This window comes from Rhinatrema bivittatum, chromosome 2 (genome assembly GCF_901001135.1).
Source record: "Rhinatrema bivittatum chromosome 2, aRhiBiv1.1, whole genome shotgun sequence".
Taxonomy (NCBI): Eukaryota; Metazoa; Chordata; class Amphibia; order Gymnophiona; family Rhinatrematidae; genus Rhinatrema; species Rhinatrema bivittatum.
In genome coordinates, this window is record NC_042616.1 from 40,116,395 (window position 1) to 40,178,489 (window position 62,095).

The window sequence follows — 62,095 nt, forward strand, 5'->3', positions numbered from 1 at the left end:
TTTGTCCCTACAGGATCTCAACATTTCAGATGACTCAGCCTTTTGGTAGGTCTCAGTCCTTTTGTCCCCAACAATCCAAGAGAAGAGGGGCTCGGGTGGTTGATCATCCCGAGCTTCCCAATGAACGTTTGCCGATCCACCTATGGGAAGTGGAAATAGGGGGATGCCTATCTCTCTTTTATCAGAGGTGGGTCGAGATCACATTGGATCAATGTGTCCTGGAAGTGATATGGGAAGGATATGCACTGGAGTTTCACAGTATTCCTCGGACGTGTTCAAGGTGTCTCCATGCCATTCCCCTTAGAAGAACAGGCGATGGAGTCTACGCTTCTAAGGCTCCTCTGACTGAGGGCTGTAGTTCCCATGCCTATGTCTCAGGAAAATACAGGGCGCTATCTCATTTATTTTATTGTGCCCAAGAAAGAAGGTTCTTTTCGTCCCATCCTGGATCTCAAGAATGTCAACCAGCTTCTGCGGGTGACTCATTTTCACTTGGAAACTTTACTCTCTGTAATAATGGCTGTGCAATCAGGAGAGTTTCTGACCTCCCTGGATCTGTTCGATGCCTACCTTCATATTTCCATCTGTTTGGAGCACCAGCATTTTCTGTGCTTTGTGATGCTGGTCACCATTATCAATTTCAGGTGCTGCCCTTTGGTCTAGCCACTGCCCCCAGAACATTTTCCAAAGTTATGGTGGCCATAGCAGTGGTGTAGAGAAGAGATGGGATCCTGGTGCACCCATACTCTGATGACTAGATGATTTGGGCCAAGTCTTCGGAAGAGAGCTGCCTGATGACCAACAAGATGATCTCCTTGTTGCGGAAGCTCGGGTGGGTGGTGAACCTGGCCAAGAGCAGTCTCCAGCTTTCTCAGATGTTGGAGTATCTGGGAGTTCTGTTCAACACAAAGCAGGGCAAGGTTTTTCTGCTGGATGAACGGATCCAGAAGTTGATGTCCCAGGTGCGTCAGTTGATAAACACTATATGCCAGACGGTGTGATGCTATCTACAGGTGCTCAGTTTGATTGTGGCAACCCTGGAAATGGTGCCATTGGTGAGGGTGCATATGCATCCTCTTCAGCACTCATTGCTGTCTCGTTGGAACCCATAGTCTCAGGACTATTTGATTCACCTCCACTTGTCGATGGAAATCTGTTCTCACCTCCAATGGAGGTTGCAGGAGGCTCATCTGAGCAGGGGTATGTCCTTGTCCTCCCCAAACTGGTTGGTACTCACAACAGATGCGAGTCTTCAAGGTTGAGGAGCTCACTGTCAGGAACTGGCGGCTCAGGGACGTTGGATGGACAAAGAGGCCCTCTGAAGCATCAATTGCCTGGAAGCACGGGTGGTCTGGTTGGCATACCTGAAGTTCAGCCACAGACTACAGGGTTCAGCTGTCCGCGTGATGTCAGACAATGTGACAACAGTGGCCTACATCAATCGCCAGGGAGGGACCAAGAGCCAGCAAGTGTCACTGGAAATAGACCATCTTATGGAATGGGCAGAAAGACATTTACAGATCTCGGCTTCCTACATTGCAGGAAAGAAATATGTGATAGCAGGCTTTCTCAGCAGGGAGAGTCTGGACCCCGGAGGGTGGGTGTTAATCACCAAGGCGTTTCAGCTGCTAGTGGATCGTTGGCCTTCTCTAGGCCTGCTGGTGACTTCTCACAATGCAAAGGTTCCTCGCTTCTTCAGTTGCAGGAGAGATCCGTGGTCCCTAGGTGTCGATGCTCTCGTACATGCCTGGCTGGAAAACGAGTTGCTGTATGCTTTTCCTCCATGGCCCTTGGTGGGCAGGATCATTTGCAGAATCAAAGACCACAGGGGGCTCATACTCCTGGTGGCTCCGGATTGGCCCAGATGGCTGTGGTATGCAGCTCTACGGAGACTCTTGGTAGAGAAACCCCTTTGTCTTCCACCTCACAGGGATCTGTTGCAACAGGAGCCAGTTCTTCACGAGGATCAGACTCGGTTCTGTCTTATGGTTTGGCCCTTGAGAGGAATCACTTGTTGAAGTGTGGCTTTTCTTCTGCGCTGATTGTTACCTTGCTCCATGCTCAGGTGGTCTCCACTTCTCTGTCATATGCGGGTTTGGAGAGTGTTTGAAGCCTGGTGCGAGGAGCATAGTTGTTTTTACTTGATCAGTTAAGATCCCGTTTATTCTGGATTTTTTGCAGGATGAGTTGAACAAAGGATTGGCCCTTAATTCCTTTAAGGTTCAAGTTGCGGCTCTTGGATGTTTCAGGGCACGGTGAATGGTGTCTCCTTATCATCCCATCCTGATGTGGCCCATTTCTTGAAGGGAGTAAAGCACCTTCGGCCTCCCTTGAGGTTGCAGGTTCCCTTGTGGAGTCTTAATTTGGTGCTGGACTTTTTGGCAGGCCCTACGTTTTGGCTGCTGTGCAGCCTTTCCTTGCGTTTGTTGACATTGAAGACAGTGTTCCTGGTGGCTATATGTTCTGTGCATCGCATTTCCGAGCTGCAGGCCTTGTCTTGCCGGGAGCCGTTCCTTCGAGTGACTCCAGTGACTGCGTACCGTTCCGGCCTTCTTGCCTAAGGTGGTTCGAAGTTTCATTTGAATCAGTCCATTTCCTTGCTGTCTCTGGATGCGGAGGAATATCGCCTCCTGTGCTTCTTAAATGTCAAGCAGATTGTCATGCGGGGTATCTGGAGGTTTCTGAAACTTTCCGGAAGACAGATCACTTGTTTGTCCTTCATGGTGGTAGGAAGCAGAGCGCTCCAGCTACACGGGCTACAATGGCTCGCTGGATTAAGGAGGTGGTCACAGCCTCGCATGTAGATACTGAAAAGCAGTTGCCTACTCAGGTTAGGACTCATTCCACTAAAGCTCAGGCGGTGTCTTGGGCAGAGGTTAGTTTATTGTCTCCCGTTGATATCCGCCAAGCTGCGATGTGGTCCTCCTTACATAATTTTTCCAGGTTTTATCATCTGGATTTTGCAGGCCCGAGAGGACGCAGCCTTTGCACATGCGGTGTTGATTGGACTGCGGGCAGCCTCCCACCCTGTTTTGGAGTAGCTCTGGTACATGAATGCGCCTTGAAAAATAGGAGAGCTTCACCTCATGGATTAGAGAACAATATGAACTTAGCAGATATAGAGACAAAGAATCACTAGTGCGGATTTTCCGCCACTTGCAGTCACTACCGTATAATTGTTGTTTATGAGATCTTATAGCGGGAGTCAGCCAAGGAAAATGTTTTGTTAGGGACTTTTGTTTAGGCAAAAGTGGAGCAATACTGTCAATGGCTTTTAATATAATAGAGTTCCAACTGGCAACCCCGTCCGCGATATCATTAGGAAGATATCATTAGGAAGAAACAAGACTTAGTTTTTGGGTACTTGCCAGGTTCTTATGGCCTGGATTGGCCACTGTTGGAAACAGGATGCTGGGCTTGATGGACCCTTGGTCTGACCCAGTATGGCATTTTCTTATGTTCTTATGTTCTTAAGCTAAAATTAGCACTAATCAAGTCTGAAAGCTTCTGATTACATCAATGTACCCCCTTCTGCATAAGAAAATTTCACACTGTTTACTCTCAGAAATTATTGGGGCAGAGGAAGGGACAGGTACTTTGAGGCTAATCAGAAAACAATCAGACCATGAAACAGTGGTGATTGGTAAGGAGTCAAGGCATCTGTCTTTCACAGATTTGTTAACAAATCTAATGTATTGCCAAGTTTATGAGTAGCAGATGAAATCAGCTGTTCCCATCCAAGTGAAGAAAGTATATCAAGAAATATAGAGCAACAGAAATGCAATTGACCTGAAGATTAAAATCTCCCACAATAATCATATTGTTCAAATTGGCATTGGAGGAGACCAAGTGTTCAAAAAACGGCGAAAGGTTGTTTAGTAACAAGGCAGGTGGCCAGTACACGAAACATATACTGAAAGCATTGGAGTAAAGAACTAGTGATTCATAAGGGGAATCGCCACCTAGTTCCTCAGAGACCATCCTGTATTTCTCCTTGTAGATAATCAAAAGACCTCCTCCACGTCCTTTTTCTCCAGGCTGAGGGTTAACCACATACCCAGGCGGGCAGATTTGACTGAGCAACGCAGCATCAGAGGGGAGAAGCCATGATTCCGTGATGCAAAGGAAACTGGGCAAATTCTCCTGGATCGAGTCAAATATAATCTGAACTTTCTTTTTAACTGCCGAGCAATAAACAAAAACAAGCTTAATTGAGGTACGGGGGGGGGGGGGGGGGGGGGGGGGGAAGGTGCATGTTTCCATCTCCCTCTAGCATTTAACCCATCTTCATGCTCCCTCAGCATTCATCCGGATCCTCTCACTGCTGTTCTCTCTCTCATCCCTTTCTTCCTCTTAGTCATGCTCCACCCCCTTCCCTGTACTATAAGCACGTGGCTGCTATCTCCCATCTCCTCCTTTGATTAGTTGTCATGAGGAAAGTGACATCAATGAGCTGCAGCTGCCTGCTGAACCTGTAAGTGAGAGACAGTGGGTTTTTAACTGCCCACACTTATATTCCCCCCCCCCCCCCCCCCCAGAAGTTGCCACCTATTAATCAGCTTGACTTAGGGAATGGCCTCTGCTGTTACTGGCATCAGTAGCATGGGCTATTCTTAGTGTTTGGGTACTTGCCAGGTACTTGTGTTACTTGGATTGGCCTCTGTTGGAAACAGGATGCTGGGCTTGATGGACCCTTGGTCTGACCCAGTACGGCAGTTCTTACCTTGTGCCACTGCACAGCTTGCACACACCCTCCCTCTGGCCCTGCCCATCACTTACTGCCCTTTGGATTTTAGAACCCAAAACGAATGATTCTGAATTTTTTTAGCATTGAAAACTTAGCTCCAAGCACTGTCCATGCATCAGCCTCTCCCCACCCCATCTCTGTTTTTTACCCAGTAGTTTACTCCTTCCCTTTATACTTCCAGCCCAATAGGAACTTGGCCTGGGATCCAGTGCTATGAGTCTTCATGCAGAATATCCCTATTTTATAACTCACTTCTTCCCTTAAGGCTGCACCATCACACTTGTGGCCCACATCCAGGGATTTTGACATAGAGACATCCATTCTACCCTCACTATAAAACTCACTGATGCAGCCATGTGTGCAAACCATTTCACTATAACCCGATAATCCAGTGTTTCTCAAACTTTTGTATGCTAGGGATCAGATATCTACCTTTCCTAAATTTTGTGTACTGGCCGCAACATGGTGAAATATAAATTTCCCTGTTCATTTTCTTTCCTTTACTCCTGCCACACCAGTGCAGGCAAGGGGTTATGCTCTCCTGCCAGCAAATCAAGACAGAGGAAAAAATAAAACAAACCTCAAAGCTGACTTCACTGGCCCTCAGAAGATGTGGTACTGACTTCAGCTCTTCAGTGTCCTATGTCAGAACTAAGACAACCAAAGGCAATTGTTTTGGTTTCCAAATCACCACCACAATCAAAACCCAATAAAGCCAAAAAAAATCTTCACTCCATGGTTATTAACCCAAGAATAAGAATCACCAAACCAAGCTCATAATTAGGCCAAACTGAGAGCCCTTCATCACTGAAGCTTCTTTGGGCAAGTTCTGGAACAGTCTGGCAGGAGTAAAGGAAAGAAAATTAACAAGCAAGTTTAAATTTCACCTTTCTTACTGTCTATGCCAGACCAGTCCAGATGAGTGGGATGTACCACTCAGTCCATGCAGGAGGAATCCTTGTTATGTCTCATAAGAACATGCCATGCTGGGTCAGACCAAGGGACCATCAAGCCCAGCATCCTGTTTCCAAACAGTGGCCAATCCAGGCCATAAGAACCTGGAACTCCTGCATTCAAGGCCCAGCCACTCCTCGCCTGCACACCCAGACTGAGTTGCTTAGAGCAGGAATGCAATGGAGGCAAGGGCATTGCCCTGCCCTTATCTTCTGGAAAGACAGATTCTGTCTCTGCCTACGAGGATCCCTGCACCTTCAGCGAGTGGGGTCACTGGTCATCTGAGACCTTCAAACTCTTGGTAGTAGGGGCAAACGTACTCTTCTCGGTTTCTCTTGAAATTGATGCTTTTGGACTCACTATGCTTTCACAGGACACATCAATAGATCAAAGACCTAGCCAAGAAGAACTTGGTCGCCTACAAGCATCTCAAAGGACATATGCAATGGATTTGATATGGACACTCCATCTCGGCCTATACACCTAACTGTCTCACCACCATACCTGAAAAAAAAACAAAACCCCAGATTCTGACTGAAGTAAAACATTACTCTCCACAAAAAGGAGCATATTGGGTGCAGAGTTACTCTTCCTTTAAAATTATTGAAAGACTGCCTTCAATATCAAGACTCAAAGAGATGCCACTCTATAAAGCTTGAGAGGAAGGCATGCCAGTTCTCTTCAAAACTAAGCTCACTTCCATGTTGAGAAACACCTTCCATAGCAGAGGACTTGTGTTCTTAACCGCTAAGAAGAAGGTATCTGAGAGAGTAGCAAGAGAGCTTCTGTGACTGGGTCTCTTGCAGCAAGCCCTTTGCAAGGTTATCGAGTCATGCATTCATTCCAATTTATTACTGCCCATGCCTCACTCCTCGTGGGGGACCGGAATTACCACTCCGAGCTTCTCCAACCGGACCAGCATCTCGCAAATCAACAACTGCTTGTCTAAGGGCCCACAAGGGGAAACTAGAAACAAATCTTGGATGGGACGAGCAAATTCTAATGTGTAACTGTCTTTTACTACACCGAGAACCCACTGATCTTTTGTAATTTTGGCCCATTCCCCGTAAAACTGCGCCAAGCGACCTCCTACACACAGGAACGATGGAGTGGACCAACCTCGTTTCATTGCAAGGTCTTAGCCCCCGCAGAGCTACCACCTATGGAATCCAGGAAAGGTCTATGACCCCCTCGAAAGGACTAACCCCAGGACTGTCCCATAAGAACGAATTACTTCTGTGGACCTGGAGCTACCCTAGCCGGACGAGATCATCTGCTATCCCGAAAACGGGACAGAGCCTGAAAGAACCTCCGGCCTTTAGGTTTATCATCTGGCATCTTGGGCATCTTATTCTCACCCAGATTCTTCATCAGCTGCTCCAGGTCCTCGCCAATCAAAAGCCGACCTTTAAAAGGCAGAGACCCCAACTAGACTTGGATGAAACATCCGCCGACCAATTACGCAACCATAAGAACCTTCTGGCTGATACCACAGACACCATAATTCTAGATGAGGTCCTTACTAGATCAAACAGAGCATCCAGCTCATAAGCCACTGCCACCTCTATGCACTCAGCCTTGATCACCTCCTCGGCGGACTTCAGCTGATTTTCCTGCAGTGGCTGAACCCAGCGCAGACAAGCCCGCTGCATACAAATAGCAGCTCGTACACTCAGGGCCGACACCTCAAACATCCTCTTGAGATGCATCTCCAGTTTTCAATCCTGAACGTCCTTCAACGCCATGGACCCTGCAACAGGAATAGTTGTCTTTTTAGTAACCACCAATACCAAAGTATCAACCTTAGGAAGGACAGAAGCTCCAACATCTGTTCAGGCAAAGGGTAGACTTCGCCATAGCTTTCCCCACCCTCAAACCTGCATCTGGAGTTCCCCACTCCCGCTCTACCAGTTTCTTCACAGACTTATGGTATGGGAAGGCTTTTGCTGGACTCCTCAGCCCATCTAGGACCAGCTCAGCCCCTTCCAAATCTGAGTCCTCCTGAGGAACCTTGAACCCGAGCTCCTGAAGAACATGAGGAATCAAAGGCCCTAGCTCCTCTTTCCAAAAAAGATGGACCACCTTAGGATCATCACCTTCAGTAACTGGAAACTCTTCCAGATCATCTATCTAATCGATGCCTCCTACACCTGGATCAACCGGCAGATCATACACAGGAGGTACCCCTGCCCTTCTAGGGCACCATCTGAGTCCTCTGACTCATCCCCCATGAGCCCTAAAAATGAAGAGGGACCCAACAACTGTTGGATAGGGGAAGCGTGCTTTCTCAAGGACCGATCAGGCTTGGAACTCACAGCTAGACCATCAGAATCCAGTCTTGGGATCTCAAATGGAATGCAGCCACTTGCTGCTTAGCCAAATAGGCCTCAAGCAACAGCAATACGAAGTAAATGCCGAACAGCCCAAGCACAGCCCGTGCCAGCTGAGCCGCGATCACGCTGAGCCGTGCACCATTGCACTTGTTGCAGAAAGCTTTCCTGAACAGCAGCAAACAAACACCCCAGCTGCCAAAGACAAAAGGCAGGAAGTCGTCTTTAATTTACTTTCTTTTTTTAAACTTCCTCACCGGGCTGGAACACAGAGCTGCCAAAAGAACAGGCTGCCTATCAGCTTCCCTCAGCCTGCATCCGCCTTGTGAACAGGAGGGATCTGGACCACTAGATTTAACATCCCACGGAAGCAAAGATCGAGCGTACATAAGGATCACCAATCCCCAGCTCATCCACCTCAACCAACAGGGAAGGATCCACTAGGACCCAAAAACCCCTTGGGAAGAAGGCTCTGAAATCAAAAATTGTTCCCTGACCACAGAACTGCAGGTTTTGCACCATCTAACATCTGCTGGAGAAAGAAATACTGAGGAACTGTAGGTGGCACTCGGGTTATGTAGCAGTGTCAGTGAAAATTTCTCTGTCTCCATTTACTGGCAGGGATACAGAACCCAGGAGTCTGGACTGATCTGGGAACCTACTAATTAGGGGATTGGACCACACAGAATAATCTGACATTGATTGGCAGAGAAACACAAGGAAGTAACTGAAATTTAGCCATTTGTGAAATCAACACTTAGGTGAAGCTTTATTTATTTCTTTCACTTAATAATCTACTTTTCAGGCACATCAAAGCAGATTACATTCATGAACTGTATTTAAGTTTGCTGAGCCAACAGAGGGTAAAGTGAGCAGCAGTAAGATTTGAACCCTGGCTACCTGGTTCACAGCCTGCTACTCTAACCATTAGGCTACTCTTCCACTCCAGATAAGAAGGGGTGCAGCTTCATCAAACACAGACTGGAAAACCTACTAAAGAGGGCTTTAAACTAGGATTATCAGGGATGGGTGAACAAAAGCCCAAGGAAGGTAAAACGTTATATCAAAATGGTAAAAAAGGGCAATGTCTGGAAAGCTATGTAGACTAATAATATATGCTCAGAGTATGGGAAATAAAGTTCCAAATCTAAAGGCAATCATGGAAGAAGCTGATTTATATGTACTGGCCATCACGGTACACAGAAAACCATGACTACTATAAATGTGTTACTACTATTGTTTTTCTGTAGAACCTGTTATATGTAAAGCTTGTTGCTAAGTTATTGTTCACTGTGAACCGAGGTGATGTAGAACTATACGTACCGCGGTATATAAGAATCTATAAATAAATAAATAAATAAATAAATAAATAAATGAGATAAACTAATATTGGGCTACAATCTATTCAGAAAGGACTGGATTGAAGGAAAGAAGGAGGCATGGCTCTCTATACAAAAAATATTAAAGCAGGGGTTTAATATGTTTTCTCAATCCTATGCAACTCTAATTTTATTACTTCTAGACAGCATCTGTCAGATTCACTCACTTCCCTAGTTCCCAGGCTTACCACCTTGGTGAGAAAATGAAGGCTCAATTGTACTTTATTTATTTATTATTTTTTTCTACTGACATTTGATCTGAGATATCACATCAGGTTACATTCAGGTACTGTAGGTATTTCTCTATCCCCAGAGGAATTACAATCTAAGTTTTGTACCTGAGGCAATGGAGGGTAAAGTGTTGCCCATGGTCACAAGGAGCAGGACTCAAACCCTGGTCTCCTGGTTCATAGCCCACTGCTCTAACCACTCAGCTATTTCTCTTCCTTCATTTGAGTCACTCTAGGTAGATTCTATATATTTATTTTCCTCTCAAATAGAGTGGATTCCCATTTAATGTGGACTACTAACAATGTACAAGGTATAGTTTCTATGGCATTGGTTTGGATTATCTTCATTTATTTATGCACTGATGTATAAAAGATTCATTTTTTTGGTTATTTCAAATTTCAAAAATGAAAAGTTAAAAAAATATTAACGCAACAGAATTACAGGGTTTACAAGGTAAGGAGGGGTGGATTCTTGGTAAAGAGTAAGAAAAGTCTGTGGACCATTTGCACAAATCTGCATGTTAATTTACTTTAAAAATGTCTGATATGTGTCTGGTTAGTTAATTTTGTTCTTTTGTTAGTTTTTGGATGAAGGATAAGGGACCTTATTGATGGGTGTGGGGAAAAATGGAAGGGGAATCAGCATGGGGATGAAATTTCAGGGACGGGGAGGAGAAGGAAAGGGGATAATAGTGATGGAAGAGAGGTAAAGGAAGGAGGGAAAATCTGAGATGGCAGCAGGAAGGAAAGGGACATACAAAATGTGGGAAACAGATGAAAAATAAGGGGAATAAAAGGATCTGGGATGGTGAATGGGGTAAGGAAAAGGGGAATTCAGGATTTGGAGAAGAGGAAGGATCTAGAATGGGAAGGGGAAAGAGAGGAAGGTAGGATGATAGATTTTCATGATCTGAGGTGTGCATGTGTAGAGCATATCTAGGATGAGGGGTTTTAAAGAGGGGACTCCTTCTCTTTCTTCACCTTTCACTCTCATACAATCAACTGTCTCCTTTCTTATGTTCAATTCACCCATCTCTTATCCCCTCTGTCCACTTACCCAGCGAGTTCAGGATCTGATAATTCTCCTTCATCACATCCTTGTAAAGAGCCTTCTGCCTTTCATCTAAATCCTTCCATTCTTCCTGAGAGAAATAGACAGCGATGTCCTCAAAGATTACTGGGACCTGAAACACAAACCTTTCCACACTCAGCACCTTCTGCATCATATCCATCAGGAAACTTTCCAGTGCTGGGGCTCAGCAGGGTAGGAGGAGAATCTTCTGGATGTATATATAATTTACAATCACATAACATCCAGACCTAGTGAAAGATTATAGCAACCGGAAACCAGTTACACACGAAACCTGAAACACAAAATCTTACTTTGTGGGACCCTTGATCTCTCGCCTTACACTTAGGAGCATCCCAAAATGTCTTTTCGGTGCTCTAAGTCTGCTCAGGGAGCTATTAAAGTCAGGATTAACTCTACAGTGTCCCAGGTTAGAAAGCTGCAGCAATATTTGTATAGAGAGGGCAGGAAGTTGGAGCAATCACCTACCTGAGCAGGCATTGTCCTCTTTGCTTTTACTGCTTTCAGGATTAAACATGAATTGGCGGCTCTCTCTCTCTCGGGCTGGAGAATAGTTGAGTGTTTGCCTCTTACAGTGCAGCTCGGGGACTGTTACAGGGAAGGAGAAAGGGAGGAGAGATCGGCAGAAGCTGCGACTTGGTGCTGCAGGATTTTGATTTTCCGTTAAAAGAATGAAAGACAGGACAGCTCCTCTTCCTGCTGGGCACAGACTGATGACATCGCAGACTTTTACTCTGAGCGCAAGCTGATGACATCACATGGGGCGGATGGAACTTTACACTGAGAGCAAGCAGACATCACACGGAGGGGGAGGACGAGCTTTACCCTAAGCACAGCGTGGAGACTTTGTTTTGTTTGCTTTCTATCAAAGCAGCAGCCTGGGGCAGGAGCCGCACTGTACCGCGGGGCATAAATGGAAAACTGTTTTACTGCAGGAGCTGAACAGAGCTAGAAGTGAACTTGCAGTTGTAGGTCTTACAATGCCCCGGACTGCCCTTCAGAGACAAGGGAACATAAGAAATGTCATGCTGGGTCAGACCCAGGTCCCTCAAGTCCAACATTCTCTCTGCCAGTAGTCAATCAAGATCACAAGTACCTGTCAGATCCCCAATAGTTGATCTATTTCTTGTATTTAATTTTCGGGGATATGCGTTGGCTTTCCCAACTTTACCAGGCTATTAGCTGTTTATGGACTTTTCCTTCAGGAACGCGTTGTAGTGTTACATCTGTGCCTGATCCACCAGTGGGTACTGTAGGTGGCTTTGATTCTGTGCAAGAGACATATAATGACTCGTGGGTATGGCAGTACTCAGGTCAGCAAGAGTAGCTAATGGATCAAAATCTGAACTACCTTCCTTAGCAATGGCTCCTATACTAGTTGCCTACAGTTCTAGTAATCACCTTTACTCTCATAAAGTTTAAAAAGTGGAGGTGCAGGGAAGGTATGATACAGACCTTCAGATAGCTGAAAGGTTTTTGTTTTTTAGTTGTATTTATTACAGAGAATCATAGAAACAAACAAGTACCATCACGTACATGATAACATGTACATCAACATCAACAATAGTAATAATACTAATAACAATAAACAGAGTATACATAAGACAGAGTATATGTGGAACAGAGTATACATCTAAATAGGGATAAGTGCAATGCCCATTCTTTTATACTGGGTCTGTGTGTATCATGCGCTTGACATCCCATTGAAAGGTGAGATGACGAGATTCAAAACAAGCTGTCTGATCAGTGGTCCTCATGTCCTGCAAAGAGATATCTTTAGGTCTACTGTCTGTGGCCATCTATCATCTATGCAAGGGACCAAGTAATGGCAGATGTAGCTCTCTCTCTATTTTATTCTTAAACCCCCACTCCCCCTTTCCCCTCCACTTCCCAATCCTCCCCCCCTCCCTCATGAGATGGGCACTCTTCTTTTAAATCAGAAACGACCTGCAAACAGACCATGGATGGAGTAGCATCAGTAGGAGGGCTAAACCTGTAGCCTCAATGAGGAATTTAGGTCAGGGATTCTAGGTGCCTGTGCAGGTTCTTCGGCTGCCTACGATGTATGGTAGGTATAATATCAGTACTATCTCAAGTCCCCTCGAATTCTAGGGGATTAAATGGTTCGTTATTGGTTCCCACACTTTCATTACTGTGCTTAGACATTTAGGAGAATGTTGTTTGGCTGATAAAAATTTGTGTGTAAAAAGTCTAATCAGTTTTTGAAACCAAATATCTAAAGTTGGAGGTGCAGGGGTTGTCCAGGTCAATAATATGACTTTCTTCCCTACAGGCCTATTTTCGCAATTAACAGCCTATGGGATGCCCCTGTTCTTGCGGTTTTCGCGGTGCCTTGCACAAAAAGCCAAATATTGGGGTCAAACAGTAATGTTTTTTTTGTGATGCTTGTAGCTTTAGTGTGAACCGCTCTCCAAAAATCCTGACTGTGAGAACACTGCCAAAACATATGGCTATAGTCCCCTATCGCCATGTCACACTTAAGGCACCTATCGGATTGCGTTTGGGAGGCTTTGAATGCCCTGTCAGGTGACCAATAAAAGCGCCAAAGAAACTTTAATTGGGTTTCCCGTCGGTCCATATTTTCAGATAACCTTGGTATTTTAGCAAAGCATCTTTGAAAATCTGAAAATGAGAGTTTGAGGTCCGACCATGCAGCCCATTTTTGGTAAAGTAGGGGTAAATCGGCATCTTGAATTGCCAGCATTAGCTTCTTACGAAAGCAAGCAAAGGCCGTTGCTTATTTGCTCGAACCGCACTAACCAACCCCCGGAGGAGCAAGGAAGAATTTGATTCGGTCAGAGTAGTCCTTGACGTTTCAGCATAGTGCCGTACCTGTAAGTATCCATAAAAATGTTGGGTCGGTATCTGAAATTTCTCTTGCAGCTCTTGAAAGCTCAAGGACAGGTGCGTTTCAGGGGAAAACACCTGATATAAATGTGTGAGGCCTTTCTTTTCCCATTGAGTAAATAAGGTGTGGCCAAGCCCCGGTAAAAATAATGGGTTTTGGTTTAGTGATAACAATGTCTGTGCACTCGAGGGAGAGTTCGTTAATTGACAGAGATATCTCCATGCCTGCCTACTGGACGTGAGGAGTATATGCGGTTTTAATTGCTGTGGCACCGTGTTTGACTTCCCTAATAGTAGGGCATTTAAGGAGGTTGTCCCAAACCAACCCTTGAGGTGGGTTGCGGGATAAATAGAGGCTTCCCAAATCAGGTCTCTGATCCAGCAGAGCATGGTTGCGAGATTGTATAGTTGTAAGTTAGGACACCTGATTCCCCCCTGGGCCAGGGGTTTTTTAAGAGTCCGGATAGCAATCCTAGATCTCTTCCCGGACCATAGAAAGAAATTAAAAAGTTTGTCAAGGTCTTTGTGATTCTGTCTAGTTAGCCACACTGGAGCCATATGTAGTATGTACAACCATTTGGGAACCACCATCATCTGTATAAGTTGAACCTATCCCCAAAGAGAAATCGGTAGGCCCCTCCAACGTTTGAGTAGTGAATCGGTGGTTTTCAATAAAGGTTGTATATTGGCCTCTTGTAAACATGTGATATCGACTGGTATTCTCACACCCAAATATATCATTTCTTTCTCTGTCCACTTTAATGGGAAAGTGCTCGGCCAAGAATATCTAAGGCTTCAGACTTATCTTGATTTATTTTGAGTCTGGCAAACGTGCCAAATTGTTCTTGGGTTCGTATGAGTAACGGAAGAGACCGTACTGGGTCAATGAGAAAGATAAGCACGCCATCCGCAAATGCCGCCACCTTAAAGGTAACCGGGTGTTGCGAAAAGCCCACGATATCCATGGTATTGGCAATTTTCCTCAGTAATGGGTCAATAGATAGTATATATAGGAGAGGGGACAGGGGGCACCCCTGTCTCACTTCCCATTTAATCTCCACTGCCGTTGATCGTTCTCCATTGGCTAGTATGTGAGAGATAGGCTCATGGTATAATAATGAGATATACTGTAATATGTTATATAAAGGCCAAAGCGTTGCAAAGCGGAAAACATGTAGGGCCAGTGCAGCCTGGACCCCATCAGCTGCCACTTACTCTGCCATCCGTTAGGTTCGCCCATGTGCATATGTGCACATTATATAGGCCTCGCAGCAGGAAACGCTGAGCGGAGCCCTCTGATAATGTCAGGCTGACCAGCCTGCTTAAGCCAGGCCTCACAGTACTACTTGTCCTCAGCTATGGGTCTCCTGCATTAGCAGTGCATGTTTATTTGTTTATTTATTTATTTGGATGTATATTCCGCTTTTCGCACTTTTTTTCAGCCTTTGAGTTCCTGTGTCCTGCATTCCTGATTCTCCAGTTTTGCCAGGTCCAGCCTTGCCTTGAATGTCCCCTCTTGTCCAGTGTCTTCCATGTGGCCGCATCCACCCCCTTGGCCTGATTTCCAGATCTGACTTTTTGCCTGGACCTGACCATGATTGCCTGTCGCCTGCCCTGACCTTGGCCTGTCTCCGATTCTATTAGTCCGCTGCCTGTTCTGACCCCAGTATGCCATTGGACTCTTGCTCTAGCCACTGCCCGAGGGACCTGCCTAAGACCTTCCGTCCACCAGAACCCAAGGGCCCAACCTGCGCGAGAGGCGGCTGGTATAGATGAAGTTCCAGTCTGTCCTGCGACAGGGAGCATTCGCCAGCTGCCAGCAAAGGCCTTGTGGGTTCGCCTATGAGGCTGCATCAACTATGCCGCAGCACACAGGGCTCACACCCACACCACCCTTCACACCTCTCTAACTCAGGGAGGGGTTTTGCAGCTAAAACATTCACCCATGAAGTCTGCTTATACCTCTCTGTCCACTTAGGGGTAGATTTTAAAAAAAAGTACGCTGGATTTTATAAGATACGTGCGTAGCCGCGCGTATCTTCTAAAATCCTGGATCGGCGCACGCAAGGCTGCCGATTTTGGGCAGCCGGCGCGCGCCGAGCCGCGCAGCCTGTCACCGTTCCCTCCGAGGCCGCTCCGAAATCGGAGCGGCCTCGGAGGGAACTTTCTTTCGCCCTCCCCTCCCTTCCCCTACCTAACCCACCCCCCCGGCCCTATCTAAACCCCCCCCCTACCTTTATCCACGGATTTACGCCTCCCAGAGGGAGACGTAAATCCACGCGCGCCAGCGAGCTGCTGGCGCGCCGAGACTCGACCCGGGGGCGGTTCCGGAGGGCATGGCCACGCCCTGAAACGCCCTGGGCCGAAACCACGCCCCCGCCCCGCCCCCAAAACGTCTCATCCCGCCCCCAAAACGCCACGTCGTTCGGCCCTGCCCCCCGACACGCCCCCTTCCGAAAACCCCGGGACCTACGTGCGTCCCGGGGTTCTGCACGCGCCAGCGGCCTATGGAAAATAGGTGCGCCGGCGCGCAAGGCCCTGCTCACGTAAATCCGGGCGGATTTACGCGAGCAGGGCTTTTAAAATCCGCCCGTTAATGTTTAGATTTCTGCAGAGTAACACTACAACCCTTACTAAGGGAGCCAAAAATCCTACACTTATGAGCCTCCCACTGTTACTCAGCCTGGCTTAATCGCATTGCCCCTTTGCTTTAAGCCTGTCCTGTCAAAAGACTTCGGCGCAGGTCACTTTGGGTTTTGCTTGAAGTCAGTCTCTCAGCAATTAAGCTAATTATTGGCTTTTAACTTAACTTTTAACAGTGTTTCTCAAGTCAGCCTCCAGATCGTCCTCCATAATCTTAGATTAGTGGGTACTAAGAGAGTCCTTCTCACTCCATCTACCTGCCTTTTTGCTATTGAAGAAGTCTCTCTCTTATATAACTGTATGCGCTACCAATGAGGTGCTACTGGTTCCACCCAGTGCCGATTCATCACTGCTGGATCTCTGCTGGGAAATGTAGTCCGCCATTCCTTTTATTCTCAGACAGGAAAAATGGTTGCTTTAAAGGTGACTTTTAAAAGCTCGGCGCGTGCCAAAACCGGGAGATAAGCGAATCTGTTGGGCTGGCGCGCGCCAAGCGGGTTTTAAAAGCCGCTTGAGTACGCCCATATCTCCCGCTGCGCACACAAATGAAAAGTACCGAACATTGAAAAGGCACTGATTGGGGAAAGCAAGATGGCAGCATGATCGTGGCCAGGTGTGTAGCTGCTCCGCGTTTCTTTTCTTTTTTTTTTTTTGTGAATTACCTAAATTTAATGCCTCCCAAAGGCAAAGTGAAAGTTAAGGTCTTCCCTCCAGAGGTCGACTTGCTCCCAAATCGGCAGCAGATCGCCTTTCCAGCAGCCCAGTTACCTGCCTTTGAGAGGGAAGATGTCCCCGATGCGATTGCCAGTGAGGGAGCGCCGTTGTTGCCTGGGGAGGAGGTCCTCCCTCAGCCCTGACACACTTCTCTCAGCCTGCCCGTCCCGTCACTGCCTAATGACATCAGAGCTGTGATGGCTCAGGAGAGGGCAGCTGCGATTTCGGCATCCATGGGCAGTATTCACCTGCATCGAGAGGCTAGCCCAGGTGGGCCGACCCAGGAACAACAGACAGTGTCTGCAGGTATTGGAGGAAACTTCCTTAGCAGAGGCTGCCGTGTCCGAGGACTTGGTCCAGAGGGGTGATTCTCTTCCTTGGTTGTCTAAAGCTGGTGGTGGTTGCATTAGACTCACTATGGGACTTGGTGATGTGGCTTGGAAAGTCCATTCATAACTGTGAAAGAAGATTGACATCCTTTCCTTCTTTTTGTAGCCTATTGGTTTTTACAGCATGGGAGTCGATCAAGTAAGCAAGCGACCAAAATTACTGGTTTAGAAAAGGATATTCAGTTAAGACTGTGAATAGCTTCCTGTTTAAGGAATGTTAGCTCTTTCCATCTGATTGGAATATTTGGAGAATAATTCCAGGAATCTTAATATTTTCCTAAAATTATTGGAACGCAACCACTGATTACTTTGAGGAAATATTTTCTGGAGGTGTTACGCTGTGATTCTGATTTGATTCCCTTAAAAAAAAAACAAATTGTTCTTTTTCCCTGTTTCCTCTTGCAATGTACCTGTGTTAAATATGCCTTCTCCATTCTTCACCTTTTAATTTCACAAATGATTTGGAGAATTCAGGACCTGAAATTCTAGAGAGGGGAACTTTATCCGTTTCCATTGTCTCTGAGGCTGATCTAAGTAAGGTGATGCCATCTTTATTTTAGAAATTTGAATTCCCTTATCATCAGCCTGTGAGAATAGCCAGATTAACACAGGAAAGGCGTAAAGGTTTTCTCTCTTTTAAGACAGGCTACTTTATCATTAGAAGCTTCATTCATGTTAGGCTATCCCTGTAAATGTGTAATTACATTTAATAATGACTGTTATTTATTTATTTATTTGCTTGCTTGCTTGCTTGCTTGCTCTGGAATAACTTCAGTCTTTTTTGGATGCCAAAAGATTAGTATCTACCTCTGTCCCTATGTGAGTCAGAGAAGAAATATGCGTGATAAGCAGAGTGTATGCTAAGCAGTTTCTTTAAATATTACGTGGTTCTGCCATCATGATTACTACTTTCCCCCAGCTCTTTATGTTAGATTTAATATTGTGAAAAGCTTCTCTGATATTGTATTTTTCTTTCTGTATTATTACATGTATTTGTTCCAAGTGTTACAATGCAAGGTATTTTTGCTTTGTAGAATTATTCAAAATGTCAATAAATAAGTAATTTAAAAAAAGCAAAGTACCAAAAAAAGGATGGGGCAGATTTTTGAAGGGTTACGCACGTAACCCCCGAAAACTTGCTCCTGTGTGCACCGAGCCTATTTTGCATAGGCTCGGTGAAGCGCACAAGCCAGAGGACGCACGCAGGTCCCAGGGCTTTGAAAAGGGGGTAGGAAGGGGGTGGGGAGGCGGTCCGGGGGCAGTCCCGAGTCCTCCTGCACAGCGGCCGTTCCGGGGGATGGCGCGCCAGCAGCCGACCAGCGCAAGTTACAGGCATAACTCCTGAAATAAAGGTAGGGGGGATTTAGGTAGGGCTGGGGAGTGGGTTAGATAGGGGAAGAGAGGGAAAGTGGGGGGGAATGGGGAAAGCCATCGGGGTTCCCCTAGGGCTTGGTGCACGCAAGGTGCACAAGTGTGCACCTCCTTGCCTCGCTGACCCCAGATTTTATACCCTGCACGCGCATGTTATAACATCGGGTGTACATTTGTGCGCGCCGCACGCGCAGGTTATAAAATCTGCCCCATTGCGTAAATACTTATGCACACAAGCACGCACTGGGGTCTCCTACTGTGTAACTTTACTTCTGCTATGGATGATGTGCAAGTTATAAAATTAACATAAATAGGCAGCCAGGCAGGGTTTTAAGGTTGGGGCTAACAAAGAAGGGAGGCTATTAAACTGGGGTGGGCGGGGGGGTTGGAAGTCCTATCCCTTACTTGGGCTAACTGGGAACAAACTGAGAAAATTGGTTATGGCGTCGGCCCGCATGCCTTTTAAAATTCCCCGACTTATGCGGTAGAAGCAGCACTTGCGCGTACATGTGCACGTCCATTTAAAATAGAGTGCACATGTATGCACGTCCAGGCTATTTTATAACATGCATGCATATATGCACGATGCTATAAAATGGCCACATCCCTGGGCACGGGCCAACAAACGGCCGCACATGTGCACCCATGCGCCTGTTTAAAAGTACCCGTCATACAGTTTATGTCCTTTTCCTGTGCAGGAACTACCAATTGTGAAAAAATTATTTAAGGAGTTATTTAGTTTATGTGAAGAACTTTATAATGTGATAGAAATTAATGGAACAAAGATAATCACTTATATTGCTAGTGTAATTGCTTGACATAAGGCCTATAAGTTCTGAGAATAAATATGCCATTTTTCGTAGCTTGTTAAAAAAAAAAAAAAAAAGGTCATGAGATCAGATATATTAAGGAGCAGTTACTCAAATGGCCAATGGTGCAGATATCAGGGAAAACAGGACATCAGCAACCTAGCCACATCTAACTGTTGCTGATATGATTAGCCAGACAGTTGAGGCCCTAGCAGATGACAAGAATATCCAGCCCAGAGAAGAAACTGGAACATAGGTAAAAAAAATTAGTATAAAAGACCAAAATCAAGACAGACAGGTTAGATCAGAGGAAAAGCTTGTCAGACAGTACAGTGGTTAAGTGACTGATGACATGTTCATGATCTCCAGCATTGTGTTTCCAATTTCCAAGATCTATAAGACTCACACTGGAAATTGTGAAGGGAAGTATCTTTGTATATATTATTGTATGCTTTTATTGCTTATTCTCAGACTTATAAATAAAACTTCTATGCTTATAAATGAGTTGTGTATTCTGTGATAAAATAAATTACCACTCAGCCCATCTTTTACACCAATCCATTACACTTCTCCAATCTTCTTTTGAACCCCACTATGTTAACTGCCTTGACCTATATCCTCTGGCAACAGATTCTATAGTTTGATTGGGTGCTGAATGAAAAAATAATTCCTATGATTTGTTTAAAATAATCTGATGGCTAATTTCATGGAGTGTCTCCTAGTCCTAGTGTTGTTTGAAAGGGTAAATAACTGTTCCCTAACTACTCATTCCACCCCATTTATCATTTTATAAATTTCAATTGTATCCCCTTCTCAGTTGTCTCTTTTCCAAGCTAAAGAGCCCTGATATGTTTAGCTTTTCCATTAGAACATAAGAAATTGCCATGCTGGGTCAAACCAAGGGTCCATCAAGCCCAGCATCCTGTTTCCAACAGAGGCCAAACCAGGCCACAAGAACCTGGCAATTACCCAAACACTAAGAAGATCCCATGCTACTGATGCAATTAATAGCAGTGGCTATTCCCTAAGTAAAATTGATTAATAGCAGTTAATGAACTTCTCCTCTTATGTTTTATCCTATTTTCTTCAGATGGATCCTTCTTCCAATTTTTGAAGGATATTTTTTTGGCTAAAATAGCCTCTTTCACCTCACCTTTTAACCATGACGGTAATCGTTTTGCCTTCCTTCCACCTTTCTTAATGTGTGGAATACATCTGGACTGCACCTCAAGGATTGTATTTTTAAACAATGTCCATGCCTGTTGAACACTTTGGGGTAGATTTTACAAAATTACGCACATGCGTACTTTTGTTCGCACACCAGGCGCAAACAAGAGTATGCGGGATTTTAATAGATACGTGCACACAAGGCTGAGCAAAATCAGCAGCCTGCGTGCACTAATGAACAATACAGATATTTATTTCGAGGCTTTTATATACCGAAGTATAGCGGGTTGCCTTCACTCCGGTTTACAAGATAACAACTTATACAAATTGGTAACAATTTGGTAACACTGGGACGACCTAACTGTGCACTGAGTAAGGGGTGGGTCAAGGGGAACAACGATTACAAACTGAAGAGAGCACTTTATAACAAATGGTGAAATCAAGTAACATGTATGTAAGGGAAATGTATCTTATGCTAGAATAGACTTCCTGGGTTGGTGTGTCATGCTCCATCTCTGACCTATTCAGCTTCAGCGTACAAACCCAACTTTTTGAGGCTGCTTTCAAATCTTACCCTCAATTTATAGTACAATCAAGTCAATTTTGGGGTGAACGGCCTGGAATGAGTTCCACCTCTTCTTTTCAGACATATCAGGCAGAGCGGCAGAAGCGTTCTGCTCCAGCCCCTACTCTCCAGGCATCCTGCAAGGAAGAGGGAAATGAGCCTAAAGCAGAAAGCGCAGCCGCTCTGCTTCCTAATCCATCCCTTCTCCCACGGTTATTCCATCCCTCCCTCCGGTTCTGCTGGGAGAATGTGATACTGAAGCAGACAGACACTGCAGCCCAAAACACGTACATATCAAGGGGTTTAATTAGCACAAGTTTGAAACTTGGGAGCAGGAGTGCCATTTGTCAATGGTCCTACATTATTGCTGACAAGTTGCAATGTTGTGCTGATTCAACCTCTTTTTATGTCTTTACCCAGGGCTTAATTTCTGGTGGAACATCCTAGAACAGTGTCCTGCCACCTATTTTTCTGGGACCTAAGTGGAACAGAGTCAATAGTCTAAATCAGTTCTGGTGGGCGAAGGATGGAAGAGTGGCTTTCGGTATGTGTTTGGGAATGAACTTAGATCTGGCCCTGGCCATGTTCCACTTCCTTTTGATCTACAAATTAATCTCTGAGAAGCAGACTCCCAAGCACTCACCCTCTGAATACCTTCTCTAGCGATCCCACACTGAAACTGACAGCTGTTCTGCTCAAAAACCAAGTCTTTTTTTTTTTACATTCAGACAACAACCAACACAGCCTGAATTGCACAGTCTGGTTAAACAAATAAATGTGGGAGTAGCTTGCTTGTTGAGGCGGTTCCTATCCTAAACCAATCAAGTCTCATACTTCACCTTACATGCATATCCAGCGTGGCTCTCTGCTTCAGCGGCAGGAGGGGAATGAGGAAAAGAGGATTTACACCCAGACAACATCTAACAAGGCATTGATCTGAGCAGTATGAGTATACAAACATCGGGGTAACTTCTCATTACGAAAGTTACTACCCTCAAACATTAAGCCTTATACTTCACTTTGATGCAGCTCCAACACTGCTCTCTGCAACAATGGCGGGGGTGGAAGGAAATTGGAATCAAAAAGTTACCAATAAGGGCCCTGAACTCAGCGGTCTGGGTAACAGAAAGGTATGGGAAAATACCATTAATATACACAATAGGTGGGCAGACTTGATGGGCCTGTTGGTCTTCTTCTGCTGTCATTTCTATGTTTCTGTTTCATGCCAGAAGGCACATGACACTCAACTCTGCTCTGAGGAGCCAAAAAAACAAATCCAAATTAGGAAACAAGAAGAGGAATCAGCCACAAGTCCTACGAGCCACGCTGGAAGCGCCCTTGTCCTGGTACTGCTCCACTGACGGAGGGAGATATGTCTTTCACTGCAGAAGCTGCCTTTAATTTAAGCCAAACACACCAGTTGAGTAAACAATATGAAACAAGATAGCAAACTTTCTCTCAGCAAAACAATATTAGCAAAACAACCTCCTTACGTTGTCTTTAAAAGGACCTTCATAGCATTGGGCTGTTATTCACTCTTATGTCAAAACGGTTTTTATTGAGTGTATCAGAGACAAAAAAAACACTGATGGTCTCAGAAATAACAATAAAATCTGATAACACCTATTGGGGTAGATTTTCAAAAAGGGTGCCCTCGCGTACTTTTGCAGGCGCATCAGGCGCAAACAAAAGTACACTGGATTTTAGTAGATATGCGTGTAGCCGCGCGTATCTGCTAAAATCCTGGATCGGCGCGCGCAAGGCTACCGATTTCGTGTAGCCGGTGCGCGCCGAGCCCTGCAGCCTACCTCCGTTCCCTCCGAGGCCGCTCCGAAATCGGAATGGCCTCGGAGGGAATTCGCTAACGCCCTCCCCTCACCTTCCCCTCCCTTCCTCTACCTAACCCACCCCCTCGGCCCTGTCTAAACCCCCCCTTACCTTTGTTGGGGGATTTACGCCTCCCAGAGGGAGAAGTAAATCCCCGCGCGCCAGCAGGCCACTAGCGCGCCGGGACACGACCTGGGGGCGGTTCCGGAGGGCGCGGCCACGCCCCCGGACGAAACCACGCCACCGGGCCCGCCCCCGAAATGCAGCGTCCCGCCCCGAAAACGGCGCGCCGCTCGGCCCCGCCCCCCCCCCTCGGAAAACCCCGGGACTTACGCGAGTCCCGGGGTTCTGCGCACGCCGGCAGGCCTATGTAAAATAGGCGCACCGGCAAGCAAGCCCTGCTCGCGTAAATCCGGGCAAGCCCTGCTCGCGTAAATCCGGGCGGATTTATATGTTGAATTTCAAAAATTCATCTTTCTTCACTTTTTTATTTTTAAATATTTCTCTTGCACTTAAAAATGAATGAAAAGTTCAGAAGTATTTATCTTGCCCTTAATGAAGACACCCTTCTTCATATATGATAGCTCATTGGCGTAAGATGAAATAACTCCAACATGGACCATGTTTCGGAAATATAATTATTCCTGCATCAGGGGGACTCGGGGCTGCTTCCTCCAGTCCTCTGAAAAGTACTTTGAACTTGCAATCCGGTATTTTAGGTTCATTATCCTATTTGATCTGTCAGCCACTTTTGATACAGTTGATCACCGTCTCCTAATTCAGAGCCTAAAGGACATCAACATCGATGGCATGTGCCTAAAGTGGTTTGAATCATTCCTTGCCAACAGAATGCAATTGGTTACATTGACCAACAAACCATCCTGCTCTAAAGAGCTCACCTGTGGATTGCCTCAGGGCTCAGACCTCTTCCCAAAACCTTTCAACATCTACATGCTTTCCATCTGTGACTTCATTCAGTCCTTCAATATCAGGTGCCACCTATTTGCAGATGGCATCCAACTCTGCATCAAAATAGGATCTAACCAAACTTCATTTATTACCAGTCTTAATAATTGTCTTACAGCGGTAGCCCAATGGCTTAACAAAATAGAAACTCAGACTAAACCCATCTAAATCAGAACTCCTCTGACTCAGCCATCAAGGTCACCCCTTCACCAGCAGGTACTGCCTTACATCCAACAACGTCAATATGATCCCTAGGACTTCAACTCAACTGGTAACCTCACAATGGAACCCCACATTTCAAAAGCAGTGACCTCCATCTATCTGCATCAGATCAGTATAATTTCCTTCTTAAAACACAATCATTCTACTGTGGTCCATGCATTAATGACCTGCCAAATTGATTACAGAAATTCCTTATACAATGGCAACTCTCAATACAGTTCGGTGCGCCTTCAGTTCTTACAAAGTTCAGCCGTGAGAATTCTTTAGGCACACAAGCAACTCATCATACCAAACCTATTCTACATCAACTTCACTGGCTCCCAATAGAAAGCAGGATAAAATGTAAAACTCTTCTTTTTCTCCAAATGCTTGAATAAACAGGCCCCTTAATACCTCTTTCACCTTGTGTGTCCTCAGTGGAACTCCAGTCCACTAAAATGGCTCTTCTTTCCTCTCCTACATTGACCACTGCCAGATTGTCCTGCACAAGACTCTGTGCTTTCAGCAGTTATGCACCAAAAATTTGGAACCAAGTGCCATTAAGTCCTACCTTAAGTTCAGGAAAAAAAAGCTAAGGCATGGCTTTTCTGCCATGCCATCCCCTAAGACCACATCGTTGACCCAACTTCCTGAACCCCCGACAAGAGACTGTGTTCTACACAACCGGGACAGAACTGGGTCTTGAAACTATTCACAAAGGGGATTTCCTATGTTGGAGCCCAATGATACGTTCATTGCACATTCTTATTTGATTGTAAGCTGTTCTAATGCCTCTCTTCATTTAAATGTATTGTAATCCGCCTTGAGAGCAACCTTGGGAAAAGGCAGAATATCAAAAGTTCATAAATAAATACTCATTCAGTGCAGGGTTCACTTTCTACATTTGAAGGCACTTTTTTTTAACCAAGAGTGTGGGATGCTATCACAAAGGCTTTCTTATGGTCAGTCTAGTCTATGCTGAGGTTTCAAATATTTATGCAGCTGGTCATAATGGCTTTATTCAGCATCAACTGATCTTTGGGTTCAAAAGCCCCTCTTTTCTTATCCTTCTGGCCTGTTTTCAAGTTGTTATTAGAGTCGACGTGATCATGTATTCCACCTGCAGCTATTGCAGTTGGCAGCTTGTATATTTTATGAAGGCAAGCTATTGGTCAATAGATCTTGGAGGTGTTATTTGGCTCTTCCTGGTATTAGCCATTATGGAACTAATTTTGCCTGTCTGATCAATTGGTTTTTGCTGTTAGCATGATCGTGATGGAGAGAGGTGAAATATTTGAGCTAAAGGTTGGGCACTCCATCAGGACCATGGCACTTCCTATTTGAGGCTCAATTTAACCTGGCTTCTAGCTCAAATATTCTTCCATTCTATGGTTTTGATGTTTGCCTTTCTATATTCCCCTCTATGCTGGAGACCATTCTCATACTCTGGATCTTCATACAAATTTCTCCAAAACGGTTCTGTTTATTCTTTCATTGGGGGCACTTCTGATTTGGGTTCTCCATGAATATTTTATTTTGATGCTTCTCCTTTCTATCATATTCATACCTTCACAGCTTTTTTTTTTTTTTGCTTTTGCTGTTATTTTCAATTGATCATTGAAGGAGCTGAATTTAAGGGCTTCTTCAGTTAGTGCAGCATATCTTAGCTCTATTTTTGTATTTTTCTCCTTACCTTCAGTGTCCTTGACACTTACCACTGACACTTCTGCACGCAGTGATTTAATTTCCTCTTCTATATGTTTTCCAAGAAGGAGTTCTTATCTTTCTACTGTTCTTCTGGTCTTATTGGAAAGATTTTCTCAGTAATAATAATATATTGTGTCTGATTTATGTTTGTGTCAGCAATTGATGGCTCTGTAATATGGATTATCGCCTTGTTCATCAACTTTGGGTGTCAGATTTACCTTAGGCAGTCTTTTCCTCAGCACACATCTCCCGCTCCACATAAACTGGGAGCTCTGCTGTCGATTGATTCCTTTCCATTTCATTCTGCTTCCTGGTCTGACTTGCACCGTTCTCATCCTCTAGCGCTGTACCCTAACAGGTAGATTTTGAAAGCATTGCTCACGTAAAAACGGCCACCTTACATGTGTACGTGTAACCGTGCGCGAGCAATGCGAATGTTAAGAAGCTGAGAAATGCGCGCCTACGTACCTGCGCGCACCGTAAGAATAAGGAGGCAGAAAAGGGGAGGGGCATGGGCGTTCTGGGATGGGGGGGCCACGACTTACCTGCGTGACCCCAAAATTCTGCAAGGGTGACCATGGCAACGTGTGCCATGTTCTGGAGATTTTGGGCCAGATGGATCCTTAACACTAGAGGAGGGGGAAGAGAACGAGCATCTTTTAAAGACACAATCTGACACCCTATCTCCTACTGTAAGAGAGGCACCTTCAACTCAGGGTGGGTTGGGGGGGGGGTGTTACATTGGTCTGCCTAGGGCACCAGGGTCTGTCATCCCTTGTAACTCTACCCACCCTGAGTTGAAAGTTCCCCTCTTACAATGGGAGATAGAGAGTGTCAGAATGTCTCTCTCTCTTTCCCCCCCAGTCACTTGTGAGTACACACATAAAGGCTCCAACACAAGCACGCGTTAGGGATATTTTAAATGGTATGCATGGACTTGCACACACGATATAAAATTGAGAGTATTTTTGCTCATGTGCCCAATATGCGGGTTTATGGGCGCCCTCACGCTCCTTTTGAAATTTGCTCCATTTACTCCATCTAAATATTCACTCATCCCAGACCCTGTTTCATTCAGGGCAGTGTCTCCAAAATGGGTTTGTTTTGTGCACACCTTGACAGGAATGAACCTCATTCATAAGCCAAGGTATGTTGGGAATGATCTCAATCTCTCCACTTTACTGCTAATATAGCATGAGATAGGCAGGTGTTTATTAAAGCTAACATGGTTATTACCTAACTGCATTTCCTTGCATGAGCTAACATTAAAAGTTAAATACAATAAATAAATATCTGCTGCCCCCAACTGGCAGTGTATCAATCTAAAAGGTGCAAACTGGTTTTGTTTTCAAATCAGTACTTTATTTATATAAATAAATTAAATGTTCCTAGATTACAATTTAAGAATACTTAGTATCACTGAAATACCAGCAATTTATCTTTTGGAATCTTTTAAGGGAATATGTAAGTGAGAGTGCGGTTTCCTTTACAATAATAAATCAGTCTTTAGTCTTCACTTACTGATTGCAGAAATGAGTATCTGCTTTCTCTCTGTGGGAATCGGCAGGCCTCTGGGTCCCTAATCTGTGCTGATGGCTCCGATAAGCAGTAATTCTTTAGTGCTGTTGGATCTGGGTACTGGATACTGCGGTATCATGAAGTTCTCACTTTTGGCTTCTCTTCTGTGTGTCCTGCTGGATCTGGATCTGCTGCTCGTGTTGGCTTGTCTTCTGGTTTTCTTGCTCTCTCTTCTCTTGGATTCTTCATCTGTTGGTGTGTGTTCCATGCGCTTTTTCTTTTACTCTTTTTGTCCCTTAGTCTCTTTTTTTCTGCTTTTATAGTTTTGTGCAAGAATTAAAGGAATATAGGTCACATGTTGTGTAGTTTATTGCTTGAAATGGTTGAATCAGTCTCCAGCTGTATATTTATTCAATTCAATCAACCTTTAGATATGTATTTGAGCTAATCATTGTTCAGCTTTTAAGTATTCAATTGTATTAGTCATGTCTGATTTTTGAGGGAATCATTATTCAGCCCATTCAATCAATCAATTATGTGTACCCCATTCAATCAGTCTTTAGACATCTATTCCACTGAATGGCTAATCTTGTCTGGCTTTTGTCTTCAGCCAACATGCTGCATAGACTGGATAGGCTATATTACTATTCACATTCAGAGTATGAAATATTCCTGCATCAAGTTAATTAATACTTCAGCACAAAATATCACTCATCCTATACTAAAGCCTTTCTTCATACCTGCATTGTGCTAAAGAGAGCCTCCTTCTGAGGTTCAGAGCATGTAATCTTTACAGGCAACATATTGAAGTGTGTTTGGAAATTCTTCTTATTCAAGGCCAAAGCACCCAATAATTGGGACTATTTCTGTCTCTTTCCACAAAATGTTCTTGGTCTCCAACTGCCTCATCTAGCAACCTCTCTCTTCTAGCATCATCTTTCACTTGTGTGTGACTTCACTAGTGGATTGTGAGAGATTTCAGATAACTGAACATTTTAATGTACTCAACACATATAAATTGGTTCACTTGGGGGTAATGTCATCCAGCATGGATGTATTGCTGGTTTGTGAGAGATGTTTTCTGGCTAAAGCTTCTACCACACTCAATACATTTAAATCATTTCACTTCAGTGTGGATTCTCTGGTGTTTTGCGAGATCTCCCTTTCTTGCAAAGCTTTTATCACATTTAGTGCATGTAAATGGTTTCACACCAGTGTGAATAACTTGGTGTTGTGTAAGTTGAGCCTTTCTCATGAAGCTTTTACCACATTCAGTACATCTAAATAGTTTCACTCCATTATGTATTCTTTGGTGTTTTGTGAGATCTCCCATTGTCATAAAGCTTTTATGACACTCACTACAATTAAATGGTTTTACTCCACTGTGGATTCTTCGGTGTTTTGTGAGCTCTCCCATTGTTGTGAAGCTTTTCCCGCACTCAGTACAATTGAATGGTTTCACTCCAGCATGGATTCTCTGGTGAATTGTGAGATATGTCTTCTGACTAAAGCTTTTCCCACACTTCATACATGCACATGGTTTCACTCCAGAGTGGATTCTTTGGTGGTTTATGAGAGATGTCTGCTGACTGAAGCTTTTACCACATTCAGCACATTTAAAAGGTTTTTCTCCTGTATGAAGTCTCTCATGCCTCCTGACATGTGTCTTTGTATTGAATCTTTTACCACACTCAGTACATGTAAATGGTTTCACTCCAGTGTGGTTTTTCTGGTGGCTTGTGAGGTAGTTCTTCTGACTGAAGCTTTTACCACATTCACTACATGTATATGGTTTCACTCCAGTATGGGTTCTCTGGTGTTTTGTGAGATCTCCCTTTGTAATGAAGCATTTACCACACTCAGTACAATTAAACGGTTTCACTCCAGTGTGAACTCTCTGGTGGTATGTGAGCGATGTCTTCTGGCTGAAGCTTTTAGAACACTCACTACATTTAAATGGTTTCAAACCAGTGTGAATTATCTGGTGCTTCATGAGAGTTGTCCTCTCAATGAAGCTTTTACCACACTGCATACATTCAAATGGTTTCACACCAGTGTGGATCCTTTGGTGTTTTTTGAGATCACCCTTTGTCATGAATGTTTTTCCACACTCAGTACATGTAAATTGCTTCACTCCAGTATGGATTAGTTGGTGTTGTGTGAGTTGTCCCTTTGTCATAAAGCTTTTAACACACTCAGTACATTTAAATAGTTTAAGTCCCGTGTGGATTCTCTGGTGTTTTTTGAGTTGTCCCTTTGTCATGAAGCACTTACCACACTCAGTACATGTAAATGGTTTAACTCCAGTATGGATTAGCTGGTGCTTTGTGAGTTGTCCCTTTGTGATGAATGTTTTTCCACACTCAGAACATGTAAATGGTTTTACTCCAGCATGGATTAGTTGGTGTTGTGAAAGTTGCCCCTTTGTCATGAAGCTTTTACCACACTCAGTGCATGTAAATAATTTCTTTCCGGTGTGGATTATCTGGTGCCTCATGAGTTTTGTCCTCTCAATGAAGCTTTTATCACACTGCAAACATGAGAATGGTTTCATTCCAGTGTGGACTACCTGGTGTTGTCGGAGTTGTTCCTTTCTGTTGAAGCTTTTATTACACTCAATACATATAAATGGTTTCACTCCAGTGTGGATTACCTGATGGTTTTTGAGTTGTCCTTTTGTCATGAAACTTTTACCACACTCAATACATATAAATGGTTTAACTCCAGTGTGGATTTTCTGGTGTTTTGTGACATCGCCCTTTGTCCTAAATGTTTTTCCACACTCAGTACAAGTGAATGGTTTAAATCCAGTGTGGATTACTTGGTGTTTTGTGAGTTGTCCCTTTGTCATGAAGTTTTTGCCACACTCAGTACATGTAAATCGTCTCACTTCTGCGTGGATTCTCTGGTGGATTATGAGAGACTTTGTGTGACTGAAACTTCTACTACAATCAGTACATGAAATGTGTCTCCCTCCTTTGCGGATTTTCTGGTGTTGGGAGCGGTCTGCCTTTGTACTGAATAATTTTTCAGATTGCGCACAAGAGTATGATCTCTCACCAATATGAGTATTTTTATGTCTTGAAATAACTTTACTCTGACAAGAGATTTTATTAAATTCATTACTTGGATTGTGTCCCTCTTCTTGGTGGAAATGTTGGTGTCTTGTGAAGTTTCCTTTTCGATTTAAACTTTTGTCACCATCAGTAGATAAAACTGTTCTCGCTTCTCTGCCACATTTCCAATGCTCCTTGCTTGTACACAGATTCTCTTCTTTGTTAATTTTCTGATGTTGCATTAGTTCTTCGTTCCTACTGAAACCTTGACCACACTCAGAACATGTAAAAATTGTTTCTTCTTTGCATATTTTCTGTTGTGCCTGAAGATCTACCCAGTGCTTTAAAGTTTTCCCATGGTTTGTAGATGTAGATGGTTTCTCTTCAGTGTGAGATTTCTGCTGTGATTGCAGAGTTACAGGATCCCTGAGGAATATCCCACACACATCACATGCACATCTTTCTTCTGTTGTCAGGTTTCTCTGTTCTTCCCCTGTGTGTGTGATATTAATGGTACTTTGCTGATATAGAGCAGAGCCTCCTGTTGAATTTTTTTGCTTCTTTTCTTTGATGGATTGATTCTTGCCTTTTCTTTCCCAGTCAGAACAGGAAGAAGTATCCTCTTCATCTCTTTCTGATAACATTTTGTTCCCTTCCGGATTCTCACTGAGCTCCCAGTGAGGAGTCCTCATATTACTGTTTCTGGGATCATGTTTTTCTAAATAAAAAAGTAAATATTGGACATTATTGTAGGAAGAGGACAGTGGAAAACACACATCCTGTCACAACACTGCCCTGCAACACTTGAGTCCTGTCCTCTTGCATGTGGCAGAAAATAATTTTTGTGCATCCTGTACCTGCCTCTGGCGATTGTGGAGGACAATTTTCACAACCATTTATGAGGGTACTTAGTACTTTAGGTGACTGAAGTCCCTATATTGCATGACCCCGGTAGTCCTCGCTGCATTTAGAGGTGCTGTTCTCAGGGCAGGTTTAGGTCGGAGGGAGGAATGGTACATGCATCTCTTGCATATTCAAACTCTGCAAGTTATTGTCTTTAACACACCCGTACTTTCAATTTTATAATTGATGTATAGTCTGTGGGTAAAATATACCTGTGCACTTTTGCCCAATGAAGGACAGTTTGAAAATTGCTCCCCCCGAGATCAGTGAGAAAGTCACTTTGAAGAAGTGAGCATGGGGACACAAGAGGTCACCCAGCACAGGGTGGGATATCAAAATGAAAGAACAGGGGCCAAGGTTAAAGCCACAAGAAGTGAGGACAAGAATTTCAGTGATAATTCTAAATAGATGCACATCCCAGCAGGAGAAACCCTTAAGTTAAGGCATTAAACCAACTCTGTGGTCTTCAGGCTGGCGACTGCCCCTTCTGCAGGCCACAGGGACTGAGACGTCAAACAGTCCAGGACTGTACTTTTAGAGATCCAGCTCCAATAAGCCCGTGAGAAGTTACCCAAATAACTTTAACTGAATATTCAATGGGACAAGTCTCCTGCTGATTATATTTGGATAAAGTTATCTGCGTAACCTCTCACGTACGATTGCAAGTAATGATGCGTGAATACATTTGCTCGTATAAAAAAAAAGATGCGGACCAGGGGTGTTCCAGTTGCTATTTTATAATCTAGGATAGTGACGCACAAACATATGTTACCTGTGCATATTTACACTTAAATACATAGTAACGATGGCAGAAAAAGACCAAATGGTCCATCCAGTCTGCCCAGCAAGTTTCCTAATGTAGGAACTGCCGCTCCGTGCAGGTCACCCCCAAGCCTTATGAGAAGGGTAGTAATATTTGCAATCAGACATGCTGCTTGAACAGACTTTGCTTTTGGTCTTGCTGTAGAAGCAGTCATGTGCTTTCTTCCCTGATATCTGCACATCAGTACCCCAGACCGTAAAAGTTGGATTCAGCAACAGCATTGGCTGCTGTCTGAATCCAATTCCCCTCTCCCCCACTGCTGAAGTGGAGAGGGATGTTGCAGTTTCCCCAAAAGCATCAAGGCTAACCAGTTAATGGTAGTAATCCCATGCCTTCTGATTAAGGGTAGTAACTGCCGCTCCATTAAAAAGTTAGCCCCATGCACCCTTTTCTTCATTTCCAACCTCTAACCTTTAGGGATCCACAGGGGTAACTCGAGAAAATCTGCCCCTGTGAGCGCCGAGCCTATTTTGCATAGGCTCGGCAGCGCGCGCAAGCCCCGGGACACGCGTATGTCCCGGGGCTTCGAAAAAAAGGGCGGGAAGGGGGCGGGTCCGGAGGCATGGTGGCGGTCCAGGGGCGGGTCCAGGGGTGGTCCCGAGTCCTCCGGCACAGCGGCCTGTGCCGGGGGATGGTGCGCCGGCGCGGGCAGGCGTAACTTCTGAAACAAAGGTAGGGGGGGGATCTAGTTAGAGCTGGGGGGTGGGTAAGATAGGGGAACGGAGGGGAAGGTGGGGGGAGCGGTAGAAAAGTTCATTCCAAGGCTGCTCCGAAATCGGAGTGGCCTCAGAGGGAACGGAGGCAGCCTGCGTGGCTTGGCGCGCGCAAGTTGCACAATTGTGCACCCCCTTGCGTGCGCCGACCCTGGATTTTATAACATGCGCGCGGCAGCGCACGTATGTTATAAAATCGGGCGTAGATTTGTTGGTGCCGGGTTGGGCGAACAAATCTGCGCCCGCACGCAGGTTTTAAAATCTACCCCACAGTGTTTATCTGAAGGTCTGTATCGTATCTCCCCACGCACTGTCTTTCTTCCAGGATGTACAGATTCAGATCCTTCAGCCTCTCCTCTTTAGGCTCTGCTACAGACCCCACACCATTTTGGTTGCCCTTCTCTGGACCACCTCCATCCTGTCTCTATCCTTTTTGAGATACAGGTTCAAGAACTGAACACAGTACTGTAGGTGAGGCCTCCCCAAGGACCTGTACAAGTGCATTATCACCTCCTTTTTCTTACTGGTGATTCCTCTCTCTATGCAGCCCTGCATTCTTCTGGCTTTAGCTATCTCCTTGTCACACTGTTTTGCTAACACTGAAATTTTTGACATTCTCACATACACCAGCAGGTTGCTTCCCCCTCCCAAGCTCAATAAATATAAAATTGTACTCCAGCGGCTTCCCCCTCCCCAATCTCAATAAATATAAAATTGTAGCCCAGCAGCTTCCCCCTCCCAATCTCAATAAATATAAAATTGTAGCCCAGCAGCTTCCCCCTCCCAATCTCAATAAATATAAAATTGTAGCCCAGCGGCTTCCCCCTCCCAATCTCAATAAATATAAAATTGTAGCCCAGCGGCTTCCCCCTCCCCAATCTCAATAAATACAAAATTGTACCCCAGCGGCTTCCCCCTCCCCAATCTCAATAAATACAAAATTGTAGCCCAGCAGCTTCCCCCTCCCAATCTCAATAAATATAAAATTGTAGCCCAGCGGCTTCCCCCTCCCCAATCTCAATAAATACAAAATTGTAGCCCAGAAGCTTCCCCCTCCCAAGCTCAATAAATACAAAATTGTAGCCCAGCGGCTTCCCCCTCCCAATCTCAATAAATACAAAATTGTAACCCAGCGGCTTCCCCCTCCCAATCTCAATAAATATAAAATTGTAGCCCAGCGGCTTCCCCCTCCCAAGCTCAATAAATACAAAATTGTAGCCCAGCAGCTTCCCTCTCCCAATCTCAATAAATATAAAATTGTAGCCCAGCGGCTTCCCCCTCCCAATCTCAATAAATACGAAATTGTACCCCAGCGGCTTCCCCCTCCCAATCTCAATAAATATAAAATTGTAGCCCAGCAGCTTCCCCCTCCCCATCTCAAGAAAATCTGAAAGTAAATTCTGTAATAAATTAAACTAGGACCCATCCTCTCCTGGACCTTTCCCCAAAATTAGAGATCTAATTGGTATTTCTACCTCCTGGTTAAATAGAGATATTACAGATTTTGGAAGCCTCTTATAATGTGTATCCACTCCTTTCAGGATAAGCAGCTCCTGCTGCGTAGAGCTGATGAGAATTTGCTCTTCCCCTATAAAGGGATGCAGATAACATTTCAAAACACCCTAATGAAGCCTCAAGCCTAAACTGTGCCCCTCATAATGTTTACATTTAAGAAGTATGTCTTGGATTTAAATATTTAGGGACTTATGTTAGGGTGGATCTTGCCAGCTTGTTTGAATACAATTATGCTCCCATTCTTTTCATTTCTCTTTTTTTTTTTTTTCAACATTAGAAACAAGAAATTCTTGTCCAGAAACTGAGTCTGAAAAATAATCAGTAAATTTACATATCGCTCCCAAAGAAGTTGAAAAAGGAAATAATCTTCATAATATACCGTATACCAAAAATAAGATAGCAAAAAAAAAAAGAAAAACTCCCATTTGCTCACAATTCAAGAGAGAGGAGGAGATCAATAAAGAGAGAGAGTTATTAATATACAATTAGAAAAGGAAAAAGGCCATAGCATGCTATTTCCAAATAACCTTCATTGAACACCATTCAAGAACCTGAGGGTATATATTGGAGAGCTTCTTTTGATCAAGGAAAAAAAAATGCAACTCATCAGAGCAGATAATTGGTATCTAATTTCAGTAAATGTCATGATATGTTTTGTAAATGTAACAACCATGGGCCAAAGCCTCTTGGCAAATAGGTAGGAAAGCTTTCCTTCTTTCTTGAGTTGCTCTGGCAACATCTAGATATTCCCATATTCTTTGGCCATAGAGGAAAACTTGACTTTTTTATGAAAAAAACCCCCCAAACATCAAAATCAAATTCAGATCTTGCTTGAAAATGAATGAGGTCAATAAAGTTCCCCTTTCATGAGCACCCGTTTTCCGCATGGTGATATTGCTTCGGCCTGTTTGAGAATACAGACAATTGTCCTCATGAAGATGAGTAAACAATCTACCCCCTAAAGCTTATGTAGCGTCAATTTTTTCTAATCCTTCTATATCAACAGGAACTTTTTCTCTGGATGTGCTTAGTTGGAAGAAGACTGGTCTGAGACTTCTTGGTAAGTTGTTTGAGACATTACAAGCACTGAGTGTCAAATTTTCCACACCTGAACACAAATGGGGTAGATTTTAAAAGGAGCGCGCGGGCGTACATGTGCATGTGGTACCCGGCGCGCACAAGTATAAAATCAGGGGTCGGCTCGCACAAGCGGGCGCACAATTGTGCACCTTGCATGCGCCAAGCTGCGCTGCCTTCCCCCGTTCCCTACCCCACCTTTCCTTCCCCTACCTCCCCCACCCTTTCCCCTCTACCTTTTTCTTTTTTTTTTTTCTTGTTTCAAAACTTACTTCAGCCCTGAGGCTGAAGTAAGTTGTGCGCGGGAGCCCTTGCACAGCGGAAAATGGCCGCTGTGCCAGGTGCCTTTGACCCTGCCCCTGGACTGCCGCACCCCGCCCCTTTAGTAAAGCCCCGGGACTTACACGCGTCCCGGGGCTATAGGCCCGGCGCGCATAACCCTTTGAAAATCCGGCCCATAGTATTTATACCTTCAATTACATTGGGCTATTGCTAAAAACTTAGGGGAGAGAGTGGAATTTGTGGAACCAGAAGGCCTTGAAGAGTTACTGAGTTGTCCTGAATTTGATAGGCGTGTGGTGGCTGAAAAATATTCCAAATATTTGGAGGGAAACCAAAGTACAGAGTATACAAAGTATTTGGTCAACAATAAGGTCAAAATATATCTATTTATCAGAAGGTATCAGCAAGCCTGTCAGTGTGTCCTGCTACTTGCTGCAAGGGCCACCCAATCAGTTCGATCATTCAACTTCATGACAATTTTTTTCAAGTATTTTTGAAAAGCATATAAAATAGTCCTAACAGTCTCAATGCAGAATGTCACACGAGCCCAACATGGTCGGTGTTTTGCAATGAAAGCTTCCTTAGGGGTTAAATCACAAAGTCTTAAAACACCATCAGACTGTTATCTGTAAATTATAAGTAACTTGTGAATAATCAATTCCCTTAAGTATTTCAAGAAATACTTATCTGCAAGCCCAAAACTACTATGCTTCAGGACCATAAGTCTCAATGATTCAAACTGGAGGAACTGAGGAAGACCTGCATATTCTTACAACATCAACCTTGACGTTGTGACATCAAACAACGGCACAGCACCTGAAAGAATAAAGCTAGTAATGACGTCGGAAAGATGTAACAAAAAAATACTTAAGTCAACCTCGGAATTCAGACCCTCCCAGGAGTTGGACTTAAGTTTATGTATCCAACATTGTTCTAAGCATAACAATTTCTAATTTGGATTGCCCCCGCGCCAGTCGGTAGTGAGTTGGTCAAAGATGCAAGAACGCAAATCATTGAAGACATAATTCATTTCATCACAAAGGATCATCAACGGTGCATTCACATGATGATGGACTAAACTCGATCGATCATGTCTTGCGAATCTCGTATATATGATGGCATCTGAGGAACAAAAGGAGCTAGAAAAAAAATCAATGAACTGGGACATGGGTTCAAGAAGGGAACCCCTACCAGACACTATGTGCCGCCCAGGTGGATCAACTAACCTCTTGTGAATTTTGGGTAACACATAAAAAAACTGGTATCTCTGGATGTGATTTCATCAAAAAGGAAGCTTCCTTAGAGATAAGATACGCAAATTCCAAAGCTGATGTAACTAAAGTGGAAATCTCTTGCCTCAGAATAGGAGTTGGATCTTGTGCCAGTGGTTGGTAAAAACGAGTGTCACTCAATTGTCGGTGAATCATATTATTGGCGATCCAATAGCACTATTTTACCACCTTTATCGTCTGGCTTGATAACTAATTGTGATGCTATCTGTAATTCTCATACAGCTTGAAATTCAGAACGATCAAAATTGCAAAAATGTTGATGCGGATGTGTGGATAACGAACTGACATCTTGAAGTACCAACTGATGAAAAGTTTTGATAGCTGTATTCTCTGCCCCTGGTGGTATCCATCTCGAGGTATTGCTCAAAACTAAAGAGTCTCCTTTTGTTCCACAGATGCTATCCTATATACGAGACTTTCAAGACATGATAGTCTTTTTGGAACAACTTAGCATGGACACTACCGACTTGCCCTTTGTCACTTTGGATGTGGAAGCTCTTATACCAATATCCCCCAAAGCAAGACCATCATAGTGACAAAATTTGTTTTGAACAATATGCATGCTCACATAGGATACCTACAGCCTTCTTGGTACAGCTATTGAAGATTGTCAAACACAAAGAAATTCTTTGTGAGGGCAAACACTTTTACCAACGGATTTGCGAAACGGCCATGGGTGCCACCATGGCTTCAGATTTAGCCAACTTGTACTTAGGCACATTTGAAGCCCAATGGCATGGAAACCACCCCTTTAATTCACAGGTTGTGGTGTGGAAGTGTTACATTGATGATGTGCTCTTATTGTGGAGAGGCCCTACATTCTCTGTTCAAGATTTTTTGGTTTGGCTCAAGTCATTAAACTGTCATATTAAAATTTACAGCCCACATACAGAAACACCAAATACCTTTGTGGGATATTTTGATTCACATGGTACAAATAGGCTGTACCACTTTCTTATAACAAAAACTTGTCAGTTCCAATACTCTTTTACATTTTTCAAGTGCTCATCCATGGACTTTAAGACGTTATATTTCTGACTTATTGTTAAGACTTCTTATTGGGTCCCTTTCGGTGCACAGGGGGAGGGAGGAACATGTAGGGGTTCCTGGGGGAGAAATGTAAGTTCATAGAAGTTTACGGTTGTATGATATGTAACAGATCACATTATGTATCATATGTCACTCTTTGCGTGTTGTTCGCTGCTGTTCAAAAGTAAAAACAGATTTACCATAAAGGAAAGTTTACCAGTCAGTTACCTTTTGCAGCTCCGTCGCATATGTTCATCTACAGTGGACTTTCAAAAATCAAACCACAGCGATGAGCAACAGATTTCTTGCTAGGGGATATCCTAAGGCATGTGTATGTAAGGCTTTGTTAAGAGCTAAATTTAGTCACTGTGAGTGGCTATTCCTTCCACATACACATGAAGATGAATCTTGCAACGCTTGCATCTTACCCTTTTCCCTGCAAGTTCATGTGGTTTGAGCCTCAATTTTGCGCAACTGGCGGATCCTGCAAGTCCATGATACTTTTCAAGCACCTCCCCGGATTGCGTATACTAGAGGAAGTAATTTGCGAGATCTCCTTATACATTCATATTTTTCCAAGAGGACGGACTTGGGGGATGGTCCTATCACAGTGTCACATTGCCCATGTGGCAGTTGTTCCATCAGTCCGATTTTGATGAATACATCATCATTAGTGGTGTCTTCAGTCAATCATACTATCACACTCAGACACATTATCTCTTGCACATCTGCGGTGGTCATTTATCTAATTGAATGTCCTTGCAATAAGATAGGCACTGGGAAAACCATGTGCATGGTCAAAAGTAGAATTGATTGAACATCGATCAAGTTTAGTTCACCATCGTGTGAATGCACCACTGGTGACCCATTGTGATAAAATGAATCATTTCTTCAATGATTTGCGCTTTTGCATCATTGATCAACTCACTGCTGACCGGCGTGGGGACGATCTAAATCTGAAATTGTTACGCTTAGAACAACATTGGATACATACATTTAAGTCTGCAACTCCTGGGGGTCTGAATTCCGATGCTGATTTAAGTAATTTTTTGGGTTAAAATGTGGTATCATTATGTCTTTTTGATGTCATCACCACCTTTGTTCTTTCAGGAGTGCTGCCGTTGTTTGACGTCAAGTCATCAAGGTTGATGCTTTAAGAAGATGTAGTTCTCCCTCGATTCCTCCGTTTTGAACCACTGAGACTTATGATCCTGAGGCATGGTAGTTTTTGGCTTGCAGATAATTATTTCTTGATATATTTTTGGGAATGGATTATTCACAAGTTACAAATATTTTACAGATAACAGTCTGATGGTGTTTTAAGACTTTGTGATTTAACCCCTGAACAAGATTTCATTGTGAAATACCAGCTGTGTTGGGCTTCTGTGACATTCTGCAATGAGACTGTTATGACTATTTTATATGCTTCTCAAAAATACTTTAACAAAATTGTCATGAAGGTGAAAGATCAAACTGACCGGCTGCTCCTTGCAGCAAATAGCAAGACACACTGATGGGCTTGCTGACACCTTCCGATAAATAGATACAGTTTGACTTATTGCTGACCAAATACTTTGTATACTCTACTCTTTGGTTTCCCTCCAAATTTTTAGCATCTATTTTCTGGGTTACATTTTGGATCTCTTTGTATTTGTTTGGCTGAAATATATTCCCATCTTACAGATTAAATAACTAGGAGTGGCACTTCTAGGGCCATCATTTGAAATTGGAATATAAATTCTTAAGGGAATCTTGGTGAGAGAGATTAGTAACAAATTTGGCACTCTCCATAAAAACTTCTATCAGCTGTACGAACAGAGAATTACTATTCAGACATATCGAACCCCATCATTTTATGCTAAGTTCAGTAGCTGAAGTGCTGTATGCTGGCGAAGTTTTAGGGAGCTGGGGACATATATTCACATGTGGTGACACAGAACTGCAAGAATTGCCAATAGAGCCTCTGAAACATGTCATCGTGAATTTTCCCTTGATGTTTTGACTTGTTTGTTACGATTACGGAAAGGTAACTCTGCACCATGATTCGCTCAAACTTACTGACCAGCTCTTACATGTAGCCTGCCTTACAATGGTGCAAGACTGGAAGACATCTCAGAAATTAGCATTGTGGGACAGTAAAGTGGATTTGGAGTGCATGACATATGCACTAATGAACAATACAGATATGTATGTAGGGGAAATGGTTACAAAGTATTTAATGGATATTACCCTTGTATTGATTGTGATCTTGTATTTATATTGTAGTTGCACAGAAGTGTGTTATTTGCTTTGTATGTTTGTACCAAAAGTTACAACAAAACTAAAAATCTGATGCCCAATTATATGATTTTACAGATTTCATCCGAGAAGGGTGGTGGTGGAGTTATAATGATTGTTGAGTTTAATTTTCAGAATCTCAGGAACAAGGAAAAGGGGTGCAATGCTAAATATTCAGCTACAATGCCAGATACCCTTTCACCAGCCCTGAATGCAGCACATCAAGGACTGTCCAGTGGCAGACCAATTGAGACAGTCTTACATGACTGGTGCCTGTAACAGAAACCGAATGAGTGATTACAGAGATCTCCAGAGGAGCTTGTGAAGGGGTCTCTGCAGTTCCCAGCTGCTCCTTCCACTCTTCCTCTCAGCAGTTTTACCCCAGTCCCTCTCATTACTGCACTCACCTGAGCAGCTGCTTCTCCAAGTTCCTCTTTCCTCTGACCCCGGCTCATCCCTGATGTACGGCTCCTCCCCTCGTTCAATGTGGGATATGATATCAGGGGTGACGGTTGGAGAGCCTGTTCCTGAGGGAAGAACACAGAGCATTAGGTTTCCCATAATCACTCTGGATGCGATTCCCCCACATTCAAGATGTAGAAACATTTCCAGGATAAAGAATTTCAATTATTTCAGTAAAGAAAAATATTAAAATGTTCAATTATGCAACTATCCATCTGCTAGTAGGCAGGACAAAACTCACTTGCCTGGACTGGTCTAGCATGGATGATAAGGAAAGGGGATATCTGGGATGGAGGAGAGGTGAAAGATGGAAGAGAATTTGAGATTACGGCAGGAAGGGAATAGAAATATGAAATATTGGAAAAACAAGGAAAGAAATAAAGAGGGTGATTCAAAATAAAGAAAACAAAGAAGGGGCTGGGATGGGGACTGAGGGAAGGAGAAAGGACATTCTGAAATTGGAGAAGAGAGAGAATCTAGATTGGGGAAAGGGGGAGATGAAGAAGATATGTTATTTAGGATTAGGGGGTTTGAAGAGGGAAATCCCTTCTATCTTTTCTCCAATCACCCTTGCCCAAATCCCATCATACACCTATCCACCCCCAGTATTAATAAACTTTCTCCTCTCTCCAGTCTACTTACCCAGCGAGATCAGGGTCTGATAAATCTCCTTCATCACATCCTTGTAAAGATCTTTTTGCCCTTCATCTAAATCCTCCCACTCCTCCTGAGAGAAGCAGACAGCGATATCCTCAAAGATTACTGGGACCTGAAAAACAAACCTTTCTACATTCAACATCTTCTGCATCATGTCCATCAGGAACCTCTCATTGCTGGGTCTCAAGCATAGGTAGGGGAAGTTTTCTAAGAGTATATAATTCACAGTCCCAAAACAGAATTACAGCAACTAGAAATAAGCTACACACAAAACCCGGGATATAAAATCTCACTTTGTTGGACTTCTGACTGCTCTCCTTACGCTCAAAAGGGTCCCAAAGTGCCTTTCTGTGTCCTAGGTCTGCTCAGAATCTTATTAAGATCAGGGCTGACTCTGCAGTGTTCCAGGTTAGAAAGCTGCACCCGTGCTTATAAAGAGAGGGCAGGAAAGTGGGGGCAATCTCCTACCTGAGTAGAACTTCCTGGAGGCATTTTTCCGCTCTGGTTTTGCTGCTTTCAGGATTAGGAAATGAATTGGAGATTTTCTCGGGCTGAGGAAGAGCTGTGTGTTAGCCTCCTGCAATGCTGTACAGAGGCAGGAAAAGAGCAGAAACTGAGATTAAGGACTGGAGATTTCTGGGTTTGGCTGTTAATCCGTAAATTAAAAGGTAAAATAAGCAAAAATCCCCTATCTTTCTGTCTCCAGCCCAGGACGGCTCCTTCTCCTCTTGGGCGCTGACTGATGACATCATATAGTGGGGGCGGAGTCTAACACCGAGCACAGATCGGTGATGGTGTTTTATTTGTGATCTATGAAAGCAGCAATACTGGAACAGGAGCGGCACCGCTCTGCAGGGTATACGTGGGAAACTGTTTTACTTCAAGGGCCAAAAGGAATTAGAAGCGACCTTTCGGCTGCCGAACCAGCAATGCCCCAGTCTTCCTTCCAGAGAGACAGGGAGTAGCTCTCAGAGCTGCCAAAGGGGAGACTGGCCTGGACAAGGAGAGCTTGCTTTCTGTTCTGCTGTGGTCTACTGTAATCCCTTCCCATCCCCATCCCCTTCTTTCACCAGGAGGGGAGGGGCTGGCCCCAGATCCAGACCTAGCCACATCCTGGGATCCCAGGATTCAGCTGAGGGCAGAATGTGAAAGGGGGAAGGAGGCATCTTAGAGCATAGTCAGGGAGCTGAAAGTGGTTAATGGAGAGGAAGAAGAGGTTAATGCTGAAAAGAGGTGAGGCGAATGGGGTGGGGTGGGGGCGAATGGTAGGGATGTGAGAAGTAGGTGGTGGAGATAAGTCGGGGTTGAATGCTGGGGGTAGCACGAGAAGGAGAGGTGAATGCACTATTTCTCTCCATCTCCCTGAAATCAGCAATGCAAACTTACGTTTGAGGTGATGAAAGAGAACCAGAATATGATGGTAGGTTAGACTCATGTGAGAGGAAGGAAAAAAAAGCCCCAGAAGGATGACACAGAGGTGCTGGTGACCAAAGAGATGACAGATAGCCCTGTCAGTGACTGTGAGGTTGGAAACTCCTCTGAGGTGTGTTGTTAGGAAAGGAAGAAGTATGGACAGACAGACCTGCCACTCGGTCTGATTGTCTTCAGTAAGGGAATTGGTCAAATGCGGGTGCTCATAGCCCCTTAGATGCTATTGCAGACTTAACATAGAAACATAGACTATAATGGCAGAAAAGGACCAAATGGTCCATTCAGTCTGCCCAGCAAGCTTATGGTAGTATCTGCTGCACCATACAAGTCACCCCCATACTTATCAGTTTCCCAAATTGTCAAAGTCAGGGCCCTTGTTGGTTTCTTTCTGAGTCCAATTCCCCGTTACCTCTTGCCATTGAAGTAGAGAGCAATGTTGGAGTTGTATCAAAAGTATCAGGCTTATTAGTCAAAGGTAGTAACAACTGCATCAGCAAGTTACTTGTTTTCCCAGACTGTAAAATTCAATGTCCTTGTTGGTTGCTGTCTGAATCTAATTACCTTTTTCCTCTTTTCCCTCTATCATTAAGTCAGAGAGCAATAATGGAGTTGCATCGACAGTATGAAGGCTTATTGGTTAAGGGTAGTAATTGCCACACCAGCAAGTTTTTATTTATTTATTTAACACTTTTTTTATACCGACCTTCATAGTAATAACCATATCGGATCAGTTTACATAGAACAAGGGAATAACAAGAGCAATAAATAAAGTAAAAACCAATAGAGGAGAATAAGGCAAAGTTACATTTAACAAGGAGTAAAAAACTTGGAAGCTTAAAAAGCTGGAAGAAAGGTAAAAGGCAAGTAGTTGTAGCGTAATTCAAAAAGAATATGGGTTAAAGCTTAAGGTGCTTTAACCTGGGAGAGCCTGAGTCCATCGTTCGAAGGGATAGGAGACCATTCGTCCATGTGTGAATAATGACGACTAGTGATTGTCTGGAGGATCAGAGAAGGCTTGGTGAAAGAGCCACGTCTTGAGTTTTTTCCTGAAAGTAATGAGGCATGGTTCTAATCTGAGACTTGAAGGGATGTTATTCCATATAGATGGACCTGCTATTGAAAAAGCACGGTCTAAAAAGTTACCCCTATGCACTCTTTTCTTCATTCCCATCCTTTAGCCTTTAGGGATCGACAGTGTTTATCCCATGCCCCTTTGAAATCTTTCACTGTTTTTGTCTTCACCACCTCTTCCGGAAGAGCATTCCAGGCATCCACCATCTTCTCCATGAAGAAATATTTCCTGATGTTGGTTCTGAGTTGTCCTCCCTGGAGTTTCATTATGTGACCCCTAGTTCTATTGCTTTCTTTCCAACGGAACAGATTTGTCAATTGTGCATCATTAAAACCTTTCAGGTATCTGAAGATCTGTATCAGATCTCCCCTGCATCTCCTCTCCTCCAAGGTATACATATTTAGGTCCTTCAACCTCTCTTCATAAGTCATTTGATGGAGACCCCCCACCATTGTTGTCGCCCTTCTCTAGACCACCTCCATCCTATCTCTGTCTCTTTTGAGATACGGTCTCCAGAACTGAACACAGTACTCCAGGTGAGGCCTTACCAAGGTCCTGTACAATGGGATTATCACTAGGGATGTGAATCGTGTCCTCGATCGTCTTAACGATCGATTTCGGCTGGGAGGGGGAGGGAATCGTATTGTTGCCGTTTGGGGGGGTAAAATATCGTGAAAAATCGTGAAACATCGTGAAAAATCGAAAAATCGCCGGAACCCTCGCTGAACGACCTCCTGCAGTCGATCTCCTGCCGGCGCCATTTTCCGTACGAAAACGATTCGCGGCGGGAAATCGCTCCCTGACCCCCGCTGGACCTCCAGGAACTTTTGGCCAGCTTGTGGGGGGCCTCCTGACCCCCACGAGACTTGCCAAAAGTCCAGCGGGGGTCCGGAAGGACCTCCTGCCGTCCAATCGTGTTCGTCTATGGCCGCCGCCATTTTGGAAAATGGCGCCGGCTGAAGACAACAAGATTGAGGAGCAGGAGCCCGTTCCGGACCGCTGCCGTTCCGGACCGCCGCTGGACCCGCAGGTTATTTAACTCATTTGGGGGGGGTTCGGGAGGGTGGGGGATTTAATTTAAAGGGTCGGGGGTGGGTTTTAGGGGGTTTTAGTGTGCCGGCTCACGATTCTAACGATTTATAACGATAAATCGTTAGAATCTCTATTGTATTGTGTTCCATAACGGTTTAAGACGATATTAAAATTATCGGACGATAATTTTAATCGTCCTAAAACGATTCACATCCCTAATTATCACCTCCTTTCCTAACGTGTAGCAGATGGACTCATTACAAATGGGTATAGTGTGCTCGTGCTAGCAGTTGGAGACGGATCTGACGTCAGCACGTGGTACATATACCCCTGCAGGAAGTGCAGACGCTCAGTAATTTCCGTCTCCAAAGCAGTTTGGAGCTACCTTGCGCTCGCTGAGCGTTTTTCCAAATTATAACGACTAAATTCTTAGAAGAAATCCTACCTGAAGATGAGCCCCGCACTCCTGCGGTGATACCCTTGGGTCCCTCCCCCAGTTGAGTTTCCCGAGGTGATTTCCGTGGTCCCTCGGAGGTAAGCGCCTCGGTCCGGTGGCCGGATCGCGGCAGGGACCTAGACCCCGAGTGAGAAGGGCTCGGGCGCGGCATAGAGGCAGCCTCGGTCCCGGTGAGGACTTAGCCCCCGAGCAAGACGAGTTCAGGCGCGGCTTAGAGGCAGCGGGTGCACTTCCTCGAGCGCGGCAGTGACGGTACTTACCCTCTCCCCCCGCAGCCGGAGACCGCCCGGGTCGCAGCCGGGAAGCGCCAAAGATCAGGTAAGGCGTACATCTTTACTTACTGGTCTCCGAAGAGCAAGGATTAGCAGGGTCTGCCTACGTGGCAGCCCGCCAAGGAGGTCACCATTTTGCCTGCCTGCTCGCAGTCGCCGTCTGCCCTGGTTCGCCGCCTCGATCTGAGCGGGGCGACGGGCGCGTATGTTAGGCGCCCGAAGATATTTGGGCGCCCATTGCTTGATAGCCGCACATTGCTAAGCGCATTGTTCAGCGCACGTTGATAGGCGCACATTACTAAGCGCACGCTGATAGGCGCACGTTCCTAAGCGCACGTTGATAGGCGCTCATTGATAGGAGATCAGACGCGATGGAGCGTATAAGAGCCCACGCGGCCGCAGAGCCGGCACCTCCAGAATCAGGCATAAGAGCTCTAGGCCTCTGCTCAGCATGCCACCTCAGAGCCACACAGAGCGAGGAAGCAGACTCCCTATGTGCCCAATGTGAGGAGGCCCTGGGAGTTCCAGGCCAGGGCCGGTCTCAGCCCAATTTGACTGCCAGTTCCTCAGGGAACACCCCGAACCTAGCAGGCCGCGGTGAGCAGCCAGGGAACCCCACAGATCTGGTGCCCCTACGGCTAGAACCTGCTTCACTCTCCTGGGTGGAATTATGATTCATGCCTTCGTCAAGATGCAGTCTGATCCCCGACCGGACCCACGTGTACCGGATGACCCTGCCCCGGGACCCTCAAGACCTACGCATGGCCACCCGCCATCTGGAAGCCCCACTTATGGGGACTCGGATTACTCTGAGGAAGATGGCGAGCCCCCCGAGGAAGGAGAACTCCCCCCGGGGATAGAACCGTATCGAACCATGAGACGCTTCTTTCCTAAGGAGGATCTTCCAGACCTGGTCTCTCACTGCCTGTCGGAGCTGGCTATCCTGGGCCAGGGCACCCCAGGGGAACCTAGGATGAACCCCCTGCTAGAGGGCCTGCATCAAACGGCTCCCCATTTTCCCCTCCTACAAGCAGCACAGCAGTTGATTGATCTGGAGTGGAATGTGCCGGAGGCTTCATTCAAAGGGGGTCGGGCTTTGTCTAGCATGTACCCCCTGGACCCGGCGACCAGGGAGCTGCTGGCGTGCCCGATGGTAGACACCATAGTTAGCGCAATTGTGAAGCGCACCACCATTCCGGTGGAGGGAGAGGTGGCCCTCAAGGATGCACATGACTGGTGCCTGGACGCCATTCTGAAACAAGCCTTTGAGGTGGCAGCCATGTCCCTACGAATTGTGACCTGCTGCACCGTGGTGACGCGCTCCTGTTTATCACAAGCCAGGAACAACACCCCGGGAGAAGAAATGGAATCAGCCCTCTCGTTCCTTACTGACGCGGCCTCCGACCTAGTCCGTACGGCAGCCAAGGGAGTGTCATCCTCAGTGGCAGCCAGAAGACACCTCTGGCTACGAAATTGGTCGGCCGACTCCTCCTCCAAGACTCGCCTTACAAGAATGCCCTTTAAGGGATCCCTCCTGTTCGGCAGCAACCTCGAGAAACTGGCTAATAAATGGGGCGCATCTCCATTACCCCGTCTACCGGAAGACAGGTCAAGGAGGACCCAGCGCCCTTTTCCTAGACCATCCAGAAGTAGAAGTTCTCAACGCTTCAATCCTTACAGGGCTCGCTACCAAGCACCTCGTTCTCAGACCAGGCACAACAAGAGGGGAACCAGCTCGGGGTTGGGTCCCGGCCGCACCTCACAATGAGAATCAGCCAACCCATCTGGGGGAAGAAGCCATAGGGGGCAGGCTAACCCTATTTTACCGCAGGTGGGTCGAGATTACTTCGGACCAGTGGGTCCTCGCCATTGTCCAGGAGGGGTATTACCTGGACCTCCTTCATCTCCCTCTGGACAAGTTTGTGGAATCGCCTTGTCTGCCCCTCAAGAGGGCGGCGCTGGCAGCTACCTTGGAGAGACTCCTGTCCCTAAAAGCCATAATCCCAGTGCCTGCATGGGACATAAATTCTGGGCATTACTCCATTTATTTCATTGTCCCCAAGAAGGGGGGCACCTTCAGGCCCGTCCTGGACCTCAAGTCAGTCAACCGGCACTTATGGGTCCCAGGATTTCGCATGGAAACTCTGCGGTCAATCCGAAGTGCAATACAGCCAGGGGAGTATCTCACATCCCTGGATCTCTCAGAGGCCTATTTGCATATCCCAATTCATCGGGATCACCAGCGTTACTTACGCTTCAAAGTCCTGGATCAGCACTTCCAGTTCCGAGCTTTACCCTTTGGTTTAGCCACCGCGCCGCGGACCTTTACCAAGGTCATAGTAGTAGTGGCGGCGTCACTCCGGAAGGAAGGAATTCTCGTCCATCCCTACCTAGACGATTGGCTGATCAGGGCAAAGTCACCGGAGGAGAGCCACCGGGCAACCAACAGAGTCATATCTCTTCTGGAAAGCCTAGGATGGGTAGTCAACATAAACAAGAGTTCCCTACAGCCTTCGCAGTCGCTGGAATACCTAGGAGTCCGATTCGACACCCAGGAAGACAAGATCAGCCTGACCTCCAGGAGGAAATCAAAACTCCGGGATCGCTTGCAGAATCTGCTGAGCACCACTCGGCCCACAGCTTGGGATTACCTACAGGTCCTCGGCCTAATGGCCTCCACTCTGGAAGTGATACCATGGGCACGGGCTCATATGAGACCGTTACAGCACGCCTTCCTATTTCGGCGCCCACGATTACAGAACTACTCCGTGCATCTACCTCTACCGGCCAGAGTACGGAATCAGTTACGGTGGTGGCTGCAGCACGGCCACATCAGCTGGGGGTCAAGGATGTCCTCTCCAACCTGGACCCTGCTCACTACAGATTCCAGCCTGAGCGGCTGGGGAGCACACTGCGAAGAGCTAACCGCCAGGGGCGGTGGAACACAGAAGAGTCGGGGTGGAACATCAACCGACTAGAGGCACGGGCAGTCAGGTTAGCCTGCCTGCGATTTGCCCACAGACTTCGAAACAGAGCAGTCAGAGTGATGTCGGACAACGCCACCATGGTGGCATACATCAACCGACAGGGCGGAACCAGAAGCCGACAGGTATCCTTAGAAATAGCCCCCCTGATGGCTTGGGCGGAAGCAAATCTCCAGGACATCTCCGCCGTCCACATTGCAAGGAAGGACAACGCCACGGCAGACTTCCTCAGCAGGGAAAGCCTGAACCCGGGGGAATGGCAGCTGTCATCCACGGCCTTCCAGATGATTGTGGATCAGTGGGGGACTCCGGGCATGGACCTACTATCAGACAGGTCCAACGCTCAGGTACCCAGATACTTCAGTCGCAGGCGAGATCCTCTATCCCACGGGATTGACACCCTGGTGCAGCCATGGCCTCCGGGGATCCTGCTGGGTGCCATTATACACAAGATTCAGCGGCACAGAGGCCTAGTTCTTCTGGTGGCCCCGGACTGGCCAAGAAGATCTTGGTACGCAGACATGAGAAGACTACTGGCAGGGGATCCTCTACCCCTGCCCCCTCACAGGGACCTGCTGCGACAAGGTCCCATCCTCCACGAGAATCCAGCTCAATTCTCTCTTACGGTCTGGCCATTGAGAGGGCTCGACTGAAGAAAAGGGGATACTCGGGGCCGGTAATAGATACACTCCTCCGAGCATGTAAGTTCTCCACATCACTAACTTATATAAGGATCTGGAGAGTATTTGAAGCCTGGTGCGAAACTCGCAGCACCAATCTGCATGCCGCTAAAATCCCCATCATTCTGGATTTCCTGCAAGATGGACTTTAAAGGGTCTGTCCCTCAGTTCAATCAAGGTTCAGGTGGCAGCGCTATCCTGCTACGGCCCCAGGAGTGCCGGCAACAGCATTGCCACACACCCAGACGTTTCACGTTTCCTGAAAGGAGTCAAACACATTCGCCCGCCACTGAAGTGGCCCCTGGGCAGTTAGCTCTTCGCAGTGTGCTCCCCAGCCGCTCAGGCTGGAATCTGTAGTGAGCAGGGTCCAGGTTGGGGAGGACATCCTTGATCCCCGGCTGATGTGGCCGGGCTGCAGCCACCACCGTAACTGATTCCGTACTCTGGCCGGTAGAGGTAGATGCCCGGAGTAGTTCTGTAATTGTGGGCGCCACCGAGATAGGAGGGCGCGCTGTAACGGTCTCATATGAGCCCGTGCCCATGGTATCACTTCCAGAGTGGAGGCCAAAAGACACTGATTGGATCCCTGCCGGGAACTGGGTATTGTGGAATAAGCTTGATTGATAAAAATAGGAGAAATTTCCGATGATCTTGGTTTTCCAAGTTGTCCAGACCTTTAAGGTTGTCTGAAGCGCCCATGGAATGCATTTAGTTGGTTGCTAAGTATGGCGCGGTTGCCAAAACATGGCATTAATAGGCATTGTGCCCACTATTGCTTGTTCAGCTTGTGCCCACTATTTGCGTGCAGACTTTTTGGCTAGGTCTACTATGGCTTTCAGCTGTGAAGCTGCGTAGTAGTATTGAAGATTGGGTACTCCCAAGCCGCCTGCCAATTTGGGCATATGTCTGCTGTTTTTAAATATTTTATTGATGTAATATTTGCAATGCTGCTCTTTCCTGGGTAGGGTGGTTGATGTTGGAGTCCTGGGAATTAGTGTTGTTTCGATATGGCAGATTTGTCTCTAGGGGTAAACAGTATTCTTGGCAGGCTGTGATAGCTTTTATTGGACTGTGTTTTATCCCAAAATACTGTACATGAACTTTTGAGGCAATATAGGACCTGTCTTTAAATATGAATGCCTCTGATCTGACATCTGAAGAAAGGGCCTATGTAGCTTTAAAAGCTTTTGTACAATATTTTTAGGTACAGGTATTTTTTATTTTTCAAATATTTTTAGGTAACCTGCCTTGTTCTGTTTATCTAGTAGGTGGCATATTGGTGTTTTAGGGCCTGATGTAATAACTGCAGTTTTGCCTTTTTTTTTACATAGGATTGTTACCGTTTGAATGCCAGCAGTTAGTGCTGTTTTGGTATGGAAAGTTTACTAAATTGTAATTGTTTATTCATGGCTTTCTGAGGGACAAGCCCACATCCAGTGCCTAATGCCATATGGGTTCCAACTGTTGTTTGTAAGTTGGGGAAAGGGGACAAAGGGAGCGAGACTGATGAAGACTTGGGGGCGGAAGATGGAAGTGGAGAGGGGGCTGAGGGAGCGAGACTGAATCCCCTATTATAAATGTCACCTCACACCACTGTGTTTGAGGGTTGTGGATTGGGCTTATAGAGCAATGGGGGAATATGGCTTCCTTGTTATGGCTTTTGAGGGATAAATCCCCTTTTCTAATTCTTTATATTTTTCATTGTTGAAAGTTTTTATGATCTTTCTCTGGGATATATTTGCTTCCCATATTTTCTTTTGCTTTATGGGTAAATGGAACCCACTCTGAAGAGAGAACTGTATTAAGCGGAATGCCACAGAGATCGGTTTTAGGACTAGTTCTTTCATTATCTTTATGAGTAACATTGTAGAAGAGACAGAAGGTAAAGTCTGTCAATTTGCAGATGATATTAAGATCTGCAACAGAGTGGACATGCCTGAAGGAATGGAGAGAATGAAAAAGTGACTTAAGAAAGCTTGAAGAGTGGTCAATGACTTGACAGCTGGGATTCAAGAAATGCAGAGTCCTGCATCTGGGGTGTGGCAATCCAAAAGAGCTGTATGTGATTGGGGGTGAAAGACTAATGTGCATGGACTGGGAGAGGGACCTTGGGGTGATAGTGAACGACAATCTGAAGGCGGTGAATCAATATGACAAGGCGAAAGCTAAAACCAGAAGAATGCTAGAGAGAGGAATAATCAGTAAAGAAAAAAGAGGTGATAATCCCCTTGTACAGGTCCTTGGTGAGGCCTCATCTGGAGTACTGTGTTCAGTTCTGGAAGGATAGAGACAGGACGGAGGCGGTCCAGAGAAGGATGATCAAAATAGTATGGGTTCACTACTGGAAGACTTATGAGAGGCTGAAGAATCTGAATATGTACACCCTGGAAGAGCTGAGGTGCAGGGGAGATATGATACAGACCTTCAGATACCTGAATGGTTTTAATGATGCCTGTTCCTCGAACCTTTTCTGGAAGAAAGCAAACAGTAGAACGAGTGGTCATGATATGAAACTTCAGGGGAGATGACTTAGAACCAACATCAGAAAATATTTCTTCACAGAGGGTGGTGAATGCCTGGAATGCCCTTCCAGAAGAGGTGGCGAAGTAAAAAACAGTAAACGAATTTAAAAAGGCATGGGATAAACACTGTGGATCCCTAAAGGCTAGAGTTGGAAATTAAGAAAAGGGTGCATGGGGGGTAAGCAGCATGGAGTGGCAGCTGCTACCCCTTACAGAAGGCATGGGCATTATTACCCTTAACCAATTAGCATATATGATTTTGATGCAACTGCAGCACTAGTCTTCGCTTTGATGTGGGGAGGAGGGGGGGGGAGAAAAGGGGAACTGGATTCAGACGAGAACCAACACTGGACCCTGACTTTTAAGGTATGGGGTACTGATGCGCAGACATTAGGGAAAAAGCAAAGGGCTGCTCCTACGGCCAAGTCCAAAAGCAAAGCACGTTGAAGCAGCAGCACTGCATGAATTATCAGGTAGGCTGCTCGCTCTCTAAAAAATATTGCTAGCAGCAATTTTGACAGTTTGGTTTGATTGTAAATATCACTACCCTTAACATAAAGCTTGAGGGTGACCTGCACGGAGCGGCAGTTACTACCATGAGAAGCTTGCTGGGCAGACCTGTAAGACCATTTGGGTTTTTTATGCCATCATTACTATGTTAGATATCGATAGAGGTTTCAGTAAATGGAGGCGTCTTAATTTTTGTGTCTTTCTCAGTCTAAGGGATCTCGCATGCTGTAATATTGCTTTCTTCACTGGATAGTCATATAGGCAATCCTATAATGCCCAGTGAGCATGATCCAGCATCATTTTTATATCTTGGTTAGGGCAGTTTCTGGCCAACGAAATGGCCTTGCCACTTTGCTTCACCACCAGTGCTGAGTCAGTTTAGTTCTCTGCTTCGGGATGCCCTGGATTCGTAAGTTACTCCTATGAGACAGAGAGTCAAGATCTTCATTCTTATTGGACAGGTCATAATGATTTTTCTCCAAATCATTCTCTGCTGTTTGTAACTGTGCCATTGACTGCACCTGATCTTTCAATTCTGGTTTGGCCTCTTCAACTCTCCTACCAATCTCCAAAACATGCCACCCCCCTCCCCCCATTCACAATCTCAAGCAACTCCATTTTTACTCCCATTACATCCGTTTTCAGTTCCTTAAACCAAGAATACAGTTCCTCTTTGGAAATATCCCCAGTACTCATAATCACTGTGTCTCCTCCCATGTCTATAGGTGCCCCCACATTTTCTGCTGCACCATCCAGCGCCATGTTTCCTGCCACACCAAACAGACCGCCACTCTTTGGGTAGGAACATTGTTTCAACTCTACAGCTTTTCATCAATTAGCCATTTGGAAAGTACATGTGACTTCCCCAATACGTTCAAGTTGTGAAATATGCCAATTTAAATGTTGTTGAACAGATGGGCAGATCTGTGTCTGACTTTGCAATGGATTCATTCTTTTTTGATGGACAGGACTGCAAAGATTTGTGTTAAAGGTACTTTCTCATTTCCAGTTAAATTGAATTGTGGGTTCCTCAGGGGTCCCCTTTATCACCATTGTTTCATGTTTTTCTGCAGCCATTGGCAAAATTGCTTGGTCCTGGAGTGTAAGGGGATGTTTATATGCTGACGATGTACAAATTGTGGTAGAAATTAGTAGGGACCAGTTGAAAACTATTATTGATTTAAATTTAACTTTATGAAGAATTCTGGACTGGTTCCTAGAAAATAAATTAATATTAAATTTCAAGAAGACAGAACTGTCACAGATTGATTCGGCTGTATTTGATGATCTGTCTTTGACAGTGAAGCTTGGATCTGAGATGGTACAGCCAGTTGCTCATGTGAAAGATTTAGGTATATATTTGGTTGCAGGTTTTTCTTCTGATGATCAAGTTTCCCAAATAATACATTTGGTGTTTTGGAAATTGAAATTGGCTAAAAGGCTCCATCCTTATCTAGATAAATAAGCATTTAAGACAGAAATTCAATCTATCATTTGGACTACTGTAATAGCCTATGTGTGGGCCTCCCTAACAGGCTCACATATAGGCTACAAATAGTCCAGAATGGCATCAGGCTATTCATGGACATAACCTATTTCTCCAGTGTTCCATAAATTCATTGGCTGCCTGTAAAGTACATTTGCAATTTAAGATTCTGTCTTTAACTTTTTATGGCTTAAAGAGATTAGGGCCTAATGGGTGAATTTTAAAAGGCCCGCACACGCAAATACCGGGAGATTCACGCGTGGCTGGGCCGTGTGCGCGCCAAGGGGTAGATTTTAAAAAAGAGTGCGATCTCGTACTTTTGTTCGCGCAGCAGGCGCAAACAAAAGTACGCTGGATTTTATAAGATACGCGCATATCCGCGCGTATCTTATAAAATCCTGGATCGGCGCGCGCAAGGCTGCCGATTTTGGGCAGCCTGTGCGTGCCGAGCCGCACAGCCTGCCTCCGTTACCTCCGAGGCCGCTCCGAAATCGGAGCGGCCTCGGAGGGAACTTTCTTTCGCCCTCCCCTCACCTTCCCCTCCCTTCCCCTACCTAACCCACCCCCCCGGCCCTATCTAAACCCCCCCCCCTTACCTTTGTCCCTCGATTTATGCCTGCTAGAAGCAGACGTAAATCTACGCACGCCAGCAGACTGCTGGCGCGCTGTCATCCGACCCGGGGCTGGTCCAGAGGCCTTGAAAACGCCCCCGGGCCGGCGCCACACCCCCAGTCCCACCCCCGAAACGCCGCGTCATTTGTCCCCGCCCTGACACGCCCCCAACATGCCCCCTTAAAAAAATCCCGGGACTTGCGCGCGTCCCGGGGCTCTACGCGCGCCGGCAGCCTATGCAAAATAGGCGCGCCGGCGCACAAGGGCCCTGCTCGCGTAAATCCGCCCGGATTTACGCGAGCAGGGCATTTAAAATCCGCCCACAAGCGCATTTTAGATAGGGCCCGGCCCTGCGCGTATCTCCCGAAACGTGCTGAAGCGCTGGGCCATCCAAACAGGCGGGTCTGGGGCGGGGACTGGGCGGAGACTGGGCGGGGAGGGGCAGGGCAGGAGCCGGCCGGGACAGCGCCATTAGACGCTATCCCGGGGAAGCCGCGCCGGCCACTACGCGGACCTTACTTAGTCTATTCAGACGAAGTAAGTTCTGAAATTTAAAAAAAAAAGGGTAGGGAAAGGGAGGCAGAGAAGGAAGGGGGGATAGGGAAGTTCCCTCCCAGTCCGCTCCTTAATTGGAGCGGACTGGGAGGAAACTAGGAACGAGCTGATCGCGCCGCCACGCGTATTTTTTAAAAATTCTCCCCCCTTACGCATGTGACTGGTCACCCGTGTGTGCGGGCATTGGATTTTATAACACGCGTGCTATCAGCTGGAATGCCTCGTCCGACAATACCCATGCTCCTGGGTCCAGACTCTCCCTGCTCTTACATTGTCTTTTCCTGCAATGTGTGAGGCTGAGATCTCCTGAAGAAGCACTTCCGCCCATTTCATAAGTTGGTCTGTCTCATTTCATTTTTCATTTTATTAAAATGTATTAATCGCTTAACACAAAAAGCCCTAAGCGATGTACAAAATAAAACATTCATAAAAGCATGTACAACAAGACAGACATAATAAGGTTCGAGCTGCCACCTTGCGAAGCAGAGTCAACCCTGGGATCCTTAATAAAATGCTTATTTTAACAAAAAGTTCTTTAAAAGAAGTCTAAACTTTTTAATGCAATCTGACATTTGGACTTCCAGAATGTGGGTGCCGAAATCGAGAAGGCCGAGTCCCTTGTTGATGTGAGACGGGCATGCTTTGTAAGAGGGTACATCGAGCAGACTACGTTGGGAGGATCTTAGCTGTCGAGATGGTTCATATATTTTTTAACAAAGCATTAGGCCATGGACATGCATTTGAATTAATCAGTTTAAAAATGATCATACCAACTTGGATTGGAAGCCAATGCAAAATATCCAGTGTCGGGGTAATATGCTTATATCTTTTTGTCCCTGTAATTAATCGTGCAGCAGCACTGAGTAACAATTGCAGTGGATGTAAAGATTTTAACTGTGAAGGTTATTACAGTAATCAGTGTGAGAGAAAAGTGACGCTTGAACAACAGCACGAAAAGCCTGGCTAAATAGAAGATGTTTAAAAATCCTGTTCTAATTTTGGATTTTAATGTGCGGTTGAAAAAAAGAGGGAAGGATCAATTAGGACACCTAAACTTTTAATGGGAACTTTAGTCAGGGTATCACCGCAGGAGTGCGGGGCTCGTCGTCTGAGAAATTTGAAAAGTAGAAAGTAGTATGGGAAAACACGCTCAGCGAGCGTGCAGGCTCTCCAAACTGCTTTGGAGACGGAAATTACTGAGTTGCTTCACTTCCTGTGGGGGTATATGTACCCGTGCTGACGTCAGATCCGTCTCCAACTGCTAGCATGAGCACACTATACCCACTTGTTCTGAGTCCATCTGGCTACACGCTAGGAAATTAATGTTAAACCTTGGAAGAACTAGTTAAAAAGAAAACATCCTAGGGTAGGGACAGGTTAGGAGGGAATAAATAGCCAAAAATTTCTCTGGTTACAGGCTCCTTTGTATCTCCCTTAAAAAAACAAGGTTTAAAATAAATGGCTAGCTAAAGATGCCTAACTTCTAAACAAACAGAAAAAGGATTTAATAATCCCAAGCAATACAGACAGGAAGAATATCAGCAGCAAAAGTAGATTTTAAATTATGAAATATTTTTTCTATTTGTTTGGAATTTAAAAATCTTATGCTAGCATTCATTTTACCTTTCCTATATTTTGCCTGCTATTTTCCAAGGAGTTTATATTATGACAGCATCTACTTTGATCTCTTTCTTGCTTTTTTTTTTTTCTTTTTCCATTTTTGTAGCAGTGGCAACAGAACATTGTTTTCCTTTTCCCTTTTAATTCTGTAGGAATTTTCTGCGGTTAGGATGGGGGGTTTATTCCAATCCAATCGTATTTATATTCAGGAAGGTTGTTGTATAGACCTTGTAATTTAGGGGAAAATTTTAAACTGTGATGCTTATTTATTTATTTGAGTTATATTCCACTTTTAAGACACTTCAAAGCGGATTGCATTCAGGTACTGAATATGTAATATACCTTCATTACTGGTTTGTAAAGTTGCTAATTAAAAAAAAAAGATTGAATATAAAAAAAAAACTGTGTGCAGAAAGCCATGCTTAGCACAGAGAATTTGACTAGTGCCAGAGAGGGAGCATGAGGTACAGTCTCGGGGAGTATGTTCCAGGCATGCAGCTCAACAAGGAGGAAAGCACGGGGTCGGGGTTTGGCGTCGGATGCTTCCAGTCCTGCAGTCTGTGGGTAACCCGATGGACAGTTTAGAAATAAGAAAACGTCAGCATATTTGTTGCTTAATAAAAAAAAAAAATGCATTAGGCCCTCTGTCGCTTTCACATTTTAAAAATCTCCATTAGGTTTAAAACGTCGCCAAATCCAGCGCCACAAAATTGCTAAACTGGAAACGGGGAACAGCAGTGCCAGTGAGTAAGACACTGAAGCTCGGCCTCCCACGCCAGCAATCAGCGCTCATCAATCTGTATTCAGCACAAAGCTCCTCCCTCCCCCTGTGTGATGTCATCAATCTGTGCCCTCAGTGTAATGACTCGCCCCCCTATATGATGTCATCATTCCACCACCAACCGGAAGAGGAGCTGTCCAGTGCTGGAGACAGCCAGAGAAACAGATCCTTTTCTTCTTTCTTCAACAGCTACATAGCCCCAAATCTCCCCCTCCCTCGTAACAATCGCTGAGTTGACTGCGAGAGGCTCTTCCACAGCCTGAGAAGCTCCGAATTCATTTCCGATTCTGAAAGCAGCAACAGTAGAGAGGAAAATGCCTGCAGGAACTTCTGCTCAGGTAGAAGATTGCCCCCAACTTCCTGCCCTTTCTGTGCAAACCCTGCTGCAGCTTTCTAACCTGAGACACTGCAGAGTCAGCCCTAACCTTTAATAGGATCACGAGCAGTCCTGGGACTAAGAAAAGGCACTTTAGGATCCACCTAAACGTAAGGAGAGGGATCAGGAGTCCTGTGACTGTGAATCATATACCCCCAGAAACCTCTCTTCTCTGCCCTGCTGAATCCCAGCTCTCAGCCCGATACAGTACAGTGCGCTCTGCCGAGCACACCCTTTAGTCTCCATTTGGCTGTGCGTTTTTGATGCACGTCTATTATCCCTTATACACACGTGACCAATTAAAAATGTACTTGTAATAGCGCTCATCACATGCAAATGCATGTTGATGAGCCTATTAGTTAGTCACCCGGGATACTGAAAGTAAAATGTGCGGCCAAGCCACATTTTACTCTCAGAAATTAACACCTGCCCTTGGGAACCCAGAAAAGTGTACAGAAAATCAGAAAATACTGCTTTCCTGTACACCCTCTGACTTAATATCTTAGTGATATTATGTCAGAGGAACCAAAATTTTTTAAAAATCTGCTGCCGGTCAGCAGGCTAGAAAAACGGATGCTCAATTTTGCCAGCATCCATTTTCCTAACCCGTGGCTGTCAGCGGGTTTGAAAACCGATGCCAGTAAAATTGAGTGTTGGTTGTCGGACCCGCTAACAGCCACCTCTACTGCTAATGAGGCGCTAGAGACAAGCTATTGTCCCTAGCGCCTCCTTATTAGCGCGACACCTAATTTAAATAGAGAATTGCGCACTCAGGAGAGGTGCCTTGGCACGTGTCGGGAGAGCGGGTGCTCAACACGGAGCTCCGGCTCTCCCACACTTTTTACAGAATCGGCCTGTCTGTGACATCTCGATGGACATAATGCAGAAGGTGCTGTAGGCAAGTTTAGGGGTGCAGGGATCTGTCTGTTACAAGACACTGCCAGCTGCCCTCCCACCTTACTTGCGATCCTAAGTCAAGGAAAAGACAACGTGTATTCTCCTCGGAAATAGACTTTTATTTATCAGATTTGGCAGGACATAGCATTTAGAAAATAACAATTCCTATCCCTAACATCCTGGCCACTAAGCACCAGTTTTCCCTAAAGAAAGTTGGCAACAAACACAGGTAGATGGATCGGTGTAAAACAAGTTTTATTGAAGCTTGCCCGACTCAGGCCGAGTTTCGCTCAAAGAGCTGCCTCAGGGCTTTCAAGCCACTTCAATTGGCTCAAACATCGCGTGACAAAGTAAGAAATGATTGAAACAGCTGGCTTTTTTCAAAAATTACATTGATCTAATACTTTTAAAAACAATTAGTATTGCATACCCACTTGCCGTTCAGTTTAGGTTAACGCACCGGTGCATTTTTAAAAGTATTAGATCAATGTAATTTTTGAAAAAAGCCAGCTGTTTCAATCATTTCTTACTTTGTCACGCGATGTTTGAGCCAATTGAAGTGGCTTGAAAGCCCCTGAGGCAGCTCTTTGAGCGAAACTCGGCCAGAGTCGGGCAAGCTTCAATAAAACTTGTTTTACACCGATCCATCTACCTGTGTTTGTTGCTGACATCCATCTGGATCGATTACCGGTTTGTTTGTGCATCATGGGTGGCAATAAAACATGCCCTAAACTTTAGCCTGCTTATGATATTAATACTTGTGGCTAACTTACTTACCCCTGATTCCAATTTTCAGGTAATACCTCTGTTCTCCTCTGAAGCAGGTTCCGGCTGGAGAGCATGGGCAGGGGAGGGGCTTGCTTCCGGGCTTGGTGCTGGCAGAGCGGGCAGGCTGTGCAGGAAGGAGACTAGCTTCTGGCTCTGGCGCTTGCTGGATGTCTGGGCTAGTTCTCACCCTTCCTTATCTATGACTCCGTGTAACACTCTGGCCTGAGCCAGGATCTCCTCTCTCCAATCACCTGGCCACACCTAGTCATCTCTCTTCTCGATAGCAGGGAGGGCTGGTTTGAATCTGCCCCCCCCCCCCCCCCTCACTCCCAGGGACACTTCAGCACAGGTTCTTGCTCTGGATTTCTTCCCCGGGTTTGCATTCAGGGTTTGTGCCTTCTTTATTTCAGGGGGTCCGTTGCTTGCCTCCCTGCTTCCTTTTGGTTTCAGAGTCACTCTCCCAGGGGGGGTCTGTTCCTTTTATTCTTTTTTGTTCTTTTTTTCTTTCTTGCCCCCTGTCTTATACTTCCCAGCAGATGAATATGCATAAGCTCATGCATAACCTCGTGGAGGGTCTCTTGCCACATCTTTTTCTCCCCTCCCCTTTACTTCGGGAGGGTTCCTGCCACGTTGCAGGTCCTTTTTCCCCTTCCCATTTTTCGGGGGGGGGGGGGGAGAAAAGAGAGGCCCAAGTGGAGGTAATGGTGAAGGAGTCCAACCCACCAGTGGCCAAAGCAACCGAGCAAGGTCATTAGGGCTGCTAGTGGTGCTCAACCCACTGGCGCTGAAGAAGAAAGGAAAATCCCAGTGTGGCCCGCTGGTGAAACCCAACCTGCAAGTGGAGGTAAAAGCAGGGAAAGGCCTAGTGGGGGCCAGCAGTGGAGCCAAACCTGCCAGTGGCTGAAGAAGCAGGGAGAAATCCAGCAGGGCCCTGGCAGTGCTCAACCAGCTCGTGGCCAAAGAAGAAAGGAAAGACTTAACAATGCTGCTGGTGGAGCCCAACCCACCAGCAGCCAAAGAAACAGGAAGAGGCCCAGCAGGGCAACTGGCAGTGCTCAACCAGCCCCAACATTACCTCCACTTGGGCCTCTCTTTTCTGCTGCAACAGGGAAAGAGTATTTTGACGCCACCCCAAAAGTTTTGCTGCCTGAGGCAACAGCCTCACTCTGCTCCTGGTTGGTGCAGATTTCTTAAATTGTCTCCATAAGGCCAACAGAATCTCAGTAACATTAGAGCTCTGTGTTTTTACAGGATCATTAGAGGTGGGATTGGGGGAGGTTGATTGTGACTGTTAATTATCAGTATCTCAGACGAAGACCATATGGGCCCATATCCCATGTCTTTTAAGTATCTTGCAATGCCTCTGCTGGTTAGGCTGAACTTGGATGTGTTCCCTTACCACTCATCCTACAAATAAATACTTCAGTGTCTGTTGTCACAAACTCTTTCTAGATATGTTGAGAAGTAACAGAAGACCCTGAGAAAAGTGACTCAGAACTAATATAGCAAGCCTGCCATATCTAAATAGCACTAATGTCCAGAATACAAACAACAACCATCCTATATGAAAAAGCAACACTGCAGTGTAAATATTATACCAGGCTCTAGAGCACCAATACTATTACTACTCCTACAAAACATTAGCATGGTAAGGTCTATGCAGAATTATATTGATGCACATATAGAAGGAATGAACATAAGGGAGAATGAGGGAAAATATTTAGAGGTCGATATTCGGGGCTACTTAGCCAAATAAGTAGGGACTCATCAGGCTAAATGGTGGTGGCTGAATATCCAGTCCCATTCAGCCGGAGAACTGGTGGGTGGGATATGGGCATTCAGGGGAGGAGCTACTTATTTGGCTATCAGGCCGATGCGGTAAAGTGCGGCCGCGGTTACCCTGCCTCTAACCTGCTTTCTACTCACAATTTGGCCGCGTTAGCCCAACCTGCGATTCACTATCCGTTTTAACCCATCCTTACCGCTTCCTTAAATCAACAGGTACCCCTTTCCGCCCACGGCATGTATATGAGATGTAAACGATCGGATTAGCTATTCCCCCCCCATTCAGTAACGCACGCCCCGACTATCGCCTTTTTAACCTGCAGTTTAGCCGCGCGTTTAACCTGCTAATTTACCGCCTACCCCTACCCCTACCCCTGCGTTAGAGGCAGGGGTAAGGGTAGACGGCAAACTTTCCCCCAAAAGAAAACCTAAAATCCCCTCCTCCCAAAGCGACTGGACATGTAAAATATGTAAAACCTAAAATCCCCTCCTCCCGAAGCGACTCAACATGTAAAATACATGAATAAGTGTAACCAACTTACTTTTTGTTTCTTTTTCAGCCCTTTCAGCCTTCTCTGCCGTCCTCTGGAGGGGGCAGCCGGCGGCGAAAGCGGCTTCCAGCAGCCCCCGCCGGCGAAGGCAGATGAACGCACGCCCGTAGTGCACGGGCGCTCAAGCCAATGAAAGCACATGG

General features: G+C 45.4%; 2 protein-coding genes across 2 annotated transcripts in view; both read right to left on the reverse strand.

The window, feature by feature from the left end:
* LOC115085910 (gastrula zinc finger protein XlCGF58.1-like) overlaps positions 1 to 11,424 on the reverse strand; it is a 24,379-nt gene extending 12,955 nt beyond the window's left edge. Inside the window, exons 1-2 of the mRNA XM_029592448.1 lie at positions 11,199 to 11,424; positions 10,698 to 10,824 (exon numbers count right to left, since the gene is read on the reverse strand). Of these exons, the coding sequence (XP_029448308.1) occupies positions 10,698 to 10,824; positions 11,199 to 11,210 (139 nt within the window). The 5' untranslated portion in view covers positions 11,211 to 11,424. The remainder of the gene's footprint in view (positions 1 to 10,697; positions 10,825 to 11,198) is intronic.
* A 16,329-nt stretch (positions 11,425 to 27,753) lies between these two features.
* Positions 27,754 to 42,308, reverse strand: LOC115085898 (zinc finger protein 420-like). Its single transcript, XM_029592431.1, has 4 exons — positions 42,030 to 42,308; positions 41,547 to 41,673; positions 40,850 to 40,969; positions 27,754 to 31,249 (listed from the first exon to the last, which is right to left on the reverse strand). Exons 1-4 carry the CDS (start codon positions 42,051 to 42,053, stop codon positions 28,593 to 28,595), a joined length of 2,928 nt encoding a protein of 975 aa, XP_029448291.1. The 5' UTR covers positions 42,054 to 42,308; the 3' UTR covers positions 27,754 to 28,592.
* Positions 42,309 to 62,095: the final 19,787 nt, after the last annotated feature.

Excerpts from the sequence above, each read along its gene's own strand:
- LOC115085898 (XM_029592431.1), bottom strand. The coding sequence starts at position 42,053 with ATGCCTCCAGGAAGTTCTACTCAG. Across the intron at positions 40,970-41,546 it reads TCAGACCCTGATCTCGCTGG|GAACAGGCTCTCCAACCGTC; the intron begins GTAAGTAGACTG and ends TTCTTCCCTCAG. Across the intron at positions 31,250-40,849 it reads TTGGAGAAGCAGCTGCTCAG|AAAAACATGATCCCAGAAAC; the intron begins GTGAGTGCAGTA and ends TTTTTTATTTAG.